At 39.4% G+C, this 72,089-nt stretch overlaps 3 protein-coding genes and 1 long non-coding RNA gene across 6 annotated transcripts in view; 2 read left to right on the top strand and 2 right to left on the bottom strand.

The window, feature by feature from the left end:
- The window catches only part of Lipa (lipase A, lysosomal acid, cholesterol esterase), a 37,652-nt gene extending 29,596 nt beyond the window's left edge, over positions 1-8,056 (bottom strand). Inside the window, exons 1-3 of one of the 2 annotated variants that reach the window (XM_005385855.2) lie at positions 7,882-8,056; positions 5,195-5,306; positions 3,773-3,890 (exon numbers count right to left, since the gene is read on the bottom strand). In XM_005385855.2, coding sequence (XP_005385912.1) covers positions 3,773-3,890; positions 5,195-5,305 — 229 coding nt within the window. In that variant the 5' untranslated portion in view covers position 5,306; positions 7,882-8,056. The remainder of the gene's footprint in view (positions 1-3,772; positions 3,891-5,194; positions 5,307-7,881) is intronic. The other variant, XM_005385854.2, reaches the window with a different exon arrangement.
- A 21,635-nt stretch (positions 8,057-29,691) lies between these two features.
- Positions 29,692-52,401, bottom strand: LOC102017359. 2 transcript variants are annotated; one of them, XR_001234287.1, is made up of 3 exons: positions 51,699-52,401; positions 33,138-33,261; positions 29,692-29,786 (listed from the first exon to the last, which is right to left on the bottom strand). It is a non-coding gene; the product is annotated as an uncharacterized LOC102017359 (long non-coding RNA). The 2 variants fall into 2 exon arrangements; XR_001234286.1 differs by lacking the exon at positions 51,699-52,401 and adding an exon at positions 33,716-33,796.
- Ifit2 (interferon-induced protein with tetratricopeptide repeats 2) lies at positions 33,865-40,721 on the top strand. Its single transcript, XM_005385851.2, has 2 exons — positions 33,865-33,954; positions 38,272-40,721. The coding sequence occupies exons 1-2, from the start codon at positions 33,950-33,952 to the stop codon at positions 39,695-39,697; spliced, it is 1,431 nt and encodes a 476-aa protein (XP_005385908.1). The 5' UTR covers positions 33,865-33,949; the 3' UTR covers positions 39,698-40,721.
- Ifit3 (interferon-induced protein with tetratricopeptide repeats 3) lies at positions 33,869-55,044 on the top strand. The gene is given in 3 exon segments (XM_013514858.1): positions 33,869-33,954; positions 53,083-54,342; positions 54,344-55,044. Coding segments are annotated over 3 exon segments (1,548 nt in total). The 5' UTR covers positions 33,869-33,949; the 3' UTR covers positions 54,627-55,044.
- Positions 55,045-72,089: the final 17,045 nt, after the last annotated feature.

The following is a 72,089-nucleotide window of genomic DNA, read 5'->3' as shown; positions in this document are numbered from 1 at the left end:
ACCTCTTCCTCATAAATGATTAATTTCTGATTTTCAGTTCCCTTAAAGAACTAGCAAAAAGGATAGCTCAACACTTGATAAGAAGACTGCTTAATTGTGGGTAATAGCATGCATATAGTCCAAGTAGCCAAGAGCCACTACTATAAAGAATGGGGGTAAAAGCCAGGATAGAATATTAATGAAGGCATGTATCTCTATCAAGGTAATTATTCAACAGAATATAGAAGAGCCCTAGGAAAGAGGACAAAAATATTAATAATTAAGAAAATATTGCTTACCTTACAATAAATATATGTGGCAAAAATTTTTTAAAAAGCAGCTCACTATTCAGTTGTATTCATTTTCAGTGGTCACAAGAATGAAAGATGTTTTAATATGTCTTGTAATTACTTCTAAATAGTACAGACAGGTGGCACTGTGTATGTGTTAAAAGCATTAATTTCTTAAGTTCTCAGCAAACCAAATTTCCACATTTCTGTTTTGAAACTTTCTTTTCTAATATATGCAGAGCTCAAAACTGGAAGTTGCTCAAGCCTCTCTTCAGCTCCTGAGCTTATGTTTTGTGCCCAATTCCATGGTAACAAGGGCTTAAGACAAGGTGTGGTCAGAGAACAGGAGAAAGGGATGAACTGAAGGGATATAGCGTGGCTGGCCTAACTTCAAGGTAGGTGTCAGGAATGATTCTGTACTGACTAGAGATGTAGCTCAGTGGTAAGCACTGGGCTAGTATGCATGGACTCAATCCCCAGCACTAAAAAGAAGGAAAATAAAAAATAAAGATTTTGCAGTTCTAGTCTAGGTCACTGGAAGGGTGATGGTGCATTAATAGGAAGCCAGGAAGGGAAGTGGCTTGCAGGAGGGGATGATGCGTTCCATTTTTTGGTGTAAAGGACTTTGTGTGTTCTTTCTGGCTTCCATGGCCAAAGTAAGAGCACTGACAAAATTGCTCTTGAGTAGACAAGAACAGCAATACAGAGCCTCAGCCCCATGTTTTTCCCTGAACCGTGGAAGACAAACCATCAGAAAAGCACCTGTGCAATTCTTAGGAAAATCACAATTCCTTTAGAGAACTGAGTCACGCATCACAGATTACCTTAAAAAAAATCCCCTCAGAGGTCAGCTCATAGCACTGTATATACATATATATATATGTCACTGATACCACTCATAGGACACTCTTCAGAAACAAAGAAGATACGGACCTACTGCTGTGGCCAGAGTTGGACTTTCAGTCTATGTTCCCCATTCTGAAGACCAAGAGTATCCACTTCCCCACCCCCAGCCCCCCTTTCCCCTACAGAACATAGCCCACAGAACTAGAGATAATGACAACTAAATGGAAAACTTCAAAATCACCCAATCAATTGTCTACTGTTACAGATGAAGAAACTAAGACCCATGGTGGTCTTAGATGCAGTCAAGGATTGGCCCAGACCTGGCACTAAGGTCCTCTATGCTTCTTCCTACCACCTGGGAACATATCAAGACTCATGGTCACTTTCTTCATATTCTAAGCCCTTGACCCTTCACTTGCAGTAGTGTGGCACATGCAGGGGGTAGGAGGGCCTGCATGCTTTAACTGCTGTGCAGAGAGAGAAGCCTGGAGATGGATAGAGAGAACGAAGAGGAGGTATGTTCCTTTAGCATGTCATCACTAAGATTCCCTGCACCTTTCGAAGATGAGGCACATTACCAGTTATATTAGTCAACTATTGTTAAGAAAAATAATATCAACATTTATTTATATTGGGTCTGAGATCAGTATACAGGATTATTCTTTTTTTTTTTTTTTTTAAAAAGGGAAAGAAACCAAAATGATATGCTCAAGCAGCATAAAGCAAATACTTCATGTGTCTTGAGCAGAGAAAAAACTACAATCCCTCACTGCAACTCATCACTCACTCCATGACATATTTTTTTTTTTGTTTTGTTTTTCTCTGGTACCGGGAACCGAACTCACGACCTTGCACTTGCAGGCAGGCACTTTGCCGCTGAGCTAAATCCCCAGCCCCACTTCATGACATATTAAAAGGGAAGGTTAAGAGCATGCCATAAAAAATCTCGAGATAGAAATTAAATTTCAAAAAGAATATTAAGTATCATGGCCACTTAAGCATTATTCAGTACCTTATTATAGTTAGAATTTATGGAAGAAAAAATAAATAATCAGATTATCTTAAGGAAAAAACATACATCTAATGACACTAAGCTCACACTGACTGACACAGATGGTTTTGAAGTTTGCTTTGAATAATAATTTCAGAAGAAACAGATAAAGAAGGTTCTTCTGCCCATATAAAACTTTAATGGCAAAGAGACAATTATCCAATTAGCTTAATCTAAACCTTCATTCCCCTAGGAAAATTTCCAGAAAGAGAAAATGTTAAAGAATAGGCTATGTCTAGAGAGATAACAGAATAAAGTTTTGCTTTTTTAAAAAATCTGTTTAATGATTTGAAGTAGTCTGTCTAGAAATTCTTTACACTGTACTGAAAACTGAAATTTTTTAATTAAAAATGAGGAAAAGGATATATATATATGTGTATGTATATGTATATATATAAAACCAAAGCTATAAGAGCTTTCATACACTCCTAATGAGAGTACTTATCAGCACAAGTCCTCATGGAAAACAATTTAGCAATTTAACAATATCAACCAAAAACACAAAGTTATGCACCTTCTGGCCCAAAAATTCTATTTCTGAAAATTCATTTTATAAATAGATTTGTATACATAAAGGGTTTTTGCAGCAATATTTATTAGCTGAAAACTAGAAATGGCACAAATGCTCATTAATAGGACACTGGTTAAATAAATCATGATACAGCTGTATAATGGAATATGTATCTGTAGAATAAGTGCTCTATGTATTGTATGGAAGGGTCTCCAAGATGTTAAATGTAAATTTCAAAAAACAGAAGGGTGTGCACTATATGCCACCTTTTGAATTAGAAAGGAGGCAGAAGAAAACTAAGAATCCTTATTTGTATTTGTTTCTAATGAACTTCTGGAGATAAGAGATTAAAAAATAAAGAGATTTCAGAGAGATGTTTTAAAAATGGGAAGCAGGGAATGAGAGAGTAGGTATTTTACTATGCATCCTTTTATTCTCTTTATTTCTAGGACTGTGTGACTATACTACCTACCCAGAAAATGAAATAATTTTTAAATAACAAAAGCCATCTACTTTAGGCTCAAAACATCTCAATAAGATGCCTCCTTGTTTTTATTTTTTGTTGAGGCACTAAAGATTGAACCCAGGGCTTTCACACTGAAGTATATTCCCAAGTACTTTTAATTTTGTTGTTGTTGTTGTTTTGTTTTGGTTTGATTGGGGTTTTTTTTGTTTTTGTTTTTGTTTTCTGAGACAGGGTCTCATTAAATTGTTAAATTGCCCTAGGTGGGCTGGAATATGGAATCCTCCTGCCAAGGCCTTTCAAAGTGCTGGAATTATAGGCTTTCACCACCATGCTGCTTCCTCACAAAGCAAACAATCCAAAAAGAAAAGACATTTTAGCATCTGCTTAGGGGAATTTGACCTTTGAACTTTTAAGCAAAATACAAAATTAAATGAGTCATCCTTATTCCTTTAAAAATATTTTTTGATGCCTTGAATAAATGTAACACATTACTAGTTTGGTCTAAAACTAATCCCATTTCAACATTTTCAAGTAAAATATTGCTTGCTTACAGATATAAAAACCAGCTAAATTCCAGAAAGCAGTTACTTTTCAGAGCTCTCCTATATCACTACAGAAAACATCCAAACCTTTGTCAGAACGGTGCTTCCTCCCACGAGGAATTCGGTGAAGGCACAGAATATAACCATCTTGTGTTTCCACCATGTACTCCTCAGCCTGGAAACCCCAGTGTTGGATAATTTCGGTCTGCAGAGAGAAAGGACAATCGGCACTCTATGGATAAAACCTGATGCCATCTTCCACATTAACAGGCAAAGGAGAAAGCAAAAGGTCAAACATCTTTTCTAGGGTTTATTTAAGAAATCAGGGCTGGGGATTTAGCTCAGCGGCACAGCGCCTGCCTGGCAAGTGCAAGGTCATGAGTTCGATTCCCGGTACCGGAAAAAAAAAAAGAAAGAAATCGATTGTCATTGTCATTTCAGTCTGTCCAATCTAGTAGCCAATATTCTATCACAAGAATAAATCTTCCATACCAACAGGTATTTGGCTAAACCTTGATGTCATAATTCTAGCACATTCTATACCAGAATACCTTTCCAATTTTACTGTTGAGAGGATCTTGTTTCCACCCTGCCTACCAGGCACAAACAAATACCTACTTCCTTCTTTTCTCTTTAGACAGAGTGTTATGCCAGCTAGCACTTTCCTTGTTTTAAGAGGTCCCATTCTAAGAAAGTATAAAAATACAATCTATTTTTTATCAATGAAATAAAAAAGTTACACTAGAATATTAAGATGCACTTGAAGAAAAGCTAAAAAACATGGAGTTATGATCATATTTCCTTCTGAAGAAATCTATGGGATAATTGTTAGTTGGCAATTTTGTGGGATATAGATGAGTCAATTACCTGGAAGATTTAATGTATATAAGTGTTTATTATCATCTCTACCATAAATACTTGAAAAAATTTAATTTTATTTTTCTTACAGCAAAGAATTGGTTAGAAGAGGGAAAAATAAAAGATTTGAGATAATTAAAACTTAACCCAAGGATCATGCTGATGGCCGTTCTCTTGACTCACTATGACTCACTATGAATTTTTCTCGGAGTCTTTAGTTAACTGATTCATCAATTAGATCAGTGCAGCTTCTATTTTAAAGTTGTTATTGCCTGAAATAATCTGTATTTTTTCAGTATTTCATACCTAAGGGAAGTATTTCCAGGTAAGATAAATAACTTTGATATGTTTTAATTAATCAAGGAGATATTTTTGCTTATTTTTTTAACAATTTTTCAGATACTTTGGCTTTTGCGTCCATGTATGTTCTCTAGATATTCTAAATTAAATCTTTGTTCAGTGTATTCTAAAACCATCACATGGGTGAAATCTACCAAACAGAATCTAAGATGTGGAGAAAAAAAGAAAAGCATAATAAGCTATAATGCGTATGAGAACAGAGTCATGGCTTCACAGAGCCCATGTAACTATATTTAAGGAAATAATTTGTCATAGCCACATTATAAATGTACATGACTTTGAGGAACTTACCACATTCATGTTTGTTTCAGGATCCACAGCTCTCACATCTCCTCTGGACCCCACAGAATACAGGATCCCAAGGACCAAAACAGCTACCAACCTCCAGGGCTGCATTTTCATTCTATAGAAAATAGTTTGTTATTATATCACTATACAAAGATGCACTGGCAGATTAAAATTCTCACAAAAATTTCTGGACCAGATTTAGGGCAGGTCTGTGTCAGATGAAAGACAAGTACAAATGACCCTAGCCATCTGTGGAAGGAGAAAATGACTAACTCATTTTGCTGAGAAATCTCCCTTCCCTCCACCCCAGTAAACACGGGACCTTTGGAGCCCACAGCACATCCACTAGCCTCCTGACCATGAGGTAAAAGAAATTAGTTTTAGAGAAATAACAGGAGACAGAACTTAGAAAACAACCTGACAATGAAAAAAGAAAGGTAGAGGCATAAAATTCCAGAGCCTGTTAATTTCCCACCTTTTCCTTCTACTTGCAATTTAAACATTTCTAAGTTCAGACAATATTAGTTCTTAGCTCCCACTACCTATTTATGTCTGTTCTTGCCCTAAATTATGTCAGGTTTCAAATGGTCACTCAAGGGAGAAAAAAGTGAAATGAAAGACAGCCTCCAAGAGAAACAGAAGAAGAAGCCAACACTTCTCACCTGAAACTCTAGTCAGGAGCAAAAATCATCCTAGTCTCTGGCACAGCAGAAAAATCACAGCAAAGATCAGGGAAATGTTAAAGGTGAAGTGATGGGAATCTCCCAAAGACATCCAGAGAGAGGAACTGGGATAGAGGCCAGTTCTCCTACATTAAAAACTATATGTATAAATAAATATATATGGACATATAGCTATGCCCACACAATGACTTGTACACAAATGTTAACAAGAGCTTGTGTGTAGAGCCAAAAACTGGACAAACTGGAATAGTCCAAATGAGTGAAAAGATAACTAAATTACACATGTGTGTTATTCAGCAATAACATGGAATAAATAGAGTAACTTTGATGAATCTCAAAATAATCATGTAGTATTAAAAAATCCAGACCCAAGAAAGAGAAAGGAGAGGAAATAGTATTTGATCCACTCACATAAAACTTTTGGAAATGCAGTCTAATCTGTATTGACAGAAAGTTTATCAGTGCCTGAGAGGAGAGGGCAAGGGAGGGAAGGATTACTAGGGGATATATAAGGAGTCTTTTGAAGATAATGTATGGGTTCATAATTAAATTGGTTTCACAGGTATATATATATATCAAAAGGTGGAAAATTCTACAATTTAAATATGCCCTGCTATTATGTGCCAATCATACCTCAATACTGTATCGTTGTCTTAAAAAATGTATTTACACTATGTATTACACAAATTTTCAAGAAATTATCAAGATGAATTGACTCCCTTCTGTTAAAAAATTCCTCCTGGAAGTATTTTTCCAAGAAATAGCGAATCCCGAAATTCCAGATAGGAACCAAGGTCCTCCTGAGTCTGCACTGGCAAAGCAAGCCCACTGCTTTTAATTACAAGTGTGCCCTTCCGTAGCCGGGAATGGCTGTACAGCCCTTGGCTACCTTTTATCATAACTACCTCCCCACAGTCTATTAGGATAGAGGGGGAATGGACTGAAAAGGGAAACATTAAAGTTTAATACCACAGTTGGAAATACACAATTATCTGGCAGCAGCTGATTTCTCCATGGCGCCTATTCTAGAGAACTTGCACCGGCTGACAGAAGATGCTCCCTAAGGATGACCGCTGAAGCTACTCGAGTGGAAATGTCAGGCAGTTGATTTCCCCTTCCAACATAACTCTCACTTTCTCAATATTCTAGACAAGCAATTCTCGTCGAGGAAGATACTGTGAGTTCAAAGGAGAAAAAAAAAATTCTAGACTGGATCCAGTGTGCTAGTCTGGGCTCTTAGCATCTCTGTCTTACTTCTTTTGATTTTGTAACAATCCAATTAACCGCTATCTGCCCTCATTTTGCACAGCCGGGTTCACTCAACTTTGCCACGCACATGTCAGCTGCTCAACGCAGGTTTTGAAAAATGGGATGGGGTGGCCCAACAGTTCAGTGGCCCAAGAAAATGCCCCGACATAGCTTGTCATTCAGTTTTCTAGGAGTATCAACAACAACGAAACAACATAATAACTACTAAGTTCTGCAATGCGCCAGACCGGAGGGCACTTCGGATACGAAGTCAATCGCTCCTCTCACCAACCCCAGGGACCTATTATTGAGCACACTTTTCAGGAAACTAGGGTCACAGAGATTAAGCACAGGAAGCAAAGTGTTAACTGGTTAAACAGCAGCGTCGCTGGCGTTTTAACCAGGACCACTGCCCAGCGCTGCTTCCGTCCACGCCATCGGTGCACGGATGAGGGTAGGGCGGCTGCCCGAGGAGCTAACGGAGGAGAGGAAAGACTGCTGGGAATCGGCGTCCCGGCAGTGCTAGCAGGCCAGCACCTCTGAGCAGCTCAGCAAATCACAGGGTGCCCTGGAAGGGTGGGCCACTTCAGAGTGCTGGGAAGATGCCTCGGCCTCCGACGGCGGGCAGGCACCCGCAGGTACCCAGGCGGGCGCACTGGGGAGCCGGAGCGCGGCACAGCCGCCCTCCAGGGACACGCAGACCGCAGGCGCCGCCCTCACCCGACCCGCACCCGCACCCGCACCCGTGCCCGGCTTTACATTCACCCTGAGCCGCCTCCGAAGCCACGGTCCGGTGCGTAAGGCCTGATCGCGGGCTCCGGCTGGCTGCAGCTGGAGGGCACCTGCAGGGGAGTAGACCCCCGCGCTGGAGGCCGGCTCGGGCTACTCGCGCAGCCAACCCGAGAGGCCCGCCACCGGGAAGTGCCCCGAAGGCCCCGCCCCCGCGCAGCCCCGCCCCGCCCCGCGCAGCCTCGCCGCTTCGGAGCCTGCTGGGGAGCGCCGCCCCGGCCTAGCACAGCTGAGCTCTGACCCAGATCAGAAGCCAGCGAGAGATTTTGAATAGAATGCTCCATAATCTGGTTTGCAGATCGTGCAACCTCTGGTTGCTGAGGTCACCTATGTAAACCGGGAGACTAGAAGCTCTCTGCAGTACTCCTCACAAGAATCAATGAGGGCTCCCTCGAAGGCAGTGACAGCAGTGGAGGTGGAGATTAGTCAGCTGTAGGTGTGTTCATAAAGTGGAGCCTACAGGATTTGCTAATGGGTTGGATAGAGGTGTGAGAGGGAAAGCAGTATGGGATGGCACTGGAGTGCTTAGTAAAGTGGATTTGAGGATTGCTCTAGATGTGTCGCTTTTAAGATACCAATTAGAGAACTCTACCAGTTAAGGCTGCAACAGGGAAAGTAACCACTGGAAGTATGCCAGGCAGAGAAAATGGTTGCACAGGCAACGGAGTAGCCCAGAAGCCGAACAGGATTTGGCCGGGCATCCCAGAGGTTGTCAGCAACGGTGGAAAACCTGGGCGTTTATAGGAAAAGATACTGTTGTCGGAGACCAGCAGTCGAGTTGCAGCCTCCGCCTGAGACACCCAAGGGCAGAAAGAGGGAGTTACAGATACCCTCACTCTCCCCTGCCTTCCAGTTGCTAACCTGCAGCCTACAAGGGTTGGACCCCACCCACCCTGTGAGGTAGAGTGGAACCGCGGAAGGACCCTGTATGGACCTGAGACCATAGCGTCCACATGGAGGTGGAAGTAGGCGCCGGAATATTTGGGTCTGGAATCCAGGTCTAGTTCCAGGCTAGATATACAGTTTGGAAGTAATCAGTTTAGAGGCAGAATTAAGGCCTTGATAAGATCTGTAAAGTCAATACAAATAGTGAAGAATGTACTTAGATATTTAGCAGATAAGAAAGCTGAGATGGGGCCGGGGATATAGCTCAGTGGCACAGCGCCTGCCTGGCAAGTGCGAGTTCCTGAGTTCAATTTCTGATACAAAAAAAAAAAAAAAAAGGAGAGCTGAGATGCAACTAGGGAACTAAAAGTATTGAACCAGACACAAAGTGAAAAAAATTTCAAGAAAGGCAATGATTAGCCCAGATAAGTGCTGGTGGTAACTTGAGTGAAGTGACCAATGAGAAATAAACATCAAATTTAGCAATATTTAAACATGTCAGACATTGTGCTAAGACCATATGCAGTGCTTCATTCAGTCTTCAGAATGTGACCTCCACATCTCCATTTTACAGATGAGGACACTGAAGCTTAGAAAGGTTAAATATATTTCCCATAGTCACAGAAGTAGAAATTGATGTAGCCTAAAATTTAGCCCAGGCAAACTAAATCTAGGTTATTTTTTAATGCATGAACAAATGAAAATACAACCAAAAATTTCTTTATCCATGTAAGGGAGAATCCCCCCTCCCAGTCTTCCTGCTTTGGGCTGTTGTAACCCATACTTTCATTATAAGAGAAGATTTGCAGAATACAAGCTGAATGGTGATATGCGGTGGGCAGGTGGGATATTTGTGGTGCTGAGGCTTGAACTCACTGAGAAGTGAGTTTCTTTTTCTAGGTTGATGGAAGTCTTTTTCTAGGCTGATGAAGTGGAAGGTTTCTTTTTCTAGGCTGATGAAAACATTTAAACATGTTATGCCAATAGTTGCACAACTACAAAAATACTGAATGCCACTTAATTGTTCACTTTACATAGGTGCATTTTATGGTAGATGAATTATATTCCAATACACAATTTTTAAAAACTTTAGCAAGATACAGAATAAACATACAAAACTCACGAGCTTTTCGGCACACGAAAGTGAACTCTCTGAGAAAGAAAACAAGAAAATTCACATTCACACTAACCATGCACACATACCCCTAGGAATAATAGGAATAAATCTAGCTAAGCGTATGAAAAACTCTGCAGTGAAAATTACCAACAGTGCAGAAAGATGAGGGAAAAAGATCATATTGGAAGGCAAAAGAGTTGAGCATTTTTTATTATTAGGAGCTGAGTTGTGACTGTCACCCCTCCCTTCATCTGCACATAGTAAAGCCTCAATCTCCAGTACCTTGGAAGGTAACTGCATTTGGAAGTAAGGTCTTTTAAAAGGTGACTGGGTGAAAATAAGGTGCTTAGGGTAGGCTTCTAATGCAGTGTGGTTGATGACTTTATAATGTGGGAGTGACACTAGGGAGATGTATGCAGAGAGCTGACCATGTTAAAAGGAGGCCAAAGGGCAGCGTCTGTAAGACAAGGATCCTTAGGGGTATAGCTCAATGGTAGACCATTTGACTCTAAGACAAGTGTCCTATCTGTATTGTGATCTTGAACTTCAAATTTCCAGGACTGCAGAAAATAAATTTCTTTTTGAGAAAACCAAATGAAACGAAACAATATTGTTTAACCCCTCCACCACACACACACACACACACACACACACACACACACACACGAGTTCAAGGCACTCATCTCTGTGCACTCATTAAATTCTAACGACTGCCCTGCCTCCCAAGGGAAGGCAATGACAATTTAAATGTCTGGATTTCTTTTGTTTCCATTGTAAACTCTGATTAAAAGTTTTTTGACACACGGTTTAAATTTCCAAATAAAACGAGAGGGAGGGAGGGAGGGAGAGAGAGAGGCAGAGGGAGAGGGAGAGAGGGAGAGAAGGCGAGGGAGAGGACAGAGAGAGAGAGGGGGAAGACCCATCGGAAGGTGAACGGATGGAGTTCAGAAAGCCAGAACACTCCAGATTTTGACATGTGAACATTGTTTTTTCCTTGTCCTATGCTGAGCTTCCCAGTTAGTTCCCTCACAAAACGGGAATGCTGTCTGGCACTTGCACATCTCAGCATCAGAAGGATTTCTAGAAAGCATTAGTTCCGGCATGTGTTTACCTTTGATCCCCTCAGCAGCATGTACTGTCACCTGCTAAAAACCTAGCCCTGAGCTGATGAGTAAGTTCAACTCTGCAAGGCCTTCCCACATAGATGTGAGTACTTGGCCATGGTATCTAATTTGCAAGTCATGCCCAGAGGGCCCTGAAGTGCTTCATCCGGCAACACAGCCAGGCTATCAGAGTGTTACAGCATTATTCCTTAATTCCCCCATTGGTAAATTGAGCTATTACTAGTATAGTTGTCCCTCAGATTTTTCAGGAGACTTGTTCCTGAAGCCCCCATGGATATCAAAATCTGTAGATGCTCAAGTCTTTCACATACACTGACAAGGTGGTTCCATAACCTATACACATCATCTCTAAATTACTTAAAATACCTAACACAATGTGAATGCTCTTGTAAAATAATTGTTAGAACATATTGTTTAAGACATAACGACAAGGAAAAACATTTGTACATGTTTAGTATTGATGTCATTTTTTTCAAAAGTTTTCCATCCTCAATTGGTTGAAACTGTGGCATGGAATCCATGGATAGGGAAGGCCGGTGTACCTCACTGGATTATTGAGGAGATTACACAAATCCTCACATAAAGAGTTAGTATGATGCCTCACTCATAGCAATCACTCAGTAAATGTTAATGTTTGGTTCATATTATAATGCAATAACCTCACTTTAGGAAATGCTCCATTATTTTCAGTAAAGGCCGTTTCTTAAGAAGCTAAACACAGGGTCACCATATCACCCAGCAGTTCCACTTCTAGATGTACATCTAAAAGAAATGGAAACATGAGTGGACAAAAACTTGTTCATGAACACTCATAGTGGCATTATTTATTGTGGTCAAAAGATGTAAATGTCTAACAACTAATGAATGAATAAATAAAATATGATTTATTAACATAGTAGTTACTTGGCAATAAAAACAAATGAAGTGCCAATATATGCTTCAACATGGATTAACCTTGAAAATATACTAAATGTAAGAAACCACTCATAAAAGACCACAAATTGTATGATTCTTTTATTTCCGTTCTGGGATCAAATCCACTGCATTCCCAACTCGGTATTCTTCTTTAGAAAAAACTCAAAACCAATAGAAGGCTGTGTTATTGATTTGAGCTGAGCCTACTAAATAGTCCATTTTATGGGACGCCATGAAAGATCTTTTAGTAGATTGCTACTGAAGATATTAATTTCAATATACTAAGTACTTTTGTTGGTTCAAGGAAAACAACTTGATCTCTATGGTTCTTTCTATTTATCATAGTAGAAAACAATCTTGTCGCCTTTCTTAGCTCAATATCATGCAAAGGCAATTAAAAACATACACAAAAGTTATTGTTAGCTGAAAGTTGCTTAAGAAGCATATATTTAGTTCAAAGAAGTACTAACAATATGTGGAATCAGTAAACATATGTTTTGGGGCAAAAATACTCTGAACAAGATTTAAGTAGTTATCGATACATAACTCATATGCTATAGAGAGGACACTTTTCTTTTAGACAACTTCAAATTTGAACTACTTTTATATTTTTCAAAAATCTGTTTATTGAGTCACTATCTGTTGAGCATTTATTTTATGCAAGGGCCTTGTTAAACATTGTGAAAGAATGAATAATGCATTCATCAGTTTTCCTACCACTGAGACACAAGACTGAAAATCCACAACTTACAGGCCAGGTTTACTTTGGCTAATGGTTTCAGAAGATTCAGTTCATGGTCAGCTGGCTCCAATAAAGAATCACCATGGCAGAAGAATGGGGCAGAACAAAGATGTTTTGTTCATGATGGTCAGCAAACAGAGCAGGGGAATGAAAGGAGTGAGGCACCAGGTATAGACCCCAAGGTCATACCTTCATGATTCATGCAGACATACCCAGAAATGTGCCTTGCTAATTCCCCGAGTGACTCCAAGCTAATCAAGTTCACATAATTAAGGTCAACCTTCATATCTCACCCATTATCAACTTGACATCCAAACACATCTCTTTCAACCAACACCTAATCTTCAAATAAACACAATGAAAAGTTAAGAATTCCACCTAACATATAACAACTATCCTGTGTATAATCAAGAATAGAATAATCCCTTCCTCAAAGTCTCAATGGTTCCAGCATTTTCCAAATCAAAGTTTCTTCTGAGATGCAAGGCAAATTTTTGGTTGTGAACCCATGTAAAAATCAAAAACAAGTTACATAATCCTAATGTTCAATGACCTAGGCTAAACACTGCTGTTCCAAGGGAGAGGAATAGAAAAACAGAAAAGAATTTGGCCTCAGCAAGACAGAAACCAAGTAGGGTAAACGTTAATTCCTATAGCTTCATATCCAGTGTCCAAACTAAATGGTACAGATGAGTTCCAGAGGGCTCGGCAGCTCTGTCCCCATGGCATCACTGGTTGCAGTCTTCATAGCACCTCTCTTGGGCAGGCTCCACTCACAGTCTGTATCTCAGGGCTCTGAACCAGCTCTTATTTCAGGCTGGAATGTTCTTTTCTAGAGATTTATATAGTTCCTCTTCCACCTGCTTCAAGTCTTTGGTCCAATGTCACCTTAATAAGGCCATCCATGATCTACCAATTTGGTCTCAGAGCAGCCCTTACACATCCTCCCTCCCTCCCTTATCCTTTGCTTTCTTGTAAAGAAAAAAAAACTGTAAAATGGAAAATTTCAAATTAGTATGGTATAAAGAACTTTTTCACATATCTGTCAACCAACATCAATAATTATCAATATTTTTGCAACCTTAGTTTATCCACAAATACTTGTCTGAATCTTTAAATACTACTTTAATAATCTGAATCTTTAAACAATACTTTGAATAATAATTTAATCTTTAAATAATTTCTCAGAAACACAATTACTGTGCCATGATCTAATCTAAATGAATTAATAGCATTGTATCTTCAATTGCCCCAGTTTTCTCAAAGAATGTCTTGTTACAATTGATAAGTTTGGCTAAGTGTCCAACAAGGTACACGTATGGCTTTATACATTTTTTTCAAACCAATACAATTGTATTAGTGCTTTCAAGAGTTTGCATGGCTGGGGCAAGGCTTCTCAAAAGACTAGACATGCTCTGAATTAGATTTAATGCAAGACACAGAAATTTATAGGATTGGCCTACAAGGGTCCCCCACAGAGTCAAATGCAGAAAAGTGCAAAAGATATCTGTGTGCCAGTGATCTGAAAGATCCAGCTGAAGGCCTGGAGCCAGTGGCAATGTCACGTACAAGCCAGAATCAGGAGGCTGAAGGATCCTCGATGAAAGACTGAAGGGTCTGTGCCAGGAGGTCAAGGAGTTGGCGCTAAAAACTAGAGGCTATGCTGGCAGGCTGAAAGGCTGGTGCTGGAAGCTGAAGAATCTGCACTGAAATCCACAGCAAAGGCAAAGACCAGAGTTTCTCCAAAGAGAAGAGTCATCTTCCGGTGACATCATCCAGTGACATCCAGCTCCTCCAAGGAAAATGAGCCACAGTGAAGCTCTTCCAAGGAAAATCAGCTGAAGTCCTTCCCTCCCGTTCATTCTCCTTTTATACTGTCTGATAACAACCCTCCTTACACTGGGTCTCCCACACCGGAACCAATCTGACTCAATTCAGCTGGGTGTTCCCCACTCAAATTGACAATTAATCAATGAACCACAGCAATCTAGAATACCATATATTTTAATCATTTCCTTATGGTCTGTCTCGCATTGGAATACTACTACATCATGCAAGCAGGAATTTTTATCTATTTTGTTACTGAGTGTATCTTGAGAGCCTAACATGGTTGCTACAAACAGCAGGCATTCAGTAAATGTTTGTAAAATGGAATAAATAGTGAATGAATGAATTTGGCAATGATAATGTAGTAGTCAAGCGTTATGCCTTGTAAATATGATCAAGTCTATTCATTTCTAGCTCTAAATCTTTGTGCAACTTCCTTGAGTTTCAATTTTTTCATTTGTAAAATGAGACTGGTAACATGAACTTTGCAAGATTGTTGTGACAAATAGACAAAAAATGTGTAGTGCCTGCCACGTAGTGCAGCTCAATATTGCTTCTATTTTTATTTTTCATGAAATTAAGGGCCTCGAAATGAAATCATCTTGGATTTAGAATAGCCCTAGGTCCAATGTCAATGACTTTACATAGAAAAGGAGTGGACTATGTGAAGATAGAGAAGAGACTAAAGTAAGGCAGCCACAAGCCAAGAACACCAAGAGCCACCAGAAGCTAGAAGAGCCGAGGATGGGGTCTCCTTTGGGATCTTCAAAGAGAGTGTGGTCTTGCCAACACCTTGATTTCTGACAAGCCTCCAGCACCATGAAAGAACACATTTCTCTTGTTTTGACCTACCAAGTTTGTGTTGTTTTATTACAGCAGCCACAGAAATTATTACATTTTTCCACTTGACAATGATGTAGATATTGCAGACAGCTAAGTTAGGTAGAAATATTACAGATAGTCAAACAGGGCTGGGCCCTCAAGAGAGTCAAGACAGAGGATAAAAACACATTACAGCTGTGGCTGGAGGCTGTGTTAGAGGATAAGCCTCAAAATAGACAAAACCACCAGGCCTACATGCCTCCCTGAGAGATCAATAATAAATTAACATTAATATCAGTCACCCCGGTGGGTGGCCAGAACCCCCTGATTCTTCTCTTCCTAAAAGGTCCTTGTTTCTTTCCAGGTACACTTGTTATGTGACCTGCTTCCCCACTGGATCAGTATTACCTAGGCTAATAAACTTATAATCTTATCACTCAATCATAGTTTTGTCCGGTGTTGTAGCCACCTCATAATTTTGCATCCACCTGGTGATTTTGCACTCGTGACGCTCTATAAAACGTCCTCTATAAATTAGGGACCACAGCAACCCACTTTCTGAGCCCCCTCCTGTGAGGAGCTATATCTGCCCCCAATCAATTTTCTTACTCTTAGAATTCACTCTTTGATGTTGGGAAACATGAACTCAGGGTAGTGGACATCTAGCAGGTTGAGAGTTACATTTATTTCCCCTGTATCATAGAGACCAAAATAGTGCTGAGTCTCAGAAATGCGCAACAGCTAGTAGGCCTAGACTTCTGTGGATGCACAGGATTTACTGCTACAGGGAGGAGATTTTAAGTAGTGAGAGGCCACAAGTGCGAGGGTGCTACTGAGCAGACGCACTGTGAGATGGCCTTGAAAGTACAGCAAAAGCCACACCAGCGAGGAGGCCAGTAGCACGCATTCAATGTACTGACTGCCTGCTGGCCGGAAGATGCAAGAGACGTTCAGGAAGATGGGTGGACCCAAGCCCCTTCCAGTTTCTGAGGATATTGGGGCAAACTGCTGTGGAAGCCCGCGATTTCACAAGACCGGGCAAGAAGAGACCTGAGATCTGGACAGAGCGCCCCCTGGTGGCCAGCAGAAGCTCCAAGGGGGCGTCCGGGGCGGGGCGACCTGGGTCTCCCCCGGAGCGAGGCTTCGGCTGCAGTGCGGGTCAGTGTCCCCCCGCGGGCCGCTTTGGGGGACAGCGGGGTCTCGGATCTCGAGAAAGGATGAGCAAACAGACTGAAAGGAGATTTAAAAACCTGTGGCCCCAGCTAGGCCGGCTGCGCTGTCGCAGCTGCGCGGGCCCAGGGTCCTTCCCACGGCCAAGCTCGGGCCGCGGTCCTAGGAGACCAGTCCTCCAGGGCGGCCCGCCCTCCTCCCCGACCGCGGGGCCGCCGCGACGCGCTAGGCTCAGGAGAGGTCGCCGCCTGTAGCGGGGCCTGGAGGTGACCTTGGCCAGGAGGCTGCAGGGGCCGCGCAGGGCGGGGCGCCCAGGCCGCCCACTAGGGGGCGCGCTGGCCCGACTCCCTGCGTCGCCCCTGAGCCCTAGAGGGTGCCCTCTGCTCAGCATGAGGCTGTGGGCCTCTAAGAAAACACAAATGATAACTTTTGACACCCTGGAAAGTGATGTGCTGTGCAAGATATTACAAAATGAAGCGAGAGGAGCCTGCGGAAGGTGGAGTGAATAACACCAGGCTCTGGTTTGCTTTAGGGTGCTCTGTGGGCATGAGGAGCCTCAGCACAAGGGCTACCAAACCGCAGCTCAGACTGAGTTCAACCTGTGTCCTGTAAATTTTATTAGAAGTGTGTTATCTGTGTCTGCCTTTAGGCGACGACGGCATAGCTGGGTTGTTGAGTATTGGCCACGGTGCTCATGAAGCAAAGAAAGTACCCCGTATTTGACCTTTTTGAACAGAAAAAGTTTGCGGCCCCTGCTGTAGAACATCATCACGGCCATCACTCGCCTGTCCGGGATCCTCGAGGTACAGACCTATGAGGACTCCTGGAGGTTGTGTGCCTGGGGACCTGAGGCACAAGTACAGACGCTGCTGGGGCGCAGATTTTTTTGTTTTTTTGGTTATTTGAAATTTTTCAATATTTCCTATGAGGAATATTTTAATTAAATAATAACAAGCATCTAGCATAGAGAAAAGGATTGTCTCTGATCTTGCATTCTGCTGTAAGAATACTTGCACACTTGTTGCTTTGTCTCAGCAGAGGAAGCTTAACATGTAATGCTTAAATAAGAATGGAAAACAGAGAGATATCATCATTTTCAATCATTTGGAGATGATTAGAGAAAGAGATAGATAAACTTGATGGAGTGGACCAGGGGTAAGGTTTGTTAGTGGTACTGAAGTTCAGGGAGCCTTTGTATCTGGTACTCCTAAGATGGGAGATACTCAGCTCCCTCCTCAGCTCAGTCTTGAAAAGCAGCCCACAATTCAAAGAGAGAGATGTCTGAGACACCAGGGCATGTATCTTTATGTCTGGATTCTAAAGGGCTTTTAAAACGCTTTCATTTATGCTTGTTCCTGAGCATCCTAAATCCTGACTCACAAACCCAATAAATAATCCTTTCAGTTGCTACTGACATCTGACAGGATGAGAGCAGTTTCTGCTGATCCTTGAACCATGACAAAAACTATGGATAGCAAGACCTCAGGCAAGAACTGGCATTTCCAAGTCTGATGGAAAAGAGATGGTCTCTGTGGAGACAGGCATTCTTTCAGTTTTCTTTCTCCTACAATACATAAAGAGGCCATACTCCATTTGTTGATGGCTGCTGCTATTACTAGAGGATGCTGCTGGTGCTATTTCTTCTTCTATCATTCTGGAAATAATGAATGCACTGTAGTCCTCAACAGTTAGTTAAAGTAAGAAGGCAGTTTCATCCCTCAAGGTGCTGCCAAAAGGCTCGGTGACAGTACTGGAGTCAGGCAAAGAAGTAGAGTTGAAACCTGTGAAGGTTTCATAATGTGTCAACGTGTCTAGGCTGGACTGTGTTTCACAGAATTTTCTTCTCTGTGTGTGTCTGAGCAGGGTGAGTTAGGAGACAATTTTGCATGTGATGTGGAAGATGGGAAAGAGGCAGCCATTTTTATTTTTATGCCTGGAAGGGCCGGGTAGGTGTTTCTGAGACTCGCAGTGCATTGCTGGTTACCTTTCCGCCCCACTCCCTGACATGCCAGGCCTGCGACTGCCCACCTGTCCCTGGATACTCTTTCAACATCTCCAGATCCTGGCTCAGTTATATGTTTAGCTTTCGGACACAGGGCTCCAGGTTCTTCTTCAGGGGTTTGGAGCGGTGGGAGCTGACTGGGGTCCCGGTCCATCCTTGTGCTGCAGGATGCTTGTGTTTCAGCCTGAACTTTCTCTCCTTACTTCTCCCCCTCCTTCCCTTCCCCAGAACCTCCCTTATGGCCTGCACCCCCAGCATCGGACCTGAAGAGAGACTTACAGAGATTGCTTGGCTAACTCCTTAAGCTCTGTAAGACCAAATGTCTGTAACTTTCTATGTACTTTCTTGTGCCTTCTTTCTCTTACCAAACCAGACCAAATCCACAATTAGAAATACTGAGTGAAACTATAATTAGAAAGTTAGTGATCTGGTTTCATTTCTCCCATTTGGGGTGTAGTCACTTTGAGGAAATTATTTTTATTTTTTGTAAGCCTCATTTTTTTTAAGGTACAGAAGTTTTACCAGATGATCCTCTAACATCCATTTGAGTCCTCAGACTATCAGATGCCTTGACTCTCTGCCTAGGTGTGCCAGATGCTTCAGGTGTTTTATGTCATGTTTTTTTGGGCAGGAGTGGTTTCTGGTACCAGAAATCGAACTCATGACCTTACACTTGCCAGGCAGGCACTGTGCCACTGAGCTAAATCCCCAGCCCCCTTTATGTCATCTTCCACCCTCAAGTGCACAGCTTGTATGAGGGTGTAAGACCAACTCAGATTAGAGAAGAGCCTTTCAACTCCATCAAATAATTTGTAGAGAATGTTCAGCTGAAGAAAATTAAACCGTAAGGAGTTTAGAAATGTAAGTTCTGGATAGGAATTTGACTACACAGTCCCTGTAAGGTAAACAAGACCTTGTAAGGCACATTTAAGCACTCTCAGGGTTGTGTGAGTGTGGGATCAGCTTCTGCACCATCCTGACAGTGAGTGTTTCCTTAAATTTTACATTCTAGGCTGCCACTCAGCTCACCCTGCTCCTAGTTCTGGAGCCACCCTACCAAAGTTGAAGCAAAGATCCTTCACTTACAAATGCACAGTCTTAGACAAGTTACTCAGTCTTTTGGGCAGTCTGTTTCCTAGTATCTAAAAAAGAGGTAATCACTATGTATATTGTAAAGCTATCTGAGAGCCAAAGCACAATAATATATGTACAACACCTGAGACAGTGTCTTAGGCACTTCCTATGGCTCATATGAATTAACTTTAAAAAGGTAGTCACAGAGGTCAAAGGAAAAAGCATTTATTTGAGAAACAAAAAATTGTGGTTCTGATACAGTGAGTCAGGCCACGCTGCATAGCATCCTATAAAGCAAGTACGGCAGAGAATCTTATAGGGGATTTTTACAAAGAGTGTTTTTAGAGACGATCATTGGCTGGGCAGAAATCCTACACGGCAAGCCTGTTCTCATTAGTCAGTGAATTAGAGTACTTCTAGGGACTCAAGATAGTGTCTAACATGTGGGTGAAATTCAATAGCTTGACCGAGTGAATTAATGAATGACTAATTAATGAAACTACAAATGAATAAGGATGGATCCATAAAACTAGATATGTGGAAAGATAAGCAGAGTGTATTCTGAGTTCAGATTCCTTGATCATTCCTCAGCCACTCAGAAAATTACAGAGAAAACGCACAGAATAATCACCAACAAATTATTGACAGTTATCTCTAAATGAGGGAAACTAAAACAATTTCTGCCAGTCATGATCGGAATGACTGGAGTCAGGCAAAGAAGTAGAGTTGAAACCCGTGAGGATTTCATAATATGTCAACGTGTTTAGGCTGGACTGTGTTTCACAGAATTTTCTTCCTCCAAGAAGGAAGAAGTAACACACCTTTTTTATCCACTCAGCTTGCAAAAAACAATGTAGGATTTGATTTACCCCTAAAAAATCATGTACCTCATGTCTTTATTTCATGGTTAGTTTTTCAAAGCAAGGAGCAAACAAAAACTACAACCTTCCCCACTGTACTGATGGGAATATGCCCCCCTTATCTTTGTTTTACAAGTGTTCTGGTCACAAAAACATGAGAGATGAGAGAAGACACACTGTCATTTTGAGAACCCCTCGTACACTCCTGCCCCTAGGTTTTCTTTCTCCACCTGAATATGTTCCCGGTGTGAATGATGCTCAGGGCCAAGAGCCTTAGTAAGAGCAGCCGAGGGCCGCAGCTGGAGAGAGCAGTACAGCTTTTACTATAGTAATTTAGTAAGTTTCCTTTTCTCAGGACACAATAATAAGGCTGACTTTGTTTCTTAGTCCTGATGACTTCATATCTGTGCGAAAGAAAAAGAAGAGGAAGTCACAAGACTGTTGCTCTCCAAAGCTGGACTATGGCCAGAGCTGAAATCCAAAGTAAGAACAGCTGGGAAGTGAGCCACTGAGCCCAGAAGACCTGTACACAGAGCCTGGCTTCCTGTATGAGGAGGCCCACTTACATTTATTAACAGCCTGCAACTTGCCAGGCTCCACCTGTGGGATTTTCTTAGTTTATCTCATTTAATCCTTACAATAAATACATGGGACAGGACCAGAAGCAGAAGCTAAGAAGTTACCCTCTTTTACTTTGAAGCCAGCAGATCTGATGCTATTTTATTAGTTTAAAATTTTAGTTACAAGTAGTTACCAGGACAAGCTCCAAATCATTCTTTTTTTTTTTTTTTTTTTTTTTTTTTTGGTTTTTCTCCGGTACCGGGAACCGAACTCACGACCTTGCGCTTGCCAGGCAGGCGCTTTTGCCACTGAGCTAAATCCCCAGCCCCTAAATCATTCTTTTATGCTATAGGAAAGCAAGAAATCTCATAAAACATAACTGAGTTGTGAAAAGTGTAGTCTTAGATTAAAACGGTAACAATGGAAGCACATGAAATACACATTATATATACAGGTACATCTTCTACATTGTATATAGAATACTATGTAACATAAAGTTCTATTGCTTTTACATATTATAGAGAAAACATGTAATGTATAAGGCATAAATGTTACATGCATGCATATTTTATATTTTAATTTTTATTTTATATATAAATTATATTTAAATGTTATAGTAATTTTATATTCATACAAATTTTTATATTACATAATTCAATGTGGACTAAGATTACTTTCATATGCTATATAAAATTAAAACTAATTATGTTCTGTATAAAATATATTCTAAAAATGTAGTGTTTTTTTTTAGTATATACATAATGGAAATCCACATATTGGAGGAGATTTTCATCAACAACTGTTTGTGGCTGTACAGCAGCTTGTATAAAATACATTTAAGAAAATGACTTGTGTGAAAGGTCAGTTAGCATTAGGGAGATGATTTGCCCCCAGAAAGTGGGTGCCATTTTTTGCTACATTAGTGAATGTCGAATGACTAACAAAGATGGAATGAGAGGTATTTTAAGCCGTCCTGATGGTGAGTTTCCCTGCGGTGTGATGTGTTCACTGGAGGCTGCAGTGCTTTAAAGGTGCTCTGAGACCTGGCTTTTTACTCTCTTTCCTGCCCTTCTCTATGGCATATCCTCCGCTCCCTTCTTCTTAGTTTATTGACTGTTTCATCTGCCACCGGCTCCATGGAAAGATATTGCTCTGTACACGAGCGGGGAGAGTGAACTGGCTGGCAAATGGGAGTATGAAGGAGGCCACGAGGAGGCCGAAGTTGGAGGAGAGCTGTGGAAAACCATTCCGGGATTCACTTTCTCCCTCAGTTGCAGGCGGTAGAAAACAGGGCAAATGGGAGTATAGAAGGCTCCCATTTCCGGAAGGATTCCAGATTTCCAAATCTTTAAGTGCCAAGGTCCTGCCATAACCCTCAGCGGGCATCCAGGAATCCTAGACGGACTACAGGGAGTGTTAGGGGGCAACCAATGGTAAAATTCATCCATTTCTTTAGAAATGAATGGGCAAGTGAAAACTCACAGTCTCCTGTGCTCCCACAGATGTGACAGGACCCACACAGGCAGAAGGTCCCTAGCTTGAATTTAGGTGATGATCTCAGTGTTTGGTACGGAAATGGACCATAGCGCTCCTATCCTACTGTGAGGGAAAAGGCAACTTAATGCTACGCTTGGGACAGTGAATTGGGCTAGGGTTTACATACCTGGTCAATTTCTTTGGCCCAAGAATTCTAATTTTTGGAATGCATTCTACTGAAAAACCTGCCAAGTTATAAAAAGAGGTATGTGCAATGATATTCACTGCAGCATTGTATGAAGCAATGCTAATCTGAAAATGGTGTAAATGTCTAATAGAAGAGGTTTCGCTAAATATTAAAACATGTCAATTAAATATTAGCCTTGAAAAAAGCAAGGTTATGTGTGAGATGTATTCAAAATCTGAATGTTTAAATTTTTAAAATCTATTGTAGGGGCTGAGGATATAGCTTAGTGGCATTAGCACCTGCCTGGCAAGTGCAGCGTCATGAGTTTGATCTCCGGTACCACACACACACAAAAACAAAATCTATTGTAGTAAAAAATACATTGCTATTAGCCCCTTTCAAAATCCTCCCCCTTACTACAAACACACATAGTTCATCATTCTTGCCACTTTCTGAAGCAGTTATGAATCCACTGTCATGTCTTTATGAGGTGTGATCAAAAATATGGTGAATGCCACTGCCAAGTCCCATCCAACACGAAAAAAGACATAAAACAGCATAGTGTGTCCAGTGTGTCTTATTCACCATGCCTGGCACCGTGGGACAGTTCTTCCTACAATCAAAATGACCACAAAAGGAAGGCAGATATTTTGAATCAATTCAAGACACTGAGGTGGCCATGACAGTTCCACTAAAGATGTAAAAGAAGACTTCTAGAAGTGCTTAAGAAAGTGGCAAGAATGATGGGATAAGTTGTTCATGAGAGAGAGGGAGTATTTCCTTTCTTTCTTTTTTTTTTTTTTTTTGGTACCTGGAATCAAACTCAGGACCTTGCGCTTGTGAGGTAAGTGCTTGTGCTGCTGAGCCATATCCCCAGGCCCAGCCCCTGCCCCTGAGGGAGTATTTCAAGAAGGAGTAATGGCAATGTGTCTTTTGCTGTAATAAATTTTAAAAATTTAAACATTCACTGTGTTTTTATCACAACTCATATGATAAACATTGTATATGATGTATATATGGAGAAATACTCAGAATTTATCATTGAACTTGAAAACTACAATTACAAAATAGTATGGATAAGAATAAATGAAATGATACTATATTCCTGAATCAAGTTTGGACATTTATTTCATCTGCATTGATGTACTGGTAATAAGCATTTTAATTTTTATAATAAAAGATCAACAATTTATGCATTTTAAATTACACAGCAGTTTGAATGGAAGAGTGAAATCTCCCAAAATCCCAGGGCATGAATCATCCACTTGCCTGGTGTATCCATACTCCAGAATATTGGAATGTCTTCACAGTACCTGTTTGCTTATTCGTGACCCTGTGCTGGCAATTCAAATACCATGGTACCTAAGCTGATGAACTTAATTCTTTCTATGATTCTGGTCACAGATGGAATTTGATGAGAAACAAATCAAATTCAGTTGTTAGGTTCAATGTTGTCTTTATGGGGAAATTTGATTCGGTTCTCATCCAATTGGTTTGTGACCAGAATCTTGGAAAGAATTAAGTTTGTGAACCGAGGTACTACTGTATACCAAAGAGAAGCCATACAACCCTTCTTTTAAAATGAAAAGGTAAAAGTTTATCATATATATATATATATATATATATATATATATATATACAGAGAGAGAGAGAAAGAGAGAGAGAGGCAGGGGAGGGAGAGAAAACACAATACCAGTACATAGAGCATTTTCTGGTATCCAAGGTTTCATGCATCCTCTGGGGGTCTTGGAACACATTCCCCAGGAGCGAGAGGTGAATTACTGTAGTGCTTTAGAAGTTTCCACTTGGTGTAGTATTCTCTCCTTCTGGAAGAGAATCTTTGCTTCTAATTCTGAGACTAGCCACCACCAGCCTCTAGAGTCTTTCCAAGTCTTAGTTGGTGCCAGCTGCATATAGTCACCCTAAGTAGCTAAGACATCTCATGGCAGTTCTACTGGTTCCTGCCCCTTTGGGCCATAACTTACATTTGTGTATAATTGGATTTGGGGGATTTTTTCACCATCTAGAAACTAATAAATCACAAAAAACTTTGTTTCAAAACCAGAGCAGAGCCAGGGATGGTGGCACATGATCCCAACTACTTCGGAGGCCAAGGTCTGAGGATCTTAAATTGAAAACTAGCCTGGGCAACCTAGCAAGCCTCTGTCTCAAAACAAAAAGAAGAAGGGTTGGAGATGTAACTCAGTGGCAGAGCACTTGCCTAGCATGTTGGAGGTCCTGGGTTCAAACACTCAGTACTGAAAAAAAAAAAAAAACCAGTGTGGCTCTTTATAATAAAAGGATAAAAGGTAAATACATAGTTAGCTTTCATTATAACTCTTGACCAAGATTCTCTTCTTAATCAAACTTTAGTCAGGTTCATTTCTAGCCAAAGCCCTCTTTGGCACGTGCTCTGGCCCTTCTCTTATTCGTCTGATAAATGGCTATATCACATATAGATGTCAAACACATTGCTAGCACTACATTTCTGATCCTCCTCCCACTAAAATTTCCTCCACCTTCCTTGCACGTGCTTCCTGCAGAACATTCCATCCCTGCTGGGTTCCTAACCAGAAAGATCAAAGTTCTCCCTACTGGTCTCTTTTCCCTATGTCAAGAAACCAGTACACAGAGTTGAAAGGCAGTTGTTTTTGCCAGGATAAGCTTCCATTTAATATTTGCAAATACACATAAAGATGCCTTCAACAATAGTGTCATGCTTCCTTTCCTCGGGGATTTCCTGTTGGCTCAGGTAGATGTCTGAACAGCACTTCAGCCTTTACCAGGACACTGAAAGACGTCAGCTAGCCCCCTCTCTGAAACTATGAAAAAAAAGTAGTTTGTTTTTTTTTCTTGCATTGATTCCTGAATTTGTGTCTAGTGCCTTTCAACATCTCAAAGCACATTTTGGAAGTACTGGATTTTGGTTTGTGATTGTTTAACACACTTTAATCTAGAAAATAATTGTTTCTGGCTTACTAGGGTATTTTAAGCTCTGTAGCACTTCCGAACTCACAGAGGCTCTCCCTAGAGAAACTTAAACATTCCTACCGGCAAGTGGCCAGAACCTCAAGCTGGAGGAATATCATAGGAGGTTTTGGTGCAGAGCCAGGGACAAATCTATTTCATTTCATTGTTGCAGGCACATTTCATCAGCTAAGCATGCAAAATAGACAGAAATGTTCTTGCAAGCTCTTGTTTTTATGTTTTTCACTTAAAGGAAGTCAGGAAGATAGGATTATTTCACTACGATTTTTAAAGATGATATACTTCTTTATCAGAGCTCAGTATTCATAGCCCTAATAAAGGATGGACTGGATTTAGCGAATTCTTTTCTCAGTAACTGTGGAATCTCGGTCTCTGGGGTCCTCAAAGCCTCCAGAGATGCTGGGCTTTATCAATTCCAATACCTTTGCACTCCCTTTCTATCTTGTTTCATTCCCTGGTGATCCTTAAACAACAGAACAAAACTATCTAGAATCATAAGAGACTTTTTTTGGGGTATAAAGTAAGCACACTAAAGAAATTTTGGGGCAATACTAGAGTCAGATAATTATTTACATACAGATAGATTTCATAAAGTAAATTTTTGGGAAAACATTTTTTACAGCTAAAGGTGTATATTCTATGCCATGTAAGGCCGTATGCAGGGAGCCAGTGACACAGGTGATAAAGGAATTTAATGATTGCAGGAGGAAGTTTATTGAAATACGCGCTGTGAAAGACAGGGAAGCTGTCAAGAGAGGGCACCGCACGAAGAGCTTGAGGAGCAAGCTTTTGTGGGGTTGCTGACCCGTGCCTGGGGGCTGGAAGTTTGTGACATTCAAGAAGACAAAATGATAGGTAGACAGCACTTGTGACAAGACCAGTCTGGGACAAACAGCTCCTTGTGACAAGGTCACATTCCGGCCACAGGATGTATGTCCTGAAACAGTTTGTTCAGACCTGTTTTGCAGAGCAAAGGATATTTACTTATTTTACTACATGATATCTTACTTTTCTACATGATATCAGTTTTATCTTCTTTTCACCTTGTGTCATATTGTATTTTCCTGGTGTTATTAACATTCTTCCAATAACATGAATATTTCAGCTTCACAATAATATTGCAAAATATGTATGCATCACAAATCTTTGTTCTTTTCTTTTCCTTTCTTCTTTCCCCTATTCTTTCCTTCCTTATTCTTTCTCCTTCCTTCTCTCTTCCTTCCTCCTTTTTTTCTCCCTTCATATCTTTTCTTCCCCTTCTTTCCCTCTCTCCATTCCAGATTTATTCCTTTTTAGCTTAATAAAATATATATATGGACACCATTTTAAAAATCAACATGACCTATAAGGTTGAAGAAATAACATTCCTGCACCTCCATCTCACTTTATACCTGCTTTGTAGAGGTGATTTTTTACTAGTATAACTCCTTTAGTGACTACTTCTTTATTGCTATTCCCTTGAATAATTATATAAGTAGTTCTTGATGTTTAAGGTCTTTTCCCGAACACAGAGACAAACACACATATGCAGACACACGCTCACACATACACACTTCTGTACCGCTATATGTAATTCCTGAGCCTTGGGAGAATTCTGCAGTATAAATTAGGTTGCTTTGTTTATTTCCTCCAGGGATGGCACATTTGTCTTTCTTGGGTTTGGTAAGAAATTACTACTTCTCTAACTCTTCCAGAGTTTTCACGATTTTGTTGCATTTTGCATTTTCTTTTTCTTTTTCTTGTGGCTATATAATCTTAGTGTGATTTGAAGGGGGAACTAGAGTGAACTCAATTATGCTCAGTGGGCAATCCTCCAATACCAGTAAATGTATTTCTATTAGGATATTATCTAGTTTGTTTGAAGTTTTCAGCAGTTATAGCTAACTCTGCAGTGAGCATCCCTAATTCATAAACTTGTGTGTCAGTAGGTGTTGAACTGGAGAAGTAGAAGCAATGAGAGATTTACAGGAAGAGATTCATTGCAAGAAATTGGCTGATGCGACTCTGAGGGATGACGAGGCAAGCAGGGAGTCCACAGGATGAGCCATCAAGGAAGCAGGCCAATTCTGGGCCACAGACAGCTGCTCTCTGCAGGCTGAAGGTTTTTTTCCCTTAAAGTTTTTCCACTGAGTGACTCCATCCAGATTTCCCAGCACATTCTCTTTTATTTAAAGATAATGACTTACAGATTTAACTGTGACCACAATATACCTTCACAGCAACACTGAGACTAATATTTGAATGAATAACTGTGGGTGGTAGCCTTACCAAGTTGACACATCAAAATGCCATCTCAACCTTTCAATGTATAATGTCCTGTATATTTCCAAAATTAAAATTTTGATGTCAAAATCTCATGTGTCTTGTGATGATGCTGTAGTTCTATATCAAAATATATTCCCGTATGAGTGTCCAACCTGCCACGTTCTTGCTGATTTCATTTAAAAAATTGTCATTGAAGAGTTTTAAGTGATATTGAAACATTTTTAATTGAATTTTTATTGACTTGATTTTAGTGGTTTTCATATTTATGCTGGTAAATTTCAAGCACCCTGTTGGCATTAGAATCTTCTTAACCATTAGAGCATTTTAGCTGTTAAAAATGATACCTGTCATATTTGTTCAAATAATTTATTTTCTCCTTTTGAGTTTTCCCTTTGAGTTTTGTAAGTACAATTTGAGAGGAGCCTCTTTTTGTCACGTTTTCACTGCCCCCAGATTTTTCTCCATCTCTTTCAGGAACTTGTCTGCTGTTTTTATGGAGCTAAGGAGGTTGGCCACTGGCCAGGGGAAAAGGGTGGAGGGCGGTGACCTCCAGTGGTGCCCATCTAGGTAGAGAGAGGCACGTGTCTGAGTTGTTTTAATTCTTAAATCTGTCCGAAGAGCCAGCTCAGCACCACAAACCAACTGAGGCCTTGACACAAATAGCACTTCCCTCACAAGCCCAACTTCAGGCATACATACTCAGTGTGTTTGTTTGTTTGTTAGTTTGGTTGGTTTTTTTTCCGGTACCGGGAATCAAACTCACTACCTTGTGCTTGCTAGGCAGGCGCTGTGCTGCTGAGCTAAATCCCCAGCCCCCAAAATTTTGTTTGTTTGTTTGTTTTGGTTTAAACTCAGTATGCTTTAACTTGAATAAACTAATCCTCTGAGCACACGCTGTCCTTATGAAGGGACTCCTGATGGATGTCTATTTGCATTAAGCTCACTGACTGAAATGCATGTGTTTGGACACAAGGGCAGGAAGGACTAACACTTGAGTAAATCTAGGAATGAATCTAAGTGGGCTGGAAAGAAATAACTCCCCTGAATTTAGACTGGCTGAACTATTTTCCTACAGCTCTGGAAACTGGAAGTCCAAGCACCAGCAAGATTGGTTTCTGCGAGGGTTCTCTTCCTGGCTTGTAGATGGCTGCTTCCTCACTGTCCTCATGTGACATTTCCTCCTCTGTATGTGGAGGGGAGGGAGAAAGAGAGAGAAATCTTTGGTGTCTCTTCCTCTTTATATAAGGACATCAGTACTATCAACTTCAGTTCTTGCCATTATAACTTTGTTTTATCTTAACTACTTCCCTTTAGGGCTTTGTTTCTAAATACATACAGTCACTTTGGAGATTCAGACTTCAACACTGGAATTCGGGAGTGGGGAGCGGATAGCAGGGTTACAACTCAGCCCATAGTTATGTTTATTGTCTTTTCTTCGTGATGGAATGTATGCTCCATGAAGACGGAGATCTTTGTGTACTTCTATATCTCAAGTGCCTAGAATAACACCTAACATATTGTATTCCATAAGCACTTTTTATATATAAATGAAATAAGTATTCCTAGAATTCTAACAGGGACATGAGTTCAAACTATTTTCATACTAGTTTGACTTTATTTTCTGGTTAAGACCATAGAGAAGTAAAGTCTTATCTCTATCAAGGCCCCAGGCAAAGACGGGCTCGCTATAGTCACAGAAATTAATATTGCAAAGTGTCTTAGTGCATGTGTATTGCTGGAATAGAACACCACAGACTGAAAAGTGTACAATGAATAGAGGTTTATTGGCTCATGGCTCTGGAGGTGAGAAGTCCAAGATTGAGGGGAGGAATCTGGCCACGGCCTCCTTGCTGAGTCAACCTATGTCAGAAGGGTAAAGAGAAGACAAAAGAGAGAGTGTAATGGAGCTGAACTTGTCTTTTTACAAGGATTCTATCCTACAGCAACAGCATTAATGCATTCATTTTGCCTCATTGTCACCCATGAGCCAAACACCTCCCACTAGGATCCAACTCCAACAATGCAACATTGAGGGTCAAGTTTCCAACACGTGGACTTCAGAGGGAACATTCAAATCCCACTGGAAAGAATTCAGGTTGAATTTATTTTAGTCAGCTTTCCACTACTCTGACAAAATACTTGTGATAATCAACTTAAAATGCGGAAAGATTTATTGTGGCTGATAGTTTTGAAGATTTAGTCCATGGTCACTTGGCTCCACTGCTTTTGCAAGCTGCTCACCTCATTGTGGCTGGCAAGCAAGGAGATATAGGAAAGGACCTCAATCCCAAAATCCCTTTAAAGGATATGCCTACAGTGACCTAAGTTCTGGCCACTAGGCTAACCTCAAAAGTTTCCACCATCTTTCAATAGTGCCACAGATTGACACCCAAAACTTTAGCACATGGTCTTTTGGTGGACACTTAACCAAACTATATCAATCTTTAAAAAATAGGAATGAGAATCTGTTTTATTTTTTAAGTATAATAACTTCCCAAAGTTTATTTAGAAGATTAAACATATGTCTGTTTGTGAATGATTATGGAAGAGTATGTTCTATTAGATAGAAACACATTATTCACAAATTATAGTTCATTGCTGTGTCCCAGAGAACCATTAGGATTTCTAATCGTTCCTCCAACAGGTATGAATACTACTAGATTCCAGTTCTGCTAGATGGGCAAAATTTTAAACAAATATTCAAAATTAAAAAGAGAGTCAAAATAAAATACAAATGAGAAAAAGGGTCAACATATAAAACAAATCCTAGAACTCATGAGGTTGAGGCAGGAAGATCACCACAAGTTCAAGACCAGGCTGGACTACATAGTGAGTCCAGGCCAGCCTGAACTACATAGCAAGACCCTGTCCCCTCACCCACACCCCACAAAAAAAGAGAAAGAAATAAGGGATCAGTTTTCAAAACATCCCAAGGAAAAGTATAGTTTCTCAAGTAAAAATGTTTTCACTTTCATTCAGTATATCACAAGTTTCTCAGCCTGTAGCATGCATTAGAGTTCTCTGTAAGGCTTATTAACATAGATTGCTGCTTCAGTTGGTATAGGTCAGGGCCTGAGAATTTGCCTTTCTAGCAAGTTCCCAGACAATGCTACCCTTGGGAGAAGAATGGCATTATACCACCCTATAGCTGATGGAACTGTGCAAGATGGCTTCCCTCATTCTGGGAAGAGTAAGAAATCTCTTCCTTTAAATCAAGCTGACACAGGAGCAGCCCTTGGCCTATATTCTAGGAAAAAGGCACATAAATACAGGTAGTAAGCAGAGTACTTTGAGCTTTCCCAAAGTTTCTCTCAAAATAGAGAAGTTGGTTATCCTGTCTCGTTTCTGTTCAGAAGTCACAGCACATTTTCTCATTCCTGTAGTGATAGCACTGTGTGCAAGCATTGGCTATTCACCTTTCTAAAGAGTAAATGAATTATTTCTAGGCACTTTAAAACACATTGATCATTGATAAAACCTGTCTCTACCTGTCTCCCTATCCAGTACCTTTAGTCATGCTTTAAAGCATTTCTATCTAGTAGTTTTCTTGAGTGGAAATTCCAAAAACCAAAAGAAAACCCACAGTATTCCTAGTTTCCTATTCCAGCATTTAAAAAGTACATTTTTTATACTGATATACTAGGACTTGTATGCACAACTAAGAGTAGTTCAAAATAAAAAAGTGATTCTTGAGTGAGAATTAGTTTCCAAAGGGTGTGGACACAACTGTATCCTAAACAAAGGGTAGAGGAATTAAAGTTGTTCAGCTTCTGTTTCTTTCCTGCCTAGGCAGAAAGATGCATGATAAATACCTTTCTGCAAGATTGAGAAGCCTATCTCAACAATCTTGATTTTGCTGGAGAATGTTTCACCTGGGCTGTGTAATTTCCTGATTCAAAGACATCTGGTGCTATTTCCAATTTTCCCCTTGAATCTATGTGCATTACAATCCCTTTGTGGTTAAAAGTATTTCATTAGTCAAGGTTCTCCACAGAAATAGAACCAGTAAAATGGACAGAAGAGCAGATTTATTAGATTTGTTTACATAATCAGACTGAACAGTTTCCCAACAGCCATCTACAGTCTGGAGAGGTAGGGAAATGAGAAGCAGCCCAGTCCAAGAAGCTGAAAACCTGCTGTCTCTGTCTCTGTCTCCGTCCCTGTGTCTCTGTCTCTCTGTCTCTGTCTCATTTGTTGGGCATCAGCCAGTGATTTTCAAAATTTTGTTTCAATAGTTGGAACTATTGTCATGTTTAATCCTGCAAGGCAAATAAAAGAATAAATTCTTGGACTTTGTATTTTCTTAATGTCTAGTAATTCATGCTACTTTAAAGGATTTTCTATTGTGTTGATTTGCCAGTTTCATGCAGTTTTATTTTATAAATATACTTCAACTTTAAACTTAATGTCATGAAGTACAGCTGTTTAGGTTTTACACACTTATTAGGCTATTTATTTATTTATTTATTTATTTAGGTACCAGGAATCAAACTCAGGACCTTGTACTTGCCAGGCAGGCACTTGTGCCACTGAGCTATATCCCCAGCACTACTCTTTTAAATTGAAGAGAAAAAATAAAGGTGAGAAACATATCACAGATTGCTTAGGTGATTCTTAGACGTTAGATTCTTACATGTTAAAAACCTGTATTAACTGTTAGTTCCTACAGCCCAGACACTGAAATAGTGTATATTTGATTTTGTTTCCTCTGTGGGACCAGCCTCTATTTTAAGCTCTTTGTTTATATTCATTTATTCTTCTCAATGCCTTGATCCAGTGAGACATAGATACTGTTTTGTTCTTTTTTAGGGCACTAGAAAGTTTGGGCTTTTGCTGTTACATCAGTGAGGTAAAAGAAGTCTTATAAGAATGCAAGAGTGTAGCATTAAAAAGAACAAAGGCTACTTCTCCTTTGGAGAACCTTGGCACTCCTGAAGAAGAGTCACTGAGGCAGCAACAGGAGTTATTTGCAAAAGCTAGACAGCAATAAGCAGAATTCCCAACAGGGATGGCTTCAAACGCAGCAAGCTGCCCAACAATCCCAGCTTGCTGCTGCCTCAGCCAGTGCAGCTAATCAGGCAGGATCTTCTCAAGATGAAGAAGAAAGTGATGATATCTGCAATTAATCAGTTGAGTTTCTGTTTTTCTTGCACAACAAAACAGAGAAAGAAATGCGTATTTGTGGTTTTGAATGCATGTTGGTGGACTCACTGTTGGTATTCCAGGGATGTCTGCTGTTACGTTTCATCTATTGTGTCCTACAGATGTAAAAACTGTCTTGCTCCTTTAATCCTTCAGCATCACTATGAATTGGTGGCAGTTTTGCTCCCAGTTCCTAATAGAAACAATCAAAGCAGAGACATTTAATAATTTCCCCAGATTCTCATACTAATAGATCCTAATTTCAAATGCAGATAGACTGGCATCAGCACCCAGGCTTTGAACCACGTGTTCACTCATGCAAAAATTACTCTTTGAATGTCTACCGTACCGTGCACTATATACACATTAGTGCAAGAAGCTGTGACAGCACATGAAGCAGTCTAAAATCCTGGCCCTGTGGATGTTAACTGTTCTGTATGGTGGCTTATGTGTTATAAGGCTGAGGCTGGATTAACATGGTAATAACAAGCACAGATGCTTTGGAAATATATCTTATCAATGCCCATTGTTTCCTCCTCCGAGTAACACGGTCCAGGGTCCTCAAGGCATCTCTAGAACTGCTCAGTTGGGGAAGCGCAGAACCAATGTTGCAGGTAAAGGACATCGGTACACTCTGACTCACTCACAGGCTTGGCTCTTATGCAAGTTTCAGTTTTCTGAAAGAGCCCTGGAACTTCACTTTCCTGTTCCAGTTTTTGTTTGTTCAAGTCAGCTGCAGGGAAACGGAAAACAGAAACAGAAACCAGAAGTTGATATATATGGGTCTCCTGCATTTACTGGACGCAGAGGAGAAAAATTTCTGAAGAGCACAGCAGCCTGAACGGCAGCCTTTCGGCACAGCTGAGAACTACACAGCAATCATGAGGTAAAGCTTCTCCCTTCTCCAGTCATGCTGAAAATGTAGAATGGATCTTGTTACCTAATGCAAATTGTAACAGCCATGCTCCCCAGCATGGCCAGTTCTGTGTCAGTGTTTGCTTAGAGCCTTACTATGCCTCTAACTCTGTAGCTATAAATGAGTCTTATCAATGCCCATTTGTTTCCTCCTGCCGAGCTTCCTGAGTGCCTCTGCAGAACTGCTCACTTAGAAAAGCAGAGAGCGGAGGTCTGATTCAGGAACTGGCAGAGAAAGGCTCAATCTGGGGGTGAGGGTGGGGAGTACATGTAAAATGAGTCTCAGGGGATTGTTCTTGTGACTTGTCCCTCTTTTGCTTTCTACTTCAAAGAATTAAGTTGGAAGCTTTCAATAAAAGTATTATTTGATAAAAGATGTCTTTTCAGTAGGTATTAAGGATGTATGCAGAGGGCCAAGGATTTAGCTCAGCGGCACAGCGCCTGCCTGGCAAGTGTGAGGTTGTGAATTTGATTCTTGGTACCAAAAAAATCAAAATCAAAATGTGTGTAGAATAGCTTTCAGCTAAAGTGAACTTTCTTTAATATGGAGTTTGTTCATCTCAGATTTGCATTAAGGCTAGTAACGGACATTTTTCACCTCTTAACTCATTGCAGCTGGGTGTGGCAGGTATGCCTGTAATCTCAGCACTCTGCAATGCTTAGGCAAGCAGATAGCAAATTTAGCTTCAGCCTGGGCAATTTAACAACTTTTAGTGAGACCCTGTCTCAAATAGAAAAATAAATAAAGGCTGAGGATGCACCTCAGGGTGAAGGCCCTAGGCTCAATCCCCAGTACAGAAAAAAAAAAAAAAATTAATTGGCTAGAGTACTTTTACTGGAAGTATGCATTAGAGATGGACTGCATGGAGAAAATAGTGCTTACTTCTAAAATCTACTTGTCCACTAGAAACTAAGATTGCCCTAGAGAGGAAGTGTTCACCCATTGGGAAGTAAGAGAACTTTCTGTTTTCTCCAGTTTGAGAGTCAGTAACTGGACCTGTTTGCTTAAGGCTTGGTCTTAAGAGGTTTGGAATCTGGCCATACTTGCCCTAGTGGTTAGTTTGGATTGCTTTCCTTCTGTAAGGCTCTTGATCTCCTTCTTGAAGTCATATCTTTCTACTAGGGTCTGTATCTACCTGATGGAGGAAAACAAGGTTTGAGATGTTTGTAGATGTGTGTTTTTGTAGTCATTCAGAATTTTGAAAAACTTTAGAAACTTTAGAATCTTTTTAGCATGGTCTTATGTTAGAATCTTTTTTTAACAATAAAATTCAATCAGTCCCTCTCTCACTTTCCCTTGAAGCTAAAGTTATAGGGTCTTTCCTTGGAGTATTCCCTCTATGCTTTAGACAACAGTTCTCAAACTTAAGTGTGCATAAGAATCATCTTTAGAACTTTACAAGAGACTGATTCCTAGGCTCAGCCCCTCCCGCCCACCACCCTAGAATATGATTATTAGACTGGGCTGAGATCTGAGGTTGCACATTTCAATTAGCCTCCTCGGTGATGCTGAGACTGCTCCAGGACACTGTGGCGGCCCGTTTGAGCCTGGTGAATAGTGTTACTGTGGCTCTCTTCCAGACAAGAAATAGGTGAAGTTATTGTTGCAGTATAAAGTATTGGAACTGTGAGAGTCAATAGGAACACAAGTCTCACAACTCGGAGCCCAGGAAGCAAATATCAGAGACCAGGTTTACTGACTTATGAGTGGAAATAAACAGCCAAGGTCAAGCAGTGAAAGTAGATGACTTTCAAATGGGTATTCAAAGGAATTCTACATAAAGGTATATACTAAATGTCTGTAGCCTATCGATGTACAGTTGACCATATTTTGTCTTGTTTATTCATTACTGGGGACTGCACCCAAGGATGCTCTACTAAGCTCATCCATAGCCCTTTTTATTTTGAGATGGCTTCACTAAATTGCCCAGGCTGGCCTCAAACTTGCCTCAACCTCCCAAATAGTAGGGATTATAGCCATTGTACAACTACACTCAGCTCTGGAGATAAGCTCCATTCCATCACTCTGTTTCTTTTATGAAAGTGGCAGCAAAAGAGTTCATGTGCTATGAGCATCTTTCTGTAACCTCATGGAGAAGGGAAGCACCTCAGATTGGACATGAGCTTCTCAAGGGGAGGATGCTGTCACTAGGATGCCAGATACCAAGTCAAGCTCTCTCCTGGGCTTCTTCCCCTGGAGGTAGTTACTACTTGCTCTTTGCCCAGACCTGCCTAGGACAGTAAAACTCCCAGCCCATTTTCCCCTATATTTATTTTTTGTGTACTCTGATGGTAGTTCAGTCCTCAGAAATAGAGATGATCAGAAACTGACTTAAGGTTTATCATGTGGATCTCACATGATCTAAAGGCAGGTCTGCAAGGACTTGAAGACTAGGATGGAACAGGGTGGACTCAGGACCCTGTGAGCTCTCCCTCTGCATCTGATCACACTCTCAGCAGCATGCAGAATAGGGTATGACAATTCCTACAGAATAAGGTCACCATCAGATGCCCAGTGTGCAGGCCACTGCTCCTAACACATGAACCTCTCTGCTCAGGCTCCCTTCCCCCGTCTTAGTTTCATTTCCAGCTTGGCCCAACCTTGGCCCAATCAAAATGTGTGTGCCTGGGGGAGGCGTGACATTGAAAAGTACAAGAGATGGGGCAAGTAGAAATAGAGAGAGTGCTGTCTTCCATCTAGATATACATTTCAGAAGTAATCCTTGCTGCTTTGCTTGACCTTCCAGACCTCTATTTGTTGCATGCATCACAATGCACATAATTTAGACTATCTTTCTCCTGCTAAATGGGTTGATGTGTAGATACAATGAAAAATTTTAAGTGAGAAAATGGCAACATTTCAGGGACTGCAATGCAGACAGAACATATTTTTGGTTTATTTGTGTATTTGCTAGCTTTTGTTGTTGTTGCTTATCTACTTATTTACAGCATCAACAGTGAAGGGAATCTTTCAGGGAATGGAAAATCTTTGAGGAGAATTATATGACCACCCTAAAGGAAGCAGAACTCCTCCCATAATAAAAGGAGCTAACTGCCTGCTAGCCTCTCCTCCAGCCATCCTTCTCCTCTCCTATTAGAAAAAGAAGTCCTAGCAAAGAAAAAGAAAATACCAATAAAATTAGCTAGAGATACAAAATTATTAATAAATCAACTCACATTAAACATTGAAATTACTAGACTAAGAATTAGAAGGGAGAAATAAATGATTATATTTCATTTCAAAATAAAAATTCAAGACATTGCTAATACATGTTATAATAGCAAAGTTAAGAGAATACTACAAAAGCAAAGGGAATGAGTAAAATTTAAGAATGGTTGAAAACAGGACTTAAGTGGTTGAAGTAGAAAAATTCCATGGCAAAAGTGAGAATGTATAATGTTAAAAAAAGAGATAAGGCAAAACCAATTTGATAAAAGCTCAAAAAGTTTGCTGTGCAATAAAACCTACCAAGGATGTATTAAAAGCCAAAATAATTAGAGGAAATAGAAAGTAAAAAAATAAATAAATAAAGTATAAATAAAGGAAAGCTAAGGAGTTAAAAATATAGAAGATGCCAGGTCTGATGGCACATACTGTAATACTGGCTCTCAGGAGGCTGAGACAGGAGGATCATGAGTTGAAGTCTACCCTGGACTGCATAGAGAGTCTGAAAGCAGCCCAAACTGCACGGTGAGGCACTGTTTCAAAACACAAAACCAGACAGAAAAACAAACAAAAGACAACAAAGAATACAGAAGATATAACAGTGCTGAAGTTCAGAGCAATAACAAGGAAATGAAAATCGGCATGGCAAAATAACAAAAGATTAGAAAACTGTAAAGTTAAGATTTTAAAAATATAAAAGTAAATATACTAAGAAGGAAAAACAAGTAAACAGTAATTAAATAGACTTACAACTGTTCTAAAAATTACATAAATGAAAGCAAACCTCTGCTGAAATAATCTCCCACAGATTTAGCAAGCCCTGAAGAGACCCTCTAGCAGAACCAGAGCTACCCATAAAAGTCATCTTATTTATGAAAACTGCCCCTCAGGCTCACACTGAGCCACCTCCTGCTCTGTAATTCTGCTGCTGCCTGTGGTCCCAATATTCTTGTTTTGCCACACAGGAATTAATACATATACCAAAGCAGTTGAAGAAACAAAAGGGGAGAATGTGTTTCTCTTGGATTTAGGAAAACAGTTTTGTTTTCTGTGATCTTGTTTCTCTACAGATGAATCTGTGCTGTGTCTCAAAGTGCCCATCTTTCTCTTTTGTCCCTACAGTGAGGCCACTGAAAATTCCTTGGAGAGCAGCCTACGGCAATTAAAATGTCATTTCACCTGGGACTTGATAGGGGAAAGGTCCTTGGATGAGTTTGAGGACAGAGTATTGCACAAGGATGAATTTCAGAATAGCGAATTTAAAGCCACAATGCTTAACATATCAGCCTACATAAAGCACCGCCGAGGCCAAAACGAGGCAGCCCTGCAATGCTTAAAGCAGGCTGAAGAGATAATCAAGCAAGAACATGCTGGCCAAGCAAAAATCCGAAGTCTGGTCACCTGGGGAAACTATGCATGGATCTACTATCACCTGGGCCAGCTCGAAGATGCTCAGACTTACGTGGACAAGGTGAAACAGGTCTGTGCGGAATTTTCCAGTCCCTATAGAATTGAGAGCCCTGAGCTTGATGGTGAAGAAGGGTGGGCACGGCTGAAGTCTACAATAAAACGAAATGAAAGGGCAAAGGTGTGTTTTGAGAAGGCTTTGGAAAAGAAACCAAAAAATCCCGAATTCACCTCTGGCTGGGCCATTGCGTGCTCCCGTTTGGACCACTGGCCGCCATCTCAGGACCCCACTGATCCTCTGAGGAAAGCCATCAGACTGAATCCTGACAACCAGTATATTAAAACTCTCTTGGCTCTGAAACTTCAAAGGGTGAAGGACAAGGATACAGGAGATGAAGGAGAGAGGTTGGTTGAAGAAGCCTTAAAGGAAGCCCCACATGCAACCGATGTACTGCGAAGCGCAGCAAGGTTTTACCGAAATAAATGTGCCTGGGATGAAACCATAAAACAGCTTAGAAAGGCTTTAGAAATCATGCCACACAACCCCTACTTGCATTACCAAATTGGGAGCTGCTATAGGTCACAAGTCCTCCAATTACTGGAGACAGGAGAGAAGGAAATATACGAGGAAAGAGAGAAGTTACTGAAACAAATAGAACTGGCTGTGAGGCATTTAAAGGAAGCCAGTGAGAACAGTGGGAATTTCAGCTGTATCTATTCCACCATGGCCAGTCTCTATGCTATAGCTGGTCAGTACACGAAAGCAGGTTACTATGAGGAAGCAGAGTGTTACTTCCAAAAAGAATTCAGCCAGGAGCTCACTCCTGTAGCTAAACAAGCGCTCCATCTGCGGTATGGCAATTTTCAGCTGTATCAGATGAAATGTGCAGACAAGGCCATCCACCATTTTATGGAGGGTGTGAAAATTAACGTGGAATCAAAGGAGAGAGCAAAGATGAAAGTCAAATTGCAAAAAATTGCAAAAAACCGACTTTCTAGAAATGAAGCTGATTCTGAAGCTTTGGATCTCTTGGCCTTTCTTCGGGAGCTGAATGGAGAAACACAAGAAGACAAAGACTTGAAGAGAGATTTGGCCTCAAAACTTCATTGTTTCAGCATCTCTAGATTAGACGTAGAGTGAGGAACAGGAAGAAAATGCCCACCGGACTACTACTGGAAGGGGTTTGAAACCTTTCCAGCAAGTTGGTATCCAAAATATGTAACTGATCCAGCATAAGTGTGGACTAATGCACTGGCCACAGTACTGGATCAAGGTTATGGGGAAACCCTGCTGTGTCAGGGGTTGACTGATTTTTCACCTCTGTAATATCTTCCCATCTGTGGAGTCATTTTAGGTTCTGTATAGGTTGGCTTTGCATAGATAGTAAGGTGCTGTGTTCATGAAAATGCTGAGAGATTAAAGTTGTCAATATAGGGCTGTGTGCTCTTTCTCTCTCTCTCCCTCCCTCCCCACTCTGTCTGTCTCTAAGACACACACACACACACACACACACAGTCTCCTTACTCTTCCTCCCCAGCCGATCTTCCATCTTGAGTGCCTCAACCAAAATGAGCTCAATTGTCACATTAACTGGGTTTGCAACCTGGTTTGAAAAAGAGCAGAGAACATGCCAAATCTTGAAGAGACAGACCTAGCAGAACCAATGGAGTTTGGCGGCCACAGTACTTGACTTTCAGGAAGCACCCTGGGGTGACTTTGTCTTCACTCTACCCTCTCTGAAACTGTACTACAGCATATAAAAAAGAAAAGGGGATACCGTACAATACACTAGAAACTAAAACATATAGTTCTTCAGAACTTGTATACTAAAATAAATGTTTCCTCAGTAGAGATAGGCAAAAGAGAGAATGGAATGCTGATTTATTTCTGTAGATTGTGATCACATGGAGAAATTTTCATGTTTGAAGGTACTATTAGTAAAATTTCTTTGTAAAAGGGAGTCTAGTTTTCTCCAAAAAATTTTTGATGAACCCAGGTTTGAGACAATGGGAAAGTAGCTGAATTAGAGAATAATTTGGTAACTAAGAGCCTCATAGAAGGTCTTGGGAAATAACATTGACTGGAGGTTGAGGCTTTTCCCCCATTAGAAATTGTGCATACTAAGTGACATAAACACTACTTTCAACTTTGAAAAATCTTCTGAGCAACCACAAAATTGATGATATGCTTGTGATGGTTGTGATTTTCTAGGTAGATATTTAATGGCCTAGACATGAGGGTAGTAAGAACAAAATAGGGTCAGCTGACCCTGCCTGAGACCATCAGCTACTGCTTGGGTTGGAACATTGTTGTCTATTGAAATTAGCTCACATTTAAATTTATATAAACATTTGTTATTAAGCAATTAAAACTATATAAAATGAAATTTTTAAAAAACAATTAAAATTTGAAGTATGGCAAAAATATTTCTTGTTTTCTATATTAGAAGTAACATTGTATGCATTTGAGATTATCAGTGTGCACAATTTGAATTCCTGAAAAAGGTGATAGTTTTATTAATAAATAACTCACATGTGATATAACATAAAGTAGTGTTCTGGTTTGTCTGCACTTTGGCTGTGTGTTAAGTCTTTTAGGCTCAAGTGCTGATAAATAAAATGTTTTATTGAGTATGAACTGATGTAAATAATCCAGACTGACTCATATAACATCCACTGTTATAATTTAGACACTATATGACCCCCAAAATGTTCATTGTGCTGAAGCTGAGTTGCTGAGGGACTTTGAGGAAAAAATTGGGTCATAAGCACTTTAAATTCATCAGTAGATTAATACACTCTTGAGTCCCTTGTTTAAAGGTATTAATGGGAGGTGAGGGAAACAGGCGGTGAGGCCTAGTTAAAGGCCATGGATCATAGGGGTGGAAACTTTAAGGATGATATCTAATCTCTGGCTCCTTTTTCTCTAGTTCTTTATTTTTATCTCTCTTTCACTCTGCTTCCTGGCTGCCATGAATTAAGCAGTTCCTCCACCATGTCCTACTACCATGATGTTTTTGCCTTACTTCAGGCCTACAGCAATGGAACCAATAGACTATGGACTGAAACCTCTGAAACTATAAGCCAAAATAAATTTTTCGCCCTTTAAGTTGTTTTTCTCAGGTACTTGGTCATAGCAACAAGAAGCTAACTTATTGAACCAGAGAATAGAACAAAGTTTTCTCTGTATCTTTGAGTACAGAGCTTCTGTACACACTCTACACCTACCCCTTGGACCCATGTACATACAAACATACTGTCCCACATTGACAATGAGTGAGCTGAGGAAGTGTACTGATTCACTGATTCTATTTTATATCTTGCCCTGGCTGCTATCCAGATGTGTGTTGGAGTGTCCCCTACTAAAAATAGAAAGATATAGGAAGACTTCTTGTCCCTCTTGTTTTCCAGTAGCTATCTAGCAGAAAGTACAAATACCCCAGCCACAATAGCTAATGCATTCCATCAGATAGGAATGTTTATGGGAATGTCTAGTTCACTTTGCCTGAGTAGTTTATTGTTGGGCTTGGTGCTTAGAGAAGAAAAACAAGAGTGTTCTGGGTGAATGATAAGAAGGGCATGTATACTGGTCATGACAGAGGACTACTGTCAGCTGTGTGTGCTAAAGAAGGCACACGCCATATACCTGATATGTAATTCTCATCTTTGCATGTCACGTCACCAATCCCTTGCTAGAACAAACAAGGATAGAAAGGGTAGAAAAGAGATGTATGGAAATTACACTTAGTATTTATTTTAGGGGCTGGGGATTTAGCTCAGCGGCAAAGCGCCTGCCTGGCAAGCGCAAGGTCGTGAGTTCGGTTCCTGGTACTGGAAAAAAAAAAAAAAATAGTATTTATTTTAGAACTTCAAGCTGAAATAGGATTGGGAACCAATAAAGAAAATATATATAAATTTTTCACTTCTTGAAATTTCACTATTCAGGGATAACAAATTGTTATGCTTTACATCTAAAATATCTCCGCACATCTCATGTTCAGAAGTGGGGCCTGGTCAGAAGAGGTGGGTCACTGGGGCAGTGATCTGGAAGCGTGAGTTCTTGTCCTTGATTCCTCCCTTCTCTCTGCTTCTTGGCTGCAGTGGTGGAGCAACATTTTTCTGCCATGCCTTTCCACCATTCTGTTTCTGTCCTGGAGTTAACCAACCATGGACTGAATACTCTAGAGCATGAGCCACATAAACCCCTCCTGCTTTAAATTTTGCATGTCAGATATTTTTTGTTTCACAGCTTCAGGCAAGTGACCAATACATAAATGAAGTCATATTAAGTTAGTTTTGACTCATAATCCTGAGCTTCTTAACTACATCTCTCAACACAAGACATTTGGCTGTGCCTCACATATTTATCAAGGTAAGTAAAAAGTGTACAATGGGGGTCTTCTGGGTGCTGGTGATCAGGTCCGTCAGAATTATCTCATCTGATTTTTCCTGTTGGTTGTGCTGCTCCAGCACCCACACCATCAATGTCCATTGCCCACAACCTGCTTCAATACATATCACCATTCCTCTGTTTGATTACCACTTTCAGAGTATTGATGCTTTAGGTGTATTTGCACACATGGAGTGAAAATTTCCATCTTTGTTTCCATCTTTGTTTCAAGTACTACTTATTATTTCTCAGTGAAAAGATTCATTAACCTTTCTTGTTGCTTCCCTTTTATGCTGAGATCAGACCCAGGGCCTGGGGATATAATCCCATCTTCTTTCCCCACCTCATGTCAGTTGATTCACTCATCAGGCATCTGGGGGAGACTGGAAACCTGGAAGTGTTAAAATCCTGATTATAAACACAGGAAAGAACTTTGTTATGGTCTCTGCCATGCCAAATCAATTTAGGATGCCAGTCTGGGGGCTGTGGGCTGTAACTACAGACAATACTTTGCTCTTTCCTCCTTTCCTCCATCATTCCCCACACCATCTGTTTTGGAAAAGGAACTAAATTAGACTAATTAGGAAAGAAAATTTCCTTATGATTTATAGTGCAGCTGCCCCCAGGCTGATAATCTTCATCTTTTGGGGGAGGCTGTAAAGGGAAACTGACTAAAATCCCTAGATATGCCTATGTTTGCACATGGAAAATATGAAATCTCAGTGCATGGCATCTCCTTTAGCTACCTAGATATGGGATTTAAGACTAGAAAAAAAAAATAGATGAAAGATTTGTTTAAAGTTTGTGAAACCAAATCCCAAACAGTTCTTTTTTTTCTTTTTCAATATTTAATAGCAGTCTTATGGCTGTTATTCCAAATGAGGTTACCACACAGACAAATGATACATATCAATATAAGGGACACAGTTCATGTCTCACCTACTCGAAATATAATGGGTTTGAGTTCTGGCCATTCCTGAATTGGATCCATTTTTGAAATAAAAATGAATTCTACTCTGAGTGTGAAAATTCTGTAGATTCTTCAGAATCCTATACATTGTGCACAAAAAGTTTACAGGGATTTAATACAATTAAAAACATTTAGAAAATCTTTCTGCTACTTTCCAGTATTTTTTCTTTTTCCTGGTACCGGAGATCAAACTCACAACCTTGCGCTTGCCTGACAGGCGCTGAGCTGCTGAGCTAAATCCCCAGCCCCTGACTTTCCAGTATTCTGGATATCCAAAAAAATGGAGTCAATTTATGTTTTTCATTGGAATTAAAAATATTATAGAGCAGAGACTCACTGATATAAGCATTGTAAATAACTGAGTTTAAGATTTTCCTCTTTCCTACTTTTAAACTAAATTTAGTAATCTGTCATAAAGTGTTGCTTTAGCAGCTCAAATTTACACATACATTTTTCAGGTTTAGTGAAATAATATACACTGTCTGTAGCTGCAGCTTAAGACATCTTTGTAAAATCATAAAATATAGTTATTTAATTTTTGATAAAGGAAACCTGAAACTTACTACAAAAACTTTAAATGTGGAAATATTTTTTGTAAAGGTTTTAGATAGGTAGTTTATTTGTCCAGGTATTAAAAAGCAATTCATGAGTTCTACCAGAAACATGAGACACACCATGTCTGGCATCCTCACAAATACTGAATTCTATCTGCCTTTTAATTTTTGTCAGTCTAATGAGTCCAAGCATATATTCCTGGAAGAGACTTTGGATAAATGAATCACAGGTCAATAAAATGTCCAAAAGTGGAATTCTCACATCTGAACTTTTTCCACACACTGGACATCAGTGGGCTTTGTTCTCCTTCTTCCTCCCCACCCTGCTCCCTATTCTCCTACCTCCTGCCTGTATCTTCTTCCTCCAAGTTTTCCTTTCTAGAGATAACTTTCCATCTCTGTGTACAAAATGAAAAAGAAACATCCTTCCCAGATTAGTCTATATTTTATGTTAACTCAATAATTTAACAAAGACTTTCTAGAACCACTCTTGGGTTAAAAATTCCAAGGAAAAATCTGTTTAGCCCATTTTAAACCAAATTTTCACCCCTGGTGGAATCTAGTATGCCCCCCAGAGAATGAGATCATAGGCAGACACAGCAGTGACTTTGAGTGCAGGGTCAAGTGGTGGCCATTCACTTCCAGACATTTTTTTAAGGAGAGGGGGAAAAAACAATAAAAATTATGAAAATTTCAAAGCAATATGATAGGAAATTAACAACGGTTATTATATTGCATATTGTTATCTTCAAAGTAGTTGCTCAGATTACCAGATACAGGCATGCAAAATTGATCAAGCAATATAAGCACTAACTGTTCATTTCAATGAACTAATAGAAATTAGTAGTACAATTATCTTAGCTATCTTGTGTATATATACATATCTTTTTTCCCCTTCCTTCTTTTCTCTTTTCCCCATTCCAGTTGTTCTTTCCTTTTGAGCAGTTTCTTTCCCTTTCACTATATTTATTGCACCTTTTGGGTCTTATTTACTCTTTCAGCTTACAGGATGGCAATACAATGTTTATACAAGCAAGTCTGGTTTATTTCACTTATAAGTATGGTCTCTAGTCACATCCATTTACCTATAAAAGCCTCAAATTTATCTAGAAATGCAAATTAACACAACACTGAGATTCCATCTCATTCCAGAAAGAATGACTATCACCAGGAAAGCAACCAATAACAAAGGCTGGCAGGGCCAGCATTATACTAGTATTATTATACTAATATAATAAACATTATAACATCTAGTACAGTATAGTATAATAACTAGTATAACTAATATTATTATGCTAGAATAAGTAACCCTTCTCCATTGTTGGTGGGAGTGGAGACTGGTACAACCACTGTGGAAATCAGTGTGGAGATTCCTCAAAAACTAGGATTAGAGGTCCCATTCAACCTAGTCATTCCCCTTCTGGGTATTTTTCAAGAAGAAATTAAAACATCACACCACAGCAATATGGCACCCATGTTTATAGCAGGACAGTTTGTAATAGCTAAATCTTGAAAATGCTTCAGACTTTTATTAGTACAGTGAACTGCTTCCTGGGTAACCTTGGTCACTGAGATTGCTGCACATGCATTTTCAATTTTTTTCTCTAATGTCTAACAACATAGTTGGTTTTCTGCAATATATGACATTCTCTAGGATCCCCCATATAAGAGTAATACCATATAATACCATATGTTGAAAAAAAATACTGTTTTTTCCTTTTCCTGAAGAGTGTATACTTTTTTGATTTTATATATATATATATATATATATATATATATATATATATATGAAAATGGTAATGCAGATATCTCTTCAACATACTAATTTCATTTCCTTTGGATGAAAGTTTTCTGCATGCTGAAAAGTGATTGCTTTGTGTCTGGTATCACGAAGGTCATCTTGAAGTTACCTTTCGTTCATCTTCTTGTTGCTATGAGCTTGGGTATAGAACACCAAAAGGTCTTAAAGGAGGTTAAAAATTGCACTAATACTGATCTCAAACACATTACCAGGAAGATTCATCCCTACCTTGCGCCTTCTTGAGCAAGATAATGCTTTTCACATCTTGCAACTTCACTTATCCTTCCAGGATAGACAGGTTTTTGCTTCTTCAAATCTTCCAAGATTACTTGCTAAGCAGTGTCAAGCACTTGAAATGTGTTTTTACCCCAATGCTTAAAAAGTTTGTTTCTTCTGTATTGATCAAGATTCATAAAATCAAGAAAGAGCCTAAGAGCTAGGAATGTAGCTCAGTGGCATAAACGCTTTCCTGGCAAGCCTGAGGTCATAAGTTTGGTTCCCAGTACAAAAAAAAAAAAAAAAAAGTAAATTTTGGGGCTGGGGATTTAGCTTAGCAGCACAGAGCCTGCCTGGCAAGCACAAGGTCGTGAGTTTGATTCTCAGTACCGGAAGAAGAAAAAAAAAAAAAAAAACAAGAAAGAGCCTAAGTTAGATCTCTGAATACTGTCCACCTTATATTATCTTCAATGTAGATAAAAGTGGGTTATACAATGTGATATAAGGAACAACTACAGCTAAGAACCAAGAAAATGCCAAACCTACAGAAATCTTCTGAAAAAAGCAGTCTTAGGGATACATGTGTTTTTAAGCGTTTCTATTAATTAGCAATTTTCATGAAGTGTACACTTTCTTTTTTATGCCTCCCTGTGAGAACAAAGATTTTTATTACACTAGAATGAAATGTAATAAATTTTTCTACAAAGGGGGAAAAGCAGTATGAATGTCTAAACAATGAATAATGTTATTCAGCCACCATATATAGTTGTAACAAATACAGGGGTGAATTTATGAGTATCTCTTCAGCAAGGAATTAGAATAAAAAAAGAAGAAAGAAAATGGGGAGTTGGTGTTACTGTACTAGAAAATAATTCTCCATTATATTACAATCTACTGTATTCTGGGAAGAGAGAGACATTGACCAGTTTAGTTTGTCTCTTCTCTGATCTTCACTTGTAACACCCAGACCCTTGCTACCCTCCAAAGCAGAGCCTCTCCCTAACATCAGCACCCTCCCAATGCACAAATGTTTCAAATAAAATTTTCTTTTGATCTGAAAAAAGAAGGCAAAAGATAGAGATAAGTTCTCCTTGGACTGAATATTTAAGATTTGATATCCCACTGTGCCAAGCACTGAATTCTAAGTAACAGAGATACATGTACTCTTTAAAAATGTATACTTTTTGTGCCTGTAGTAAGTAGAACCTTTGAAACCACAGGCAAAATGCAAAGGCACTTCTTACTTCAGTCTAACTGACCTGGTTAGAGTCTGCTATAAAGACAGGAGACAAACAAACATCTGGGCCATTAACCCATTACTCATTAAAAGCACAATTTGTGTTTTCTTCTGAGATAGACAAAGACTTAAAGATGGTTTTGCTAAAAATCATGACTCTTCACTTATGCCTATAGATGCCCAATAGACAGAGAACAAAGCGTGGCCTTCATTTTATAAAACTCTGGGTCAGTTCTACATGTAGGCATGTTAGTCCTTTAGGGAAGATCTACTTAAATGTTGGCAAAGCAAAGCTTACTAGCTTAAATATACCTAGCTTATCATATTACCCCACAGGTCTGAGGACACCAGAATAAGAGCTGCACCCAGAAATCTTCACTGCAATAAACCTAACATCACCTCACATGACTAAATTGTCCCTCAGATCATGAGGACTCCTCTGGGGCTGTGAAACTAGACTGAGATCATAACTGACTGGAGCCCAGCCCGTGAGCACTCCACAAAACTGGCCCTAGTAGGTCCTTTGCTTGCAGACACTCTGATTCAGCTCTGTTGACATTTACACCTTTCACTTTCTCAAACTGAAGACCTTTTCTGTGTTCTCTTATTGTCTTTTGCTTGGGTAACTCCCCCTTCATTTCCTCTTAGCTTTTAATTAAAGCTTTTTGCCTGTAACTTCATACTCTTGCTTTAGTTTTAATTTCCATGATCACAAGGAACTGTGCTAGCCAGTGACATAAGGGTAGAATTCCTATCTTTTATAAAGGTTCACTATTTTATTATTAACAAGATAATAAATTGTGAAGTAAAACAAGCACAATTACAGGCCTATCCAAGTTCAGGCTATTTTCATGGAACAGAAAAACAATCTCTGAAACTGAATATCTTGTGAAACTCTGTCATTAGAAAAACCTGGTATTGGGCCAGTTCTGCTACCAAAGCATCTTTGCTTTGTGTAACCTCAGGACAAAAGTAGTCTTATTCCCATCTAAGGATTCCTTTATTTATGGATTTTTACCAGATGGCTGGGAAATATTACACATATTTTTAAATCTCTTAGGGTAACATCACTTCTTCAAAGCTCAAAGTATTACAGTTGGATGAGTAAATAATAGCCCAAGTTCTTGCGTATGACTAGGAAAGAACTGCCAAGCATACACCCAATAGTAAGTAGTAAGCATTGGAGATCACAAAAAGTTGCGCTCGAGGCCAGTCTTTGCCAAGGAAAGTGTAACACAGACAGTGAGAGGTGCCAGGGCTGTTAACTCAGGCCTTCAGAGTGTAAAGGTCAGAAGCCTCTTGTTTTTGGTACCTCCCACTGAATCTCTTTCAGTGCCTCTACTCTCCCATGGGGCAGCAGTGATCTCCTAGGCTTATGTCATTTATTTTCTACCTGTCTTAGGGTAATGAAAGCAGGAGTGACTATTGGGTATTGTTCAGTTAAACTAGGAGTGACTCACTCCTTCGTTTCTAACTATACTAGAAACAAAAATATAAAAAGTCATTATTCATCCACCCATTAAACAACAATATATTGATCCTTATTCCCCATTTAGAGCTGGGTAAATGAAATGATTGCCTTAGACCTCAGAGAGCTGAACTACTCGCAGATCTTTCTCATACTTGGCTTTCTATCCTTCATGTGCAATAAAATGGACTTTTATATTCAGGGATTTGATGCCTGGAAAATTGCAGAGCTACTAACACTAATAGGGAGAATTAAATCTGGACTCTACACACACATTGTCTCACAGCAGTAAATTTACATGATAAAACTATGATTTCTTTTAGTAAAATACTTTGGAACAGTCTTTCCCTCATGTGGTCCCAGAAGTGCCTATATCAGAATCTCCTAGAGACCTTATTAAAAAATGTAGTCCCCCCCACCAAAAAAAAAGTTTCCTGGTGCCTCCTAAATCCAAAGTCTGATGCCTTTGTGTATTTTCTCATCTCAGGTTCCAATCTCAGAGTCACAGTTTTGAACAGTGTGTTTTGCTGAGTCATAGTAGTTTTAAATGTTAGATTTCTTTTTCCTTTTCCTGCTGATTTTAAATCAGTTTCACTTTCCAGATTCCTCTTCCTTTCAAAGAGCCAAATACTTAGAAACCTAGCAAAAGCATCAGCTGGTACACTCCCTCCACCCCCTACTTCCTCCTTATATATTCTCTTCAGCATTTACTACAGGCAGACCAGGAAGATTTCTGAAGAGCAAATCAGTCTGGCCTGCAGCTTTTTGGAACAACTGAGAGGCAGATTACAGTCATGAGGTTAGTGAAACATAAATACTTGACACTCTTTTTCTGGAATGCAAATTGTAAGCTGAGCTTCTTACTATACTCAGGGAGGTTTGTGAATTACAGATTCAACACGCCTGTATCCCTTGGGACCTTTGTCAGTTGTTTGTTGATTTTAATTTCATTCTGTGTTTTTTCCTGGGGTGCATGCTCAGGATCCTTCAGCTCCCAGAACTGCTCACTGGATGGAATTGTTAGGTAGAATGAAAGGAAGGGTTAGTGCCACCCAGGCACAAATTTGTAATTCAAAGCTAGATAATTGTGTTATTTGTAAGGACTAAACCAGAGTCTCTTTTTCTTGTGAGTTTTAGAAACATTTATTTTTAGTAGAAATCATGGATGATGGAATCCATATGGCCCACCCAACTCATGTAGATCTGAAATACTTGCTCTCTTCAAGTTGAAAGTGGAAAAAACAATTTAAACAGAAGGGCATTTTAATTTTTATCTTATATGAAAAAAAATCAACGTTTAAAGTTTTATTTCACTGTGCTGAATGCTTGTAAGCAGCAGAACAAAATTTCTTCTCAAAAATATAATTACTTAATCTCTGATATAACACTGGCCTAGTTTTAAGTGATAGAAAGCAGACCAGTGTTTGCCCAAAGATGGTGGGGGTAGAGTAGCAAGACATGCAAGGTAATCTCTCAGAATGATAGGAATAGCCTATACGTTTACATGGGTATAAACATTTGTTAGAACTCATCAAACTGTAACATAAGTGGATGCATTTTAAGGTATGTAAACTATAATCTCAGAAAACTTGTTTTTCTAAAAAAAGCATATAGAGTTCTTCTAAGAATTCTGCCATTGGAACAGTCTCTGGGACAACTAAGAGAAAAATGCACTTGTCCCACAAGACCTATAGGAAATGACTGAGGGGGTCAGTCAGTTGCCTAAGGATCTTATTGCAGTGCACAGAGGGAGGTATGGAAGATTAGCTGTCCCACTTTAGCCCCAGTAACTTTCAAATGCTCTGCAAAGTCATATTTGAGGATGGGATGAGTGAAAGGAATTCACTGTCAAATATCTCAAGTTACCATTTTGTATAATGGGCTCCTGTTCAAAAGAGATGGAAACTGTCTACATGAGTAGGTTGACCAGAAACCCAGACTCCTCCCCGTGCCTTAGTAGGCAGCCTTCACAAGATGCTTTGCAATGTCTTGTGCTCCGGTGTGTGAAGAGCCACTTAGTCCAGGAGGCCTGAGGGGACCCTCTGGAATGTGCAGACCTGAAACCCATATCAAGGTGCTCTGTAGGGGCAGAAGCACGTTGCTTTTCTCTTCCTCAGCAGTGCCAAGCAACACCAAAGGGGCAAATAACCACAGGACTGCCAGCTCTGAGAGTCTTCCAGGGTCTCACTGAGAAACTTGCTTTGACAATTTCTGTTATCAGAGTCCTAGGCCCGTAGCCTGACTCATGAGGTCCCAACAGACCAGGTTTTGCCACCAGCAGCCTTGAGAGTCCAATTAGAAACAAGAGGGCTGATGAAACAAGAAAGGTGCCTTTACTCAGTGTGACCACAAGGGGAAGCAGGAAGACCAGTACACTAAAATACAGTGTGTCTTGCTGGTGCTAAGGAGAGTTTTGGTTTTGTATAGAGCAAGAAATAAAAGCACAGGGTAAGAAGTGTCCATAGTGAGACAGTCTTGGCCACGCTGTGGTCTGGTTGAACATTACCTCAGCCCTGGTTCCGTGAGGTTCTCCAGGGGAAGCCATCATTGCTTTGGGGGGTGATCCAGTTTCCAATGTGAGATGATTGCTCCTGTTCAGGAAGGCAGTCTCATGGTGATCTTCCTTCAAGACTCACTGTTTCTGGAATCTTGAGAATAGTTTAGTTGCTCTTATTTTGCTATCTTCAGACTTTGTGGAGGATGAGAGAGGTAAACTTAGGACAAATCAATCCTTCAGTATCACTATTTAGACAGAGAGTCCTTAATGATTAACATGTCTACGTGCAGACCTTAGTAAGATCTGTAGGTCCAAGTGAAGAGTCAGTGCTTTTAAGAAAGGCATGCTCCAAATCTCTGTTACATTTGCTCCAAATCTCTGTTACATTTGCTCAGTTACTTACTGTCTTTCATTCCTTGCTTAGAGATTAAATAGGGATTTGTCTAAGTCAATCATGAAGCTGCTTTACCCACTCATGTTTCTATTTGTGTGGCACTTTCTGCTTTCCCATCAGGCAGCATAAGGACTCTGAGGCACGTGGAAGCTAAGAGCAGGGAAGAGACTGCATTATAGTGAGAGTGCCTCCAGGGAAGCATGTTCTAATGTTTTCAGGCATGATCTTCTCAATGAAGGCTGGAACCTGGAGGAAACTCAAGGAGGTGCAAGTCCTTCTTTAATTTCTTAGAGAAAGACTAAATCAGAAGTTTATAGAATTTGGTGCATTATGTTAATTACATGCTCACCTCTCAGCAAATATGTTGATGGCTAGTTTAGCCCTGCCAAACTCCATGTTATGATGAAGTTATATTGACTTTGAAGTTTTGCTTCTACAGAATTTGGTAGTATGTTTGCCTGAGCCATCTTCTTATTGACATGCTAGATTTTCCTGTGAACTAGGAACAGGGAGAATCTGTCACAGTCTTTCAAACTGTGTTTTTCAGATGACCTGCATCCCAGTATCCTGAGTGCTCCATTAAAATGCAAATTCCTGAGCATTCTGAAATCCTGATTCAGTAGATCTGAATTGGGAGTGAGGTATTTGAAAAGGACCACAGGTACTTCATCTGTACACCAAAGTCTGAGAATTCCTGGCTTGTAGAAGCAGTGTGTAATGTGAGGAGACGAAGCACAGAGTGGGTGAAATGTAGGAGGCATGGGAAGGACGTTGACATAAAGCAAAGATTACTCATTCAACAGGTACAGTATGTCAGAGCTGGGACTTCCGAGAGCCTTGTGCCTCACAGGGCTGTCTGACCCCCAGGAACATTGCTAGTTTACAACCCGATATCTAACTGTCCTATAGCTCAGTTAAGTTGATATGTAAATTTAACTGTTAAAGGGTACAATGCTTGGCAGGTGCACATCACAGTGACTCTGTATATTTTCTCTGCAGTACGGTCACTAAGAACTCATTGGAGAGAATCCTTCCACAGCTAAAATGCCACTTCACCTGGAATTTATTCAAGGAAAAGGATATCCTAATTCATCTAGAAGACAGAGTGTGTAACCAGATTCAGTTGCTAAGCACCGAATTCAAAGCCACAATGTACAACTTGTTGGCCTACCTGAAGCATCTACAAGGTCAAAACGAGGCAGCCCTGCAATGCTTACAGCAAGCTGAAGAGTTAATCCAGCAAGAACATGCTGAGCAAGCAGAAATCTGCAGTCTGGTCACCTGGGGAAACTATGCATGGATCTACTATCACCTGGGCCAGCTTAAAGATGCTCAGGCTTACGTTGACAAGGTGAAACAGGTCTGTGTGAAGTTTTCAAATCCTTACAGTATTGAATGTCCTGAGCTTGACTCTGAGGAGGGATGGACACTGTTGAAGTGTGGAAGAACTGAAAGGGCTAAGATGTGTTTTGAGAAGGCTCTGGAAGAGAAACCTGACAACCCAGAATTCTCCTCTGGACTAGCAATTGCAATGTACCACCTGGATCATAATCCACGGAAGCAGTTCTCTGTCAGTGCTCTGAAGCAGGCTATTGAGCTGAGTCCTGAGAACCAGTATGTCAAAGTTCTCTTGGCCCTGAAACTGCAGAAAATCAATGAAGGACCTGAAGGGGAGCGACTGATTGAAGAGGCCCTGGAGAAGTCTCCTCAGCAAACAGATGTCCTTCAAAGTGCAGCCAAATTTTACAAAAAAAACGGCAACCTAGACAAAGCTATTGAACTCTTTCTAAGGGCCTTGGACTCCACCCCAAACAATAGCTACCTCTATTACCATATTATGTACTGCTACAAGGAAAAAATCAAACAAATGCAGAATACAGGTGAATCTGAAACCAAAGGAGATAGAGAGAAGATTGAAAAGTTAAGGGCCTTACTTATTAACTATAAAAATGAAGTTATAGAGAAGGAGCCAAATTTTCTGAATGCACCCTGTGATCTCACTATGTTTGAGGAAGCAGAAACATGTTATCAGAGAGCGTTCAGTGTGGAGCTTCCCGGGGCTAACAGCCAATGACTTCATATTGACCATAGCAACACTCAAGAATAGTACAGGAAGTCAGAAGACACTACAATTGAAAATTATTTAGAGAGTTTCCCTGTAAGCAAAAAATCGTCTGAGAAGGAAGAGTTGAAGCATAACACAACTGAAAATCTGCCTCCACAAAACGCACTGAATCCTTGTATCTACAAGGGTTAAATTGCAGGCCAATGGAGATCTGCCACAAGCTGTAGGATGCTATGAGTAGGAACTGGGCCATCTGCTAAAGGATGCCCCTTGGGGTATAGACAGTGTGTTCCTGCCAGCCTCTGAGCCTGAAGACAACCGTAAGGATATGTTCCAGAATGCAGGTAGCTCCACTCGCAGAGAGCTTCCACATTCCTGGCCTGGGACAAAGAGGAAGAAGGGAAGCAAAGCATCTGAAGGCCCAGCGTGGTGGTTGGGATGGGGAGAGGGCTGGGGAAACAGGAGGCCCCCGACTTGAGGTTGCTCGCCACAGTGCTCTTGCTCATGACTTTCATGTACATTTTAAAAGAGTTGTTTTCTCATGTTCTGTCCATCCCAGCCACGCAGTTATCTGAACAGCAGGTCTATTACCAGTCGCTAGTAACTCGGGTTGCATAAAGCTGATTTGTTCTCAGTCTGTACTCTGTTGCCACGTAACCCCCATCTACCCTTCTGGCCAAGGATTCCACATGGCAGGGGTCTACTGACAAATCTTCAGTCACTTGCTTTGTCCCATTTCCATTCAGGCTTCTGGGCCTGAAGGGTTAACTTTTGTGTAACCTTAGAATGTTCTTTACATCTTATTACTGGCTTTAGCTAATTTGTGTGTATTTTGTTTTTGTTTTTGATTTTTACAACACTGGGTATTAAACTCAGGATCTTTGCACTGAGCTACATCCCTAGCTTTAGTTTATCATTCTTTTTTTTAAAACAGGGTCTCGAAAGTTGCTAAGTTGCCCAGTTTGGGTTTGAACTTGTACTCCTGCCTCACCGTCTCATCGTGCTAGAGTTACAAGTGTACTGCCACACCTCGCTTTATGTATATTTTTGATAGCGATGCTACAATAAATTTAAAAATTTTAACTCACAATAGAGTTAGCAGTGTGATTTGTACAACTAAGACAGTAATATTAGTCCTCACCATTTCTTCTGCTGAGGATGATGTGTAATTGCCTAGTCATTCCATTCTGTTCTTAACCTGCCTGTTTTAGCTCCTCCCTTGTGGCTGATGCTCTCCCCTATAGTCAGCCCCTCCTTAGCCTATTGGAATGTGACTGAGCCTGCCCCAGGACCCCATCTGTACCCAGTTAGCAGCTGCTGCTAATAAACGAGGTTGCTGAGCACCCAGGAGCACTGGGAAGATGTATCCTAGAAGTCTATGAGGGATACAGTGCTAGACTAGTCTGCAGGTAAATGTCCAACTCAGCCTGCAGTAGCCCCTTCAAAACTGGCAGCATCTGACATTATGAGCTTCATTTTGTTCAGATAAGCACCAGGGTTAGACAACAAGGGTCTTAAACTTATTAGAAATAGTCTCCTTGGTGTTTAAGGTTTTCCTTCACAGTCTATTTTGATTTACCCATAAATATAATTTCCCCTAGTTATAAGATGTAAATAGGAAAATAAAAGTATATAAAAATGATTAGACTTTGAATAATTTACTTTTAAATTACTTTCCTTCTAGACTGGACATTAATATGGCTATAACCTCTGAAATAAACTCTGAAATGATCCTGTAGTTGGTTTAACATCTATCTGCAGACTTGTTTATAGATTTGTGAATAGTAGAAAGACTATAAGCATAAATGAATTTGTCTCTTTGGATTTAGACCTTAAAACCCATACCCAGAACCCACACAAAGCAGCCTGACGGTTTTTTTTTTATAGACAACATATATGTACCTGCAACTATTTCTAAACCCAATTTTCCAGACCTGCCAGGAATTTTGCATTCTGCTAAATATCATATTAAAAGGATAATTAAGTATGTGATGGTAACTATAGTTCATAACAATTTATTGTAAATTTGAAAATTGTCAGAAGAGTAGATTTTTTAAATGTTCTCACCACACAAAATAATAGGTATCTGAAGTAACACACATTAAATAGATTGACAAGGTCATTCCACACTGTATACATATATCAGAGCATGCTGCATTCCATATATATATAATTAATTTTTAATTAAAAAGACACTAACATAAAGGAATAATAGCTTAATAAATGAATGTAGCCTGAAAGCCTGGAATTCTCAAGCCATGTATCTATGTCTATCATCATTTAAATATTAATTCTAACAAAATGCTATATGTAGTAGGACATATCACCCAAGAATACCACAGATCATCACGCTTAAGATATTACAAGACGAGCAAAGGGACTAAGCATAGTAGTATAAACCTGCAATCCCAGCTATTTGGGGGATGAGGGAGGAGGATCACAAATTTAAAGCCAGCTTGTGCAAATTAGTAAGCCCCTGTCTTGAAAGAAAGCAAATTTAAATTTAAAGTCTAAAAAGGAAGCTGAGTGTGGTGACTCACACTTGTAATCCCAACACTCAGGAGGCTGAGGCAGGAGGGTCACTATGAGTTTGAGGCCAGCCTCAGCTACAGAGTGAGTTCAAGGCCAGCCAGAAGCCTCAAAAAGACAGAAAATAAATAAAATTTAAAAATAAAAAGGAGGCTGGGGATGTAGCTCAGAGGAAGAGTTCTTTCCCAGCATACACAAGGCCTGAGTTCAGTCTCTGAGTACTCTCACCCATTCAAACCCCTAAAAAATGTTGGGCAGAGAGAGAAAAATTCCAGAAAGACATACTTCAACATGCGTGGAAAACACTGTGCTGACTCAAAGGACAGCAGTTGCTAGTTAATAAAGTTTTCTCAGGGCCTGGGGATTTAGCTCAGCGGCGAAAACACCTGCCTGGCAAGCGCAAGGTCGTGAGTTCAGTTCCCGGTTCCGGAGAAAAACCAAAATAAAATTAAAAAAAAAAAAATAAATAAAGTTTTCTCAGTGAAACATACTGAAAACTACTTGACAATAGAGATGATTTAAAAGGGTAACAGATTGCACATTTGAGTGTATGGAGCTCTTGTGTTACATATATTCTCTCTCTTAATATTCCCTAGCTTAGGAAGACATGGCACAGATAACCATTGTCCCCTCTCCATGCACAGTCATTTAGAAATGAAGGCACAGTTGATTGATTATCTGCTGTCCTGTAATAAACCATCCCATAGTTTATGGCTTACAATGAGTATTGTGTTTGCTTAAATTATTTTTTTTGTATGTGTGTGTGTATCCATGCATGCCCTTCTAGAGACTGAATCAAAGGTCTTCACAATGAGCTAAATCCCAGCCCTCTTTACTATTTTTAAAATTTTAGACAAGGTCTCCCTAAGTTGTCCAGGCAGATCTTGCACTTGTGATTCTTCTGCCTCAGATTCCCAAAATATTGGATTTAAGGTGTGTTCCACATGCCTGGCTGGCTTACAATTCTTGAGTTAAAAAGGTGAGCAGTGCTTACTCAGCTGAAGGATTCTTCTGGTTTTCCCTGCTGGTGTTTTGTGGTCTAGTCGATCTAAGATGGTCTTACTTACATGTCTGGTAGTTAGTTCTGAGTATTGGCAAGTTCTTTCTCTTCATGTAGCCACTCATCCCCGAGAATGAAAGCTTGGGCTTCTTCATATGACTGCCTCTGCTCACCAAGTGATAAGTGAGAACTAAAGCCACCAGTCTTGTAACCTGGGTTCAGAACTCTCACAGTGTCATTTCTGCCACATTCTGTCCATCAATACCATGTCAAGACTAGCTTAGTGTGAAGGAAATGCAAAAATAGATTCCATCTCTTGATGGGAAAACTGGAAAAGTAGCAAAGTAAACAGTATAGAATACCAAAAAAAAGGAGAAGTTGTACTCATGTTTTCCATCTCTTACAAACAGGATATCTAGTAAATAAACATGTACTAGGTTATGAGATCACAGATTCTTTCTTTTTTGGTGCCAGGTATCAAATGCAGGATCTTGTGCTTGCCACTGAGCTATATGCACAGTCCTAAGCCCATAGATTCTTAGCTTTATACTTGAAAGGGCTATTAGATATCATCTAAGTCAATGGCTAATAAAGTGTGGTTCTGGACCACTCACTTCAGCATCACCCATAAATCTATCAGCAATGCAAATTCCAGAAACCCAACTCTAGTCCTCCTGAATCAGAAACTCTGAGGATGGGACCCATGAATCAGTTTTCAAACAAGCCCCACAGGTAATACATACAAAAATTTGAGATATGGAAGACAGTTTTCAATAATGACTGCACAGAAAATCCTCTTGAAATCATTTTAAAAATATGAATGACTAACTCTAGAAAGTCTAATCAAATTGTCCAGAAATGAGCCCTAGGCATGTGTTCAAATAATGAAGAAAATAGGAGGTTAACTACAGAGGTTAAATGACTTTTCAAGGTCACACAGCTAACGCATCAGACATGAGCTGGTCCCAGATGTGTGATCAGCAGCCACAAAGTAAAGAACTTCTGTGCTTCTTATATACACTTTCCCCCCCATTTATAAATTTTGATATTTTGAAGCAGAAATTCCAAAAGAGGTAAGAGAAGGAAGCCATGTTCCCTAACTATGCATTATGATTTGTTAGTAACTAAACTGTTGTTTAACTGAGTGCTCTATCAGTTTTTCTCAGAAACTTAAGTTACTTCTATCCCCTTTTGATGCAATCAGACTCTCTCTGAAGAAACTTTACTGGGTTTCTCTAATTCTGAAACTAAGAGAAAACCCAAGTAAACCCTCTTGTTTCATTTTCTTTCAGCACCAATTTCAGAGGTCACATAACTAAGCAATATGTTCCCACTATTTTTGCTATAGAGAATGCCTCTAATCTGTGTGGCTATGCTGGTATTGTCTACATACTTTGTTTTTCAACAACTTGTACATTGCTGTTGTCTATCTCATGGACCCTTCACTTGGGCTTGCAAAAGTGTCTGAGGGGCAATCATTTGACACTAGAGGGCTGAAAAGTCTACTCATGTACCATACTAAGGCTGTCACTTTCTAAATATGAGGCCCATAAAGAGCCATAAAGATTGGTTACCCATACACAGGCCACCAGCTGCTTCATTTTTCTTGATCTCCAATCACCTTCCCTTATGAATTAGACCATTCTGTTTCCTTATCCTATAGATATCTTTAACTCTATTCTTGCCAGGCATAGTGGTACATACCAATAATCCCAGCATTTGGGAGCTGAGGCAGGAAGATTACGATGAGTTGGCAGTCAGCCTGGGCTGCATAGTGAGCTCAAGGCTAGTCTGAACTGCATAGAGACCCTGTCTCAAAATGAAAACCCCTCTATTCTTGAGGAAGAGACTTTGAGACCAGGTGTCCCTCCACATGCTTTTCCACCAGAAGAATTAACTCTTTCTCTTGCAAAAATCATCTCAGCAATTGGCCTATTATATAGAAGGCAAAATGAGCCTGATTTGATGACACCTCTTGCTCTACTCATCCAATGAGTCTGCCTACAAAAGAGCAAACTTTTTGTGGGGTAAATTTCACTTAATACTCAAACTATCTTACAGAAGTTTGTGTTTTAGGACCAGAGATTGATATGGTGTCATGCATTTAGTTCACTGCCACTGACTGCAATTAATTGGGAAAGTTGAACATAGCAAATTAATAGCAAAAATATATCCTTGAGAAGGGTACTTAGCCTCTATTAAGAGAATCAAAACTGCTCTTTTCATGCTAGAGTGTGCCTTTCCTTCACAACTAAGAAAGTAAAAGTGGCCTGTTTCAGGGAGAACCCATCCATATCAACACAAAAGAAAGTCTGTTCTGATTATTGCCAAGGCAACAGAGTATTATTGCTTATTCACTGGCTAAATGGGCTAGGGAAAGAAAAGAGATCATGCTCATATTAGGCTTACTAAAATAGTAATCCTGATGAAGAACAAGAAAAATTTACAGGATACCATTTTTTCATTTCATAGCCTAGAGATAATACATGTATGGCTGAGACTGGTGGTCTTAAAATAATTGAATGGACTGGCACAGGAGCCACACTGAGCCCCAGGGAACCTTGGGGTCTTTGAAAATGGCAAAATGAAGGAACAAAATGTAAACTCAGACCTTGACCCCACCCAGAACAAATCCAGGAGACATTGACAAAGAAAAGCTTGGAAGTCACACACTTGAAATTTCTGAAATGATACCAACTGAAGTAAATAAACAACTCTATCAGGATATAGAATAAATCAGATCAGAAATAATCTCTCAGGTAAAAAAAGAAATGACAACAATAATGAAAGGATTGTTCAACATATCTAAGAAAAGACACAGATTTTAAAAAAATAGAAGAATATAGAAAAATGATAAAAACTTTGCACAAACAATATAGAACAGAATTAGAATGTATGAAAAAGATTCAAAAAGATATTCAGGAAATTAAAACTTCAATTGAAACCTGGCAAAACCACTTGAATGCAGCTGAAGATAGACTTTCAGACCTTGAAGACAGCATTACAACTAATGATTTTGAAGTGAAAGATCTCTTAAAAGTAACAAAAACCCAGAATATACCAATTCAACAGATGCAACATGATGCAAAGAAAAACAATGTAAGACTAATATGTGTAATGAAGCAACGGGAGTCAACACAAATGATGTAAAAAGACTATTTGCAGAAGTAATAGCAGAAAATTTCCCAAGCATAGAGATTCTGACATTAAGTGAGGCATATAGAACTCCAATTAGCCATAACCAAAATAAATCTACACTCAGACATAATAATCAAGAGCCCAGAAATTCATCAAAATAACAGAAAATTGAAAGCTATTAGAGAAAATAAACAGATCACCTATAAAGAAAGCCTATAAGAAGCATGGCAGATTTCTCAACACAAACCATCAAGTCAAGAAGAGCATGGAGTAAAAGTATTTTAGGTCCTCAAAGGAAAAAGCTTTCAACCCAGATTGATATACTCTACAAAACTATCTTTCAAAATTAATAGAGAAATAATATACTTCCACAACAAAGAACAACTAAAGAAATTAAGGAGCACCAAGCCAACCCCCCAAAGAATACTAAATGATATTCTAGAAAGTGATAAAAAGTGACCACAATTTCAAGAACAACTATAGAAAGGAACCACCATGCAAAGCAAGCAATTAAACAGAGGAAAAAGATAAGCCAATACATATCAGTTATAACCATTAATACAAACAGTCTCAATTCACCAGTCACAAGAAGTAGACTGGAAGAGTGGCTCAAGAAACAAATTCCAACAATACACTGTATACAAGAAACACATTTAACTCAAAAGGAAATTCATAGACTTAAAATCAAAGGACGCAAAACCATTATCCATGTGACAGGAACCCAGAAAAAAGCAGGGATGGCGATTGCAATGTGAACTTCAAACCAAGAGTGATGAAAGGAGATAAAGAAGGTCACTACGTAATCATTAGCGGAAAACTGCAAGAGGAAGAGGTAACAATTATAAATATGTATGCACTAAATAGGGGAACACTCAACTATATAGGCCAAATTTTAACAGACAAAAAAAAATGAAAAAAGCAGTAACATAATCATAACAGGGGACTTTAATACCCCATTGTCACAAAGAGATAGATCAACTAGACCAAAAAAGTCAATAAAGAAATAACAGAACTGGGGCTGGGGATACAGCTCAGCAGCACAGTGCCTGCCTGGAAAGTACAAGGTTGTGAATTCGATTCCCAGTACCAAAAAAAAAAAGAAAGAAAGAAAAGAAAAGAAAGAAATAACAGAACCAAAGCAAACTGGTGAACAAATTGACTTCATAGACCTTTACAGAGTGTTCCACCCAACAACATCAGAATGCACATTTTTCTCAGCTGCACACAAGATATGCTTTAAAATAGACCATATACAAGCCCATAGAACATGTTTAAGTAAATGCAAAGGAATTGAACTTATCCCATGCATACTGTTGGACCATAGTGCAATGAAATTGGAAATTATTAACAATATAAATTGCAAAAACTCCATAAATACATGGAAGTTAAATAACACCCACGCTCCTGAAAAACCAATGAGTCACAGATGAAATTAAAGAAGAAATTAAATAATATTTACAATCAAATGAAAATGCAGATACAACTTACACAATCTGTGGGATGCAATGAAAGCAGTCCTTAGAGGGAAGTTTATACCAGTGAACTCCCATATCAGCAAAACAGAATGAGCACAAATACACAACTTCATGCTACACCTCACACTTTTAGAAAAAGAAGAGCATGTCAAGCCCAAAGCCCAAAGGAGGCAGGAAATTATAAATATTAGAGCAGAAATTAATGCAATGAAGACCAAGAACACAATACAAAGAATTAATGAATCAAAGAGTTGGTTCTTTGAAAGCAGAAATAAAATTGATAAACTCCTTAATCTTATCAAAAAAAGGAAAGAAAAAACTGAAATTCATGCAATAAGGAATGAAATCACTACAAATCCTGTAGAAATTCAGAAGATCATCAATACTTACTTCAAAAAATTTTACTCTCATAGAAAGGAAAACATAGAAGAAATGGACAGATTCCTAGATACATATGGATTACTAATGCTGAAACAAGAAGATATAAAAATCTTGAATAACTCAATATCAGCTTATAAAATTGCAAATGAAATAAAAAACTTACCAATGAAGAAAAGCCCATGTCCTGATGGAGTCACAGCTGAATTCTGCATGAAATTTAGAGAAGATTTAATGCTAATTCTTCTAATACTTTTTAATGAAATTGAAAGGGAAGGAATTCTCCCTAACTCATTCCTGCAGGCAAGTATTACCCAGATACAAAACCAGGGAAAAACCCAATCAAAAAAGAGAACTATAGGCCAATATCCCTAATGAACATAGATGTAAAAATTCTCAATAAAATACTAGCAAACAATGCAGCAAATCATCAAGAAAATTATACAACACAACCAAGTGGAATTCATCCAGGAATGCAGGGATTGTTCAATATATGCAAGTCAATTAATGTAATACACCATATCAATAAACCAAAGACAAAAATCACATGATCATCTCAATAGATACAGAAAAAGCTCTTGATAAAGTCCAACATTCATTCATGATAAGAACCAAACAGAAAATAGGACTAGATGGTCTTTATCTCAATCTGATAAAAGCCATCTATGACAAACCAACAACAAATATCATACTCAGTGCACAAACCTGAAAACTTTCACTCTGAAATCATGAACAAGACAAGGATGTCCATTGGCTCCACTAGTATTCAATATGGTTCTGGATAATTTAGCCAGAGCAATTAGACAAGAGAGAGAAATGAAAGGAATAAGGATGGGAAAGGAAGAAGTGAAATTATAATAATTCACAGATGACATGACACTGTACACAGAAGACCCCAAAAACTCTACCAAAAGGTTTATAGATTTAATAACCAAATTCAGTAGTGTAATTGGACACACAATCAACACCCAAAACTCAAGAGCATTTCTTTACACAAACAACAAACACATTAAGAGAGAAATTAGGAAAATCACACCTTTCACAATAGCATCCAAAAAAATGAAATACTTAGGAATCAATCTAATGAAGGAAGTAGAAGATCTATATAGTGATAATTACAATACTCAGAAAAGACATTGGAGGGAATTTCAGAAAATGGAAAGATATTCCTTGTTCATGGATAGGAAGAACCAACATTGTGTAAATGGCCATACTCCCAAAATTGTTGTGCAGATTCAGTGCAATATTAATTAAAATACCATTATTATACCTCACAGATCTAGAGAAAATATTGCTAAAATTCACCTGGAACCAGAAGAGGCCCAGAATAGCAATAGCAATCCTGGGCAACAAAGGCAAGGAAGGAGGCATCACAATCCCCAACTTGAAATTACACTACAAAGCTACTGTGGTAAAATTATCATGATAATGGAAAAAAAACAAAAAACAAAACAGACCTGAGGGTCAATCGACCAGATTAGAAGATGCAAACACAACTACAAACACACTTAGCCACCTTATCTTTGACAAAGAGTCCAGACATGTTAAGTGGAAGAAAGCCTCTTTAATAAATGGTCCTGGAAAAACTGGCCTTCCACATTCCAAAGACTGAAACTAGACCTATATGTATCACCATGCACTACACTAAACTTAAAATGGATCAAAGATCTAAATATTAAAACAGAAACACTAATTCTACTAGATGAGAAAGTAGGTAGAAATCTTGAAGACATACTGATAGGCACAGTATTCATGAACAAAAACCAAACTGCATGGGAAATACTTCAAAGAATCAACAACTGGGATCTCATCTTATTGAAAAGTTTTCGCACATCAAAAGAAATCACCAATGGGGTAAAAAGAAAACTCATGAATTGAGACAAAAGTTTAGCCAGCTGTCCATCAGAGAAAAGACTTCTATCTAGAACATATAAAGAATTTTTAAAAAATCAGGCCCCTAAAATTCAAAGACCCAATCCAAAAGTGGTCATCTGAGATGAATAATACTTCTGAGATGAAGAAATCCAAATGGCAAATAAATATATGAAAAAATGTTCAAGAGCATTGGTCATTTAAGAAATACAAATTTAACAACACTGAGGTTCCATCTCATCCCACAAAGAATGGCTATCATCAAGAAATCAACAAATAACAAATACTGGAGGGTCTGTTGAGTAAAAAGGAACACTTCTCCACTGCTGGTAGGAATGTAGACCAGTGAAACCACTATGAAAATCAGTGTGAAGATTCCTCACAAAACTAGGATTAGATGTCCCACTTAACTCAGCTATTACTCTTCTGGGTATTTTCCCAGAAGAACTGAAAACATCATACCACAGTGATATATGTGCACCCATGTTTATGGCAGCACAATCTATCATAGCTAAATCTTGGAAACAACCTAAATGCTCATCAACAGGAGAATGGATAAAAAAGATATGGTATTTTTATACAATGGAGTATTATTCAGCTATAAAAAATATAACTTTTGGCATTTTATAGGTAAGTGGATGCAACTAGAAACCATACTCATAAGTAAAATAAATCATATCTGGATGTGTAAACATCTTATTTTCTCCTTAGTGTAAGAACCTAAAAGAGAAAATAAAACAAAAAGGTACAATAGCTATTGTGAAAAGGAAAGAAATTGCTCAAAGGGAAGGAACAACTGGGATGAAGGAAGGGAAAATATATATTTATATATAAGAATAGCTAGGATAATGGTACCACTGATGTCTATTGTTTTATTGAAAGGAACACTTAAATTTTTTTCTTGACCAGTTTTGCTTACTTACATCTAGTAATCTGAACAACTAATTTGAAGACAACAATATACAATGTAACAACCACTGTTGAATTCCTACCATCTTGTTTAGTAAAGCTCTGTATCATATTCAATGTTTTTTATTACTTTTTATTCTCTTTAATGGTTTGATCAATCCTGCATTCTTACATCTGGTAATCTGAGTAACTTCATTGACAATAACAATATGTAATGTAACAATCATTGTTAATTCCTATCATCTTGTTTAGAAATCCTATATCACTTTTATTATTTTTGTGTTGTTTTGTTTTTGTTGTTGTTGTTTTGTTTTTGTTGTTGTTATTTTGTTTTTTTTCTTTCAAATAAAAAAATAATTGAATCAGATGATTTTCTTTAAAAACTAGGTATTCTGCATTGTCACAGCAGTCAGTACAAATGAACTTTCCCTACTTCAGTACTTGGTTTATGTATTAATTTCTTGAGTTATCCATAATATAGTTTCCAAAATGAGAGGCTGAGACAACAGAAATGCATTTCTCAAGTTTGGAGAGAGATATCTGAAAACACAGTGCCAGCAGGGTCCTGCTCTCTTCTAGACTGAGTAGGATCTTTGTATTTCCAGTTGCAACTGTTAGCCCCTATTCTCACATAGCAGTCCGTCTGTGTGTCTTCATACCCTCCTCCCTGGATCTCTTGGTCTTTTCTTCTCCTATAAAGATATCAGTCATAAGACTAAGAACCCACCCAAAATGGCCTCATCTTAATTATATCTGCAAAGACTCTATTTTTAAATCAGGTTGCCTTCACAGGCACTAGGAGCTAGAACTCTAAGGAATCATTTTGGTGGACACAGTTCAACACCTAACACCCTCTGGTACATCGTAGATAAGACAGGGCATAAAGAAATAGTTGAATCTCAGGTGGTGCTGAGTTTTTTTACTAGTCTAAGTTATTGGCAGATTTAATCTCTTTCAATTGGTATTCAAATCAGTCAAGTGAATTTAATGATGTGATATTAATAAACATTTTCCTCAGGCTTCACAGCCAGGTATTTATTTCTTACGATGGAAATGCTGATGATGCTGGGATTGAGGACAGGCTAGAGCAACTCAGATGTCACTTTATATGGGAACTGGTCATTGAAGACCCTAAAATATTTTATTTGGAATTTAGAGTCTAATTGAATTCCTAGACTTACTTGGATAAGATGGAGAACCATTGTAAGAAAGTTTGCATGTGCTTTCTGCTATAGGATAAAGTGTCCTAGGATAGACTCTGAGAAGGATGGGCCATGCTGACCTGTGTAGAAAAAGAATTGTGAGTGGCCAAGGCCTATTGTGAAAAGGTTCTTGGAGGCGAGCCTGAAAACTCTGAATTTAACATTGGGTATGCCATCCCTGCCTGTCACTTTGAGAGCTTTAATGGGCAATTAGTGGTAAAAGAGGGAGGTTTTGGCATGCTGTGAGACTAAATCCAGAAAATCCTTGTATCAAGGCTATCCTTGCTCCAAAGCTTCATGATGTAGAAAAGGAAGCTGAAAAAGAAAACTACATTGAAGATACTCTATTCAACAGTTCTCCCAGACCTACTTCTTTTAATATTCAGCCATATTTTATTGAAAAAGAGCTCTCAATACAGTTCTTAAGCTCTTAAAAATGGCCTTGCCAGTAACACCCATTTCTGCCTTCCTGTATCACCAGATTGAGCTTTGCTACTAACTACAAATGAGAAAAGCTAGAGAAAAGGGTAGAGAAAATGGGAAAAGATTGGTAAAATCAGCCATATCTCATTTGGAATTTGCTGTACCGTAAAAACCCAACTTTGGAATGTTTCACATGCATTTAGCCAGCACGGATACATAGGGAAATCAACACCAAAAAGCTGAGGACACTTAGCAGAAAGTGCTTGGCCTGCATGATGCTGATAAGAGATCCATTATCAATAGAGCCATTTTCAGGAAAAACATGGGAAATCTGAAGAAAATGTAATTGCCTACCATTTAAAGGGCTAATCACAAAAACTGAGTCAATGCCAAAGGAAAAATTCTCATGCTTTAGAGAAGCTGGATACAAAGCAAGTTTTCCAAAATAAATCTAATGTGAAGAGTTTGAATCTGTCTGTGTTACCACACATTTGAAAAGGAGGAAGTGGGTGCTGACCTGAACTTTATCTTCTGAAATGTTACTATATCTAAATCTATACATCGTATAAACCTTCCCTGATTGCTGCCTTTAGAAAAGTATGGAGGGAAACAGCACAAAATGGTTTGGTGTGCACTCAACCGCTGCTTTTTGGCTAATGAAGACCTTCAGTTCATGCACTTGTTGACAGGGACATCAACATTTCCCCATCTTAATTCTGTGTCCTTTTGCCATTCTTTGCCTTGTCATTTCTTAGAGGGAGGAGTCGAGAAAATGTCAAATCAGACTTTTTCCTTTTGAAATGATGCAACAGGAACTAACAGCTTCCATCTTCAGTCTACCCACTCAACCGGGCAAAAGACACATATTCAGGAGTCTACAATGGCAACTTTTTCTTAAGGACAAGTATATTGATCCATTAGAAAAGCTGCAAAGCACATAAACAGAAAGACAGATATTTTTGTGTTAACTTTAGCACTTTAGTTTGATTTTCACTTTCTGAAGCCCATTTCTCTCTCTACTGTAACACCGTGGAAGCATATTATTGTAAATATTAATAAATGCAACTTATTTAAGGTATTTCCATGTATTTGCATACCAAAAAGTTCTGAAATATTTATACATATTATTACACATTCTGACCGAATGTGTTATAGGTCAGAACATAACAAAAGAGAAAGTAAAAAAGACATTTTATTGAGCTGTATAAATAGTGCAAGGTAGTGTATTATGGAACTCTTTCCTTTTTCTGTACCTAAAAGTCTTAGTAATCTTAGGAAAATTGACTGAGATAACAAATTCTTGAGAGGGCAGTTGTTGTTGTTGTTATTGTTGCTGTTGTTGTTGCTGTTGTTCTTGCTCTTGTCCTTATTGTTCTTGTTGTTTAAAGCTGTGTGTTTGCATATCTGAGCTGGGAGGTAAGGAAATTAAAATTGCTTATGCAGAAATCAGAGGCTTGAAGACAGAGGAAGACATAAGAACATAAACTTTTACTTACAAATAAAAGAAGCACCAGGGAAGCTTTTGACCTTACATGAGTTGCACACCATTGGAGACTTTAGAGAAATTTCACAGGCATTTGAAGTCTGGGAGTAAGGATGAGACATTCTGAGTTGCTGGTTTAGGTAAAGCATTAATAGTTAATTTTGATGGAGATTTATTAGATTTATTCAGAAGCACATGACTGGTACATGCATACCAATGTTGTGGGATTTCTGAGGAGCTCTCATAAACTCTTGCTGCCACTACAGATTGGCTTTTAGTGGGCCAACTTGACTTTCCTCCTATAACACAGTTAAATGTGAAATTTAAAGTCAGAGATAACCAGACAACTCTGAGCTTCTTGCTTCTAACTCAGTAATGTAATTCCTCAACTACTTCTATTCATTGTGGCTATTGTTCTGAGCACTAGTCCATCTATGCATACAGAAACAAAAGGAGATAGATAGATAGATAGATAGATAGATAGATAGACTGATAGATTTTTTTCCCTATTTTTCTAAGAAGGTACTTAGCAAGTTTACCAGATGTTACACTGCCTTATCCCACACAGAAACATTCCCAGGACCTCTGCAGCAGGAAACAAAATTTTCTTCATGCACAGCAGCACCTGTCAGGCACAAGGGAATGGTGATTGTGAGGTGGTAAATGTTTGCATATGTGTTTGCAGGCTTGGTGCTGACAGCATCAATTTTCAATACAGAATCACTTTTCCTTATAATAGAAACAGAAACTTCAAGTTTCATTGTTTAGGTTGACATTGGGGGTACATACTGCAGCTTTCCACAAAGATGAAGGAAGAATGAAAATAGTGTGGTGGCTATTCATTAGCCCAGAAATTGTTATGGCAAAAATTCGGGCTGTATTCTGCAAGAGAGCAAAGAGAACAGACAAAGTTTTTTTTTGTTTGTTTGTTTTTTTTTTTGTTTTTCTCCGGTACCGGGAACCGAACTCACGACCTTGCGCTTGCCAGGCAGGCGCTTTGCCGCTGAGCTAAATCCCCAGCCCGACAAAGTTTTAATTTAGACCAGTCACCTCTCATCCATCTTGCAAATCAGGGAAGTGGGCATGGACCTGCCTTTGTTCCCAGCTTATATACATTTTTGGTTTCCATGGTAACAGACTGGAATGTTGTAGCCCTGGCCGTATGTTGTTTTCCTTGTGCCACCTAATTGGGTCAGGCTCTGGTCATGAGCCCAACCACAATGATATATACTTTCTGTACTCTATTCTATATGTCCCCCTTTAGATAACCATACATTTCCTTCATGGTTGCAATGTTTATCTAGGGCCAGGGAAAGGATGAAATAACCCAGCAGGGTCATAGGTGGTTATCTGGGCCTTGGTGTTCGTTGTCTTTGGGGAAGCATTCCAGGGCTAAGTAAGGACTGCAAAGTTAACTCTTTACAACTCTTTACAAATGTTTCTCAAGACACATTTTGAGGCTTGTATTAAGACTAGAATTATTGTATCTTAAAATGATATGCTAAGAGTCATCATCCCCTACACAATAACTATAAAGAAATCTTCCTCATAAGTTCATTGCAAACTCTGTGTCTTGGTTATTTTTCTCTTGTTGCTGAGACAAAATGCCTGACACTCAAAATTAAGGAAGAAAGGGTTTATTTATCTCACAGTTTGTGAAGGGTTCAGTCTATAATCAGCTGGTTCCAAGGCAGGGTGGCATGGCACAGGGGCAAGAGTTCAGGTGGTAGAAGACAGCAGAAGACAGTAGAAACAGCAAAAGCAAAAAGTGGAGAGAGCAAGCCTGTTTTCCTCCCTTAAATTGTAAGCAGGTTACCCCCACAGGGGGGCGTGTAACACACACACCATCTCTGTACCCTCCTCTTGCATAGGATGAGGATGTTTACAAAGTGAGGACACTGGCCCCCTGCTGAGTCACTTAGTTAAACTTCTAAACTTCTTAAGTTGACACAATGAATCAACTATTACACTCTGGCTGCATTTCTATATATAAATTTATATGTGCCAGGCTTTATAAGCCTTTGGCTACTAAATAGATAAAATCGTATTTTGTGTTTTAGGCCCAAGTTATGACAGTTTTAGCCCAAACAGAATTCTACAAGTTTACCCCAACTGTCTCAAAGGTATTAAAAGGGATTTTCATAAGCATGCTCCACAGATATTTGTCATGTTGGCCCACTCAGCTCCTCCACATGCTAACTCTGCTCTCTTTTCTGCTGATGGAACTCATGAGCTTTGAAACTCTTAAGTACTACATTGATACAGGAGAGGAAATATGAAAATGGATCTCCTAAACTGTTAAATGTTCAATAAGCTGGATTCCTGTTTTCTAAGGGTCAAAAGAATGAATTCTAAGAACAACAGAGGTTAAGAGTAAGAAACATTTATTGAGAGGGAGAGATATAGCTCATAAGAGGAAGGAGGAAGCCCAGATGCTGAGGACCCCACTTTACAGGGAAATTTTATACAGCAATATCCATGTGAGTTCAATGTGGGTTACAGCTATGATTAACCAATAAAGATGCAAATATAGTCGCTTAGGTAATAGTGATCCAATGGGGGAAGAAATCACTTAATAAGGATGTGTGGAAAGAACAAAGATTTTTTTCTAGGAAATGATTGGTGCAGTGGTCTTGGTCACCCACTGGAGCAACAGACATCTACCTAGGCTTCATTAGGCCTTCAGTGAAATGTATAGGCCTGGTCATTTTGTCTTTATCTTGAGGCCTGGTCTCCAACAGATGTATCTCTGACCACAGTTGAGATGTTTCAACTTTGTCCTGGCTGTCTCAAGAGCGCAGTCCACTCTGACTGCCTATAATATTTCTGCCTAGCTTAGCTATCTGTAATAACAGGACGGTACAAATTGTCTTAGATAGTTACAAAATATCTATCCCATCTTTACTGAGTTATGAATTTATGGAAAAATAAACAGAGTACAAAAAAGTCAATGAAGATATATAACCAAGAAAAATAGAACTTAGAATAGGAAGCCAAGATATTGGTGAGAGAAAAGAAAAACTAACCCCATGACATCAGGTAGGTTGTACAAGTGCCTGTTAAAGCCCTGGCCTAGAACTAGCTGTAACTCAGGTTAGAGCTGCTAAGGATGAGTGGGAATATTGGAGCAATTCAGAGTGGAGAGGTATGGGCCAGAAGGTCACTTTGGGGGGTGGGGACGGTACTAGGGATTGAACCCAGGACCTTTTCACTGAGCTGTATCTCCAGCTCTTTTTAATTTTGTATTTTAAGACAGAGTCTCACTAAGTTTTGAATTTTCTTAGGATGAGCTCAAACTTGCAGTCTTCTTGCCTCAGCATCCCAAAGCAGTTGGAATTATAAGTACTTGCCACCATGTCCAGTTCAGAGCATCTCTTTAGTCACACACACACACACACACACACACACTAGCACACATAAATACACACTTCCTCTAACACAAATCCTATATCAATTCCTTTCTAATAGCTCTCACTCCATAGACTTCTCTAGGGCAGACAGCAAATCAAATAAATCTTTATCTTGGTCCATT

This window comes from Chinchilla lanigera, unplaced genomic scaffold (assembly GCF_000276665.1).
Source record: "Chinchilla lanigera isolate Chin_1 unplaced genomic scaffold, ChiLan1.0 scaffold00024, whole genome shotgun sequence".
NCBI classification, from domain to species: domain Eukaryota; kingdom Metazoa; phylum Chordata; class Mammalia; order Rodentia; family Chinchillidae; genus Chinchilla; species Chinchilla lanigera.
This window is presented reverse-complemented; position numbering and strand designations above follow the sequence as displayed.